Below are 72,089 nucleotides of genomic sequence, written 5' to 3' on the forward strand. Positions count from 1 at the left end.
TCTAAAGTTTGATCCATCAGTCCGAGCCCCAGAAAAGGTCTCCTCAGAGCCTGTAAATTAATAAATGTATCCAGTCATGTAATGGGTGGCTCTCCCCTGTTACAGGATGAACGAACAGATTACTTCATTTGGGAATGGTAATACAAGGCTTAGATACCATTCCCTGAATCAATGGGAACCATGGCTGAGTAGGCCAGTTGGGTACTACCAAAATACCCGATGCGGAGTCTTGTTGGATCTTTTGCGAGACCCGACTGATGAGGCAAAAGGGAGGAAATGCGTAGAAAAACAATCCTCCCCAGTGTAGTGAGAATGCATCCATCGCCACTGCCCCAGGGTCTGGCTCCCATGTAACATACTTTGGCAATTGGTGATTAAGCCGGGATGCGAATAGATCGATATCCGGCGTTCCATACTGAGCAACAATGTCGGTGAACACTTTATGGTCCAACATCCATTCGGTGTTGTCATTAAATTTCCGTGACCTGGTGTCTGCCACTGTATTGAGCCTACCTGGTAGGTAGGTAGCTGAAATCCAAATGTTTCTTATAATACACCAGTGCCAAATAAGGTTAGCCAAATTATCACAGGATATTGACTTAATTCCACCCATGTGATTAATATATGCCACCGTGTTGCCTATGGTGTTGCCAATCTGAAGCTGAACATGCAGATGAAGCAAATTTGTACAATATGCCTTGAGCCATAGAATGCTCCCAACAACTCCAGATAATTAATACCATGTGACAGAAGAAATTATGACTCATGCAAATCCCATCTGCCACCACAACTAGAGATGGTATTAGTAGCACCCCATCCTTAAGCACTAGCATCAGTTTGTAATATAACTGAAGGATTGCTGACTAAAATGGTATTGGAGCAATGCCGAATGTTGGTCGTCCACCCTTGTAATTCCAAAATAGCATCGGCTGGTAATTGCATAGGTCTGTTGAAATGACCTGCATGATTTTTGAGTGCTTGCTCCTTTGCACGTTGTAAATTTTGATACTGCAAAGGTCCAAACTGTGCGGCTGGAAATGCAGCCACTAATTTGCCAATTACCCTGGCCACTTGCCGAATAGATGGTTGCTCAGTAACAACAAGGTTGAAACAGGCTTCTATTAATTCTAATCTCTTGCCCCAGGGCAGAGTCACAGACATGTGAACTGAGTTAATAGTAAACCCCAAATAATCAATAACCATGGATGGTACCAACTTAGATTTATCTGGATGGATGAGAAACCCCAATCTCTCAAATAAGAGTTTAGTGGCTGAAAGCTAATTTAGCTAATTCCAGAGTTTTCCCTATGATTAGGATATCATCCAAATATGCAATGAAAATATATTTTTGAGCTCTGAGAAGTGCAAGAGCTGGTTTTAATATTTTGGTAAATAATCTGGGGGCTGATGTCAATCCATTAGGCAATGCCTTAAACTGTCACAGTTGCCCCATCCAGTTAAACTTCAAATACCTCCGATGATCCCTGTGAATAGGTACCGAATAGTATGCATCTTTGAGATCGATGCATGCCATAAAGCATCATTTGGAAATCAGTTGTTTGGCAGTAACGAAGGTTTCCATTTTAATATGTTTATACTGCACAAAAGATTTAAGCTGAGTTAAATCAAGGATGATACGACATCCTCCATCTTTCTTTTTCCTCGTAAATATATTAGAAACAAATTTGTGAGAGTCATGCCCCGACCTCTCAATTACCCTTTTTGAATGCAACTTCTATATTTCTGTTTGCACCTCCAAACTTTCCTGCTGTGAAAGAATGAACGTACGGTTTGGTTCATGTTGTGTGGGTGGTAATGAATTGGGAAATAACTCAATTTTGAACCCCTGTATACTGTGCAGTATAAATGGATCAGACGTTATTGAACTCCATGCATCCAAAAACAAGTGTAATCTCCCACCAACTTGTAAATGGTCCACACACCCAATGTTCCGGAAGGAACCAGACCCACCTGCCTCCATGGTTACCAATGGTTTCGAGGTTATTACTTCCGTCCCGGAGATTTGGGGGGTAGAGTTGCTGGAATGCGGGGATGGTGCATCTTCCAAGAAAGCCGGTCTAGGCCTTGGCCTAAAAAAGACCTTTGCCCCAAATATCCGGCCTTCGAGTTTTCACCAGTCTCAGGACATCGCTTTCTGCTGGTGGATGCTGCCGCCGGAATTGAGAGGTTTTGCTGGTTGACGGCGGCTTCATTAGCCCGACAGCCTTCGCCTCTTCATCCAGGTCCTTGACCTGTTTAGGTAGGTTTTCCCCAAAGAGGGGATTTGGCAGCTGAATGTTGCTGGCTTTACACAACCCCGCAAATTTGGGATTCAGGGCAGGTGGTATGGTCACTTTTCCGGAAACAATTAATCTCAAAATGTGCATTGCACTTAGTGCCAGAGCATCCTGCTGCTCATTCGACAATGGTCCTCCATCCACGGACCTGGCAAACGCCGTTATGCCCGAAGCCACTAATTTGAGGATTTTCTGGATTTTTAGTTCTAGGGCTCTGATGCCCCCTCCAATGTATCCCCAAATTGAGTTAGTTACAGCTGGTACATTTAACGAAGCACAATTAGCAGATGCCTTGTATTTGGCAGCTGTATCTGTCATCACCTGATCCTGCAGCTGGTGGGAGGTGAGATAATTGATACTTGCAGCCAGCTCTTCCTGTAATGGCTGCCCTGTTTGCGAGGGTATCGCAAATCTGGAAGCTATGGCCGGCAAATCCTGTGCTTCATGCATCCCATGCACACTAGTATGATCTTCAGCCATCCCGCCGAAATCGGAGTCAGCCCAGTACTGAATCCGTACGCTCCCCTCCGCGGAGATGGAGACATTATGCAGCTCTGAGCCAGGCGCTGCCGTGGGCCTCCAAGGAGACTCACACTGACATAACTCCGTCTGTTGGAGTATGTCATGATGGAGCATCTTTCCCATTAGATGCTCCATCCGGGATAAACGTCCTAGGACGTTATCCACTGTAGGAGGCGAGTCCTCCTGGCCTGACCCGCTGTAGATTTGGGAGCAACAACAGCAGCAGGAGATTAGCAAGAGATACGACTGATTGGCTCTAGCCCAAGTGGGAGGAGAGAAGTGAAAACAGTTAAAGTAAAGGCCAAGGACAGGCAGACTTGACTCAGAACTGCTGTAGCTTTGGGAGCAACAACAGCAGCAGGAGTTTAGCAAGAGATACGACTGATTGGCTCTAGCCCAAGTGGGAGGAGAGAAGTGAAAACAGTTAAAGTAAAGGCCAAGGACAGGCAGACTTGACTCAGAACTGCTGTAGTTTTGGGAGCAACAACAGCAGCAGGAGCTTAGCAAGAGATACGACTGATTGGCTTTAGCCCAAGTGGGAGGAGAGAAGTGAAAACAGTTAAAGTAAAGGCCAAGGACAGGCAGACTTGACTCAGAACTGCTGTAGGTTTGGGAGCAACAACAGCAGCAGGAGTTTAGCAAGAGGTACGACTGATTGGCTCTAGCCTAAGTGGGAGGAGAGAAGTGAGTCAGTGCTGGGAAAACAGTTGAAAACTGAGGAATTTGGTTTGTAAATTGGTAAATCAGGCAATTTATCAGTCAATTTAAGCAAGACTGCTCTTAGCGAGCGGCAGTGAGTGAATTGCCCTGTGCGAAAAGTGTGAGTCTTTGGCTCGAGAGTCTTCAGAGACGAAAGAAGGAAATGTCAGGCAAGCTGATTCAGTGCGATGCTTGCAGTATGTGGGAGGTCAAGGACACCGCTAGTGCCTCTGGCTGCTACAAATGCGAGAAGTGCATCCAGGTAGAGCTCCTGAAGGGCCGTGTTGGGGAACTGGAGAAGCAAGTGGATGACCTCCGGTTTGTCCGAGAAACGGAGTCGTTCCTCGACAAGTCCTACAGTACGATTGTTACACCTAAGGTACTGGAAGAGAGAAGGTGGGAGACAGTGAGAAAGGGAGGGAAGCATGGAATGCCAACGTCCCCGGGTGTTGTACCTCTTGTGAACAGGTTCACCCACTTAGAAGCTGTCGGGACAGAAGAGGTGTTTACACTGGGCGACGGACTGGCTTGTGATGCGAATAGGGCTGTTGAGCCAAAACCAAAAAGGCCTAAGGCAGGCAACGCCATTGTAGTGGGAGACTCCATTGTGAGAGGTACGGACAGGGGTTTCTGCGGCAACAGACGGGATGTGAGGATGGTGTGCTGCTTTCCTGGTGCCAGGATCCAGGATGTCATGGACAGAGTGCAGAAAATCCTCAAGGGCGAAGGTGAACATCCGGAAGTGGTAGTGCATGTCGGCACAAACGATGTCGGAAAGAAGGGGATGAATATTCTGCAGCGTGACTTTAGAGAGCTCGGAAAAATGCTGAAAAGCAGGACCTCCAGGGTTGTTATCTCCGGTTTGCTTCCAGTTCCTCGTGCTGGCGAGAGCAGGAACAGGGAGATACGGGACCTGAACGTGTGGCTGAGGAACTGGTGCACGGGGCAGGGATTTAGATTCTTAGATCACTGGGATCTGTTTTGGGGTAAGGGGGAACTGTACAAAAGGGACGGATTGCATCTTAACAGGTGTGGGACCAGCATTTCCCACGGCAGGCAGGTTTGCCACTGCTACACGGGTGGTTTCAAACTGAATAAGGGGGGTGGGGTGTCGAATGGGATTGTGGAGGATGGAGTTAAAGGGAAAGGGTTTCTTTAATGTGTGAGCGTTGAGACAGAGGGGTGTAAAATGAGGGTAGAAGCAATAGGTAGCAAGGTGAAAAGTAAAGTGGCAGGCAGACAAAACCAGGGCAAAAATCAAAAAGGGCCACATTTCAACATAATTGTATAAGGGGTAAGAGTGTTGTAAAAACAAGCCTGAAGGCTTTGTGTCTCAATGCAAGGAGCATTCGTAATAAGGTGGATGAGTTGAATGTGCAGATAGCTATTAATGACTATGATATAGTTGGGATCACGGAGACATGGCTCCAGGGTGACCAAGGCTGGGAGCTGAACATCCAGGGATATTCAATATTCAGGAGGGATAGAGAGAAAGGAAAAGGAGGTGGGGTAGCGTTGCTGATTAGAGAAGAGATTAACGCAATGGAAAGGAAGGACATTAGTTTGGAGGATGTGGAATCGGTATGGGTAGAGCTGCGAAATACTAAGGGGCAGAAAACGCTGGTGGGTGTTGTGTACAGGCCACCTAGCAGTAGTAGTGAAGTTGGAGATGGTATCAAACAGGAAATTAGAAATGCGTGTGACAAAGGCAAAACCGTTATAATGGGTGACTTCAATCTACATATAGATTGGGTGAATCAAATTGGCAGGGGTGCTGAGGAAGAGGATTTCTTGGAATGTATGCGGGATAGTTATCTAAATCAACATGTAGAGGAACCAACGAGAGAGCAGGCTATTTTAGACTGGGTATTGAGTAATGAGGAAGGGTTAGTTAGCAGTCTTGTTGTACGTGCCCCCTTGGGCAAGAGTGACCATAATATGGTTGAGTTCTTCATTAGGATGGAGAGTGACATTGTTAATTCAGAAACAATGGTTCTGAACTTAAAGAAAGGTAACTTTCAGGGTATGAGACGTGAATTGGCCAAGATTGACTGGCAATTAATTCTAAAAGGGTTGACGGTGGGTATGCAATGGAAGACATTTAAAGACTGCATGGATGAACTACAAAAATTGTTCATCCCAGTTTGGCAAAAGAATAAATCAGGGAAGGTAGTGCATCCGTGGATAACAAGGGAAATCAGGGATAGTATCAAAGCGAAGGATGATGCGTACAAATTAGCCAGAAAAAGCAGCATACCGGAGGACTGGGAGAAATTCAGAGACCAGCAGAGGAGGACAAAGGGCTTAATTAGGAAAGGAAAAATAGATTATGAAAGAAAACTGGCAGGGAACATAAAAACTGACTGCAAAAGTTTTTATAGATATGTGAAAAGAAAGAGATTAGTTAAAACAAATGTAGGTCCCTTGCAGTCAGAAACAGGTGAGTTGATCATGGGGAACAAGGATATGGCGGACCAATTGAATAACTACTTTGGTTCCGTCTTCACTAAGGAAGACATAAATAATCTGCCGGAAATAGCAGGGGACCGCGGGTCAAAGGAGTTGGAGGAATTGAGTGAAATCCAGGTTAGCCGGGAAGTGGTGTTGGGTAAATTGAATGGATTAAAGGCCGATAAATCCCCAGGGCCAGATAGGCTGCATCCCAGAGTACTTAAGGAAGTAGCTCCAGAAATAGTGGATGCATTAGTAATAATCTTTCAAAACTCTTTAGATTCTGGAGTAGTTCCTGAGGATTGGCGGGTAGCAAACGTAACCCCACTTTTTAAGAAGGGAGGGAGAGAGAAAACGGGGAATTACAGACCAGTTAGTCTAACATCGGTAGTGGGGAAACTGCTAGAGTCAGTTATTAAAGATGGGATAGCAGCACATTTGGAAAGTGGTGAAATCATTGGACAAAGTCAGCATGAATTTACGAAAGGTAAATCATGTCTGACGAATCTTATAGAATTTTTCGAGAATGTAACTAGTAGCGTGGATAGGGGAGAACCAGTGGATGTGGTGTATCTGGACTTCCAGAAGGCTTTCGACAAGGTCCCACATAAGAGATTAGTGTACAAACTTAAAGCACACGGCATTGGGGGTTCAGTATTGATGTGGATAGAGAACTGGCTGGCAAACAGGAAGCAAAGAGTAGGAGTAAACGGGTCCTTTTCACAATGGCAGGCAGTGACTAGTGGGGTACCGCAAGGCTCAGTGCTGGGACCCCAGCTATTTACAATATATATTAATGATCTGGATGAGGGAATTGAAGGCAATATCTCCAAGTTTGCGGATGACACTAAGCTGGGGGGCAGTGTTAGCTGTGAGGAGGATGCTAGGAGACTGCAAGGTGACTTGGATAGGCTGGGTGAGTGGGCAAATGTTTGGCAGATGCAGTATAATGTGGATAAATGTGAGGTTATCCATTTTGGTGGCAAAAACAGGAAAGCAGACTATTATCTAAATGGTGGCCGACTAGGAAAAGGGGAGATGCAGCGAGACCTGGGTGTCATGGTACACCAGTCATTGAAAGTGGGCATGCAGGTGCAGCAGTGAAGAAAGCGAATGGTATGTTAGCTTTCATAGCAAAAGGATTTGAGTATAGGAGCAGGGAGGTTCTACTGCAGTTGTTTAGGGTCTTGGTGAGACCACACCTGGAGTATTGCGTACAGTTTTGGTCTCCAAATCTGAGGAAGGACATTATTGCCATAATTGGAGTGCAGAGAAGGTTCACCAGACTGATTCCTGGGATGTCAGGACTGTCTTATGAAGAAAGACTGGATAGACTTGGTTTATACTCTCTAGAATTTAGGAGATTGAGAGGGGATCTTATAGAAACTTACAAAATTCTTAAGGGGTTGGACAGGCTAGATGCAGGAAGATTGCTCCCGATGTTGGGGAAGTCCAGGACAAGGGGTCACAGCTTAAGGATAAGGGGGAAATCCTTTAAAACCGAGATGAGAAGAACTTTTTTCACACAGAGAGTGGTGAATCTCTGGAACTCTCTGCCACAGAGGGTAGTCGAGGCCAGTTCATTGGCTATATTTAAGAGGGAGTTAAATGTGGCCCTTGTGGCTAAGGGGATCAGAGGGTATGGAGAGAAGGCAGGTACAGGATACTGAGTTGGATGATCAGCCATGATCATATTGAATGACGGTGCAGGTTCGAAGGGCCGAATGGCCTACTCCTGCACCTAATTTCTATGTTTCTATGTTTCTATGACCCATCCGAGTCCACAGGCCTGTCCATCCTACTTTTGGCTTTACCCCCTTTCTGGGGAAGCACTGCGGCCTCGAGAGGCACTAAGTCGGACGGTGCTGACCGCACTGTCAGCGACTCGGGTGGTGAAATAATACCGCCGCCGGCTACCCGCACTCCCGTGGTCCTCCGTAGCCATTTTCCCCGCGGCCCGTTTGGACTTAGCCCTGGACTTTTCCATCATCAAGACTGGACATTCACCGTTCTGTAAACGAATTTGTCAGAACAAAGATGACCTCAGAATAAGTGAAACTTACCTGTAGGTCCTTTTTAAACTTACCCGCTGGAGGAGCAGCATGCCTGCCAGCCAGTCGCTGCGCCGTGCGTTAGACGATAATGACGCACATGCGGGCTGGCGGGCTCTTCACGTAGTCACTCACGTGACTCCGAAGTAAAATAATACTCAATTGCATTCAAAGACACAAACATGTTTTAACATTGCTAGCAATTGATTGCAATATCATGGTAAACCTTAACAAGTGTTCAATTCTTAATTTTCCAATGCCTGTTTAAGCAAATGTTTATCTGGCCTTAAATGCAACCTCTTAAACATTGGCCCCACACTGGTCAGTGTTCCTTCTCTTGCAGTTACCATGGTAATCGAATAGCGTGATTGTTGTCTTTCATCTGCAAGTTACACAGGCTGAGAGTTTTGTTAAGTAAAGCTACATTTATATAATTCCACTGTACTGTCAGCACCCTGAACTACTGATCTTATCAATTACCACATACCCTGTTTTTCTTGTGCCCCATCTCATTCCGCAAAAGGAGGAACATTCATTTAAGAATTGATATAAATGGCATAGCAAAGTGAAGCCCATCTTTCAGGGTACATTTATCTACTTGGCAGAAAGATGCGTTACGCGAATGCACAGAAAGTGTAATGGAGATTAACCATTGAGGATCAGTCTTTGAGAAAATTATTGCTGGGGAAGAATTAAAAACAGTTTGTTTGACCAATTCAACGGTTGTGGCAACATGCGTGGAGGGACAACCAGAGCTGAAATAAATGGTTATCAACCTGGAATGTCAACTATGTTTCACTCACTGCAGTTGCTGCTCAACTTGGTAAGTATTGACAAGATTCTCTATTTTTATATGTGTTGTAAGTGTAATGAAATATTGCTATCGGAGAGCCCTCCCACTACTTTGCTGATGATTGTGTGTAGAGTATAGTGGGCAACAATTAATTGGGTTGGATTTCTCCTGCTTCTTGTGGATCTGACATATCTGGGCAATTTTCCAAGTTCCGCAGTTACGGTACAGCGACAATACAATGCTGTGTTGTTACTGTGCTGGGATAGCTCAGCTAGCCTGGCTAGTTCTAAAGGGCAATTATTTGACACTGAAGACAGAGTTCAGCAAAGTTTTAAGCAAATTGATCACATGGAATAGTTTCTCAGATGGCAGGGAACTCAGAAGAAAGCCAAGGTTGATTGTTTACTTGGCACCTCTGTTCAGTCATAAATACCTCAGCCTACACTGTGGCATCCATATAAGGCCATTAGGTCATAAGGAGTAGGAGTAGGATTAAGCCATTTGGCCCATCGTCTACTCTGCTATTCAATCATGGCTGACCCCATTCTTCTGCCTTCTCCCCATAACCTCTGACACCTGTACTAATCAAGAATCTATCTATCTCTGCCTCAAAAATATCCACTGACTTGACCTCTACAGCCTTCTGTGGCAAGGAATTCCACAGATTCACCACCTTCAAACCAGGGTTCCACCATGGTTGAGGTGGAGATCTTTGTGGTATCTTCTCAGTAGGCTACTATGTTGCTTTTACATCACATTTTATTCCACATTTATTTAATTATTTTGAAAATTAGTCCACCAAATGTTGTAGTGAGATTTGAATGTTGTTTCCCTACCAAGATTCCAGATCCCAGGGTACTAGCTCTTTAATATCACAACAGTGTTTTCAAACTCCCATTCACAAGTGTGGCACAGTGGTGCAGCTTGTAGACCTGTTGTCTTACAGCACCATAGACCTGGGGTTGATCCTGGCGTTGGGTGTTATCTATGTGGAGTTTGTACGTTCTCCCTGTGACTGTGTGGATTTCGTCCAGGTGTCCCAGTTTCTTCCCACATTCCAAAGATGTGCGGGTTCATAGGATAATTTGTTTCTATAAATTTGCCCCTAATGTGCAGGGAGTGCATGAGAACATGGGATAACATAGAACAAATGTGGTCAGCGTGGACTCAGTGGGGCAAAGTGAAAAGTGAAAACTGTGCTGTTTTAATATGTTTTGAAATTTGTTTCAATTAACATTTCAATGTATTTGAACAATAGATGCCTTTGAACCAATAGCACTAGAGTTTATAACAGTCTGTCTGTTTATTCAAGACAAAAGCAATTTGACCTACTAACTGTGTAGGGAAGAGCTTCAAGCCATTCTACATCTCCATCCCCCCACCCGGAAGGTCTTAAAGCCCTCCGCTTTTTCCTTGACCTCAGAACCAGCCAATTTCTGTCTACTAACACTCCCCTCCACCTAGTAGAGCTGTTCCTTACCCTTAAAAACTTATCCTATGACTCCTCCCACTTCCTCCAAATCCAAGGCGTAGCTATGGGTACTCACATGGGCCCCAGCTATGCCTGCCTCTGTAGGGTACGTCAAACAATCACTGTTCCAGGCGTGCACTGGCCCTATCCCCGAACTCTACCTTCGCTACATTGATGAACAGTCCTGCTGCACAAATGAAGGATAAAAGAATCATCTCCGCAAATGAGCCAGTGTGGGTTTGTGTTTTGCCTCATGAATTGGATATTATTATTATCTGGAGTTTTTTGTCAAGAGTCTTCTGATTGCCCATTTTTTCATGGGCAGAATCCTAAGGATAATCAGCATTATGGCTAAAAAACAACGTTTAGCACAGTTTTGCTCCTCGTTTCGCTTATTTTTCAATCAGTATTCCAATGGAAGTTCAGTCGTCAAATTATTGCAGAAATGCTCATGATTTACTTCATGACTTTAAACACAAAAATAATTATAAGGACTTTATTTCACTTAGTCATTGAGTCCACACGGAAAATGGCACAATTCATCCATATTGACAAAGACGTCCCATTAACCAATAAGCACCACCATAACTTCCATTCATACAAATCTCCAATTTCTTGCATTCCCTCTATTAATGCATGTCACACTATCCATAATGTAAAAATAAAAGCTAAACCAAACAAACATTCAAACCTTATATACAAGTGGAACCAACATAAAGCATGGAAACAGGCCCTTCAGTCCAACACATTCATGCTGACTAAGATGCCCCATCTAAGCTGGTCCATTTGCCCAGGTTTGCCCCATAGCTCTCTTCAATCTTTGGCAATCTAGGTACCTATCCAAGTGCCTTTTGAATGGTTTTCATAGGCACTCCCTCAAATACATCCTGTGGTAGCTCCCTTCATATAGCCACTATCTTACCCTTCTCTTCTTAAACCTATGTACTCTGGTTCACAATTCCCTTACCCTGGTTAAAAAACTGTGCATTCACCTTATCTATTCTAAAATGAAGTCAAAGATAAACATCCAGCAATGAGGCACCTATATCCAGAATGCTGGCCCATTCTTTTAATTTTTCAGCAGTATATTAACATTTTATGGATTCATTCTAAATTTTTGATTATTAGTAGATTTAGTTTAACCCTGTTCAAAATAAGTAAACAGCACTGGATTGTAATTTTCCAAGAATATATGGGTAGTTTTAAACTTTGTTTCCGTTTCAGATTGAATTTGTACATTTACAGTATATTCTTAAGCAGTGACTGGGCTGCAGAAAATTAGGTTGCCAGGATTATCAAAGCCTATTTTCCAATGCTAATTGCTCCCACACAGAGGACATAAACTGAGTCCACGCTTCCGCCATGGTCTCCAACTGTTGCTGCAATGCGCAACATGGTTTACCAACCACAGGGAAGTTCCATATGCTGTCTCTTTTGACTTCTGCAATTATTTGGTTCAGTCGCCTTCAAACACGAAGAATGAATAGACAGGAGCTTAGCTTTATACGGAATAGAAAATACATTTCCAAATGATTTTTATCATTTTCCACATCAGTGCTTTCTATACAGCAAAACTTCAAAATAAGTGATTGATTTTTTTATTACACTCAGCTTAGCGGAGAATGCCACTTGTTCAAAAACTGCTGAGGTGACTCAATGACTGAGGGTTAAGGTTCAATAGCACAAATCGAAATTTTGGTTAACAAAGGTCCTACACCTCTCATGCATTTATTTTGGTACTGTGTGGTTGAATTCCATATAACACCCGACTGGACAGTTCCACCTCAGGAGTGAAAGGTTAAGGTGATTGTATTGATTTTGTTTCATTTCTTCTGTAGTAATGCCATCAAAACAATTCAAACAGTCACACCAGATAATACTCCACTATGATGATGAATAGGGTAATTTACTTCTATAGATTAGGATTCAAGGTCACAGCATTTAATGTTTATTGTATTTGGGTTTGTTTAAGGTGTCGCTGAATCTAAAAGCCAAACAATTGGATTTCAGATTATTCAATGTGATGTTAGATGAGAATTGGGAGACATATGGTACTCTAAATGGCTTGGAAGCCGTGCCTAGAATGGATGGAGGAGGGGAAGACTGCAGTAAAAAAGGAGCAGGTCAATTAGTTGCTTTCACAAGATGGTTCTCTCTGATGGCTCAAATGGTCGGTTGGGGGAGCTGCGAGTCGGCTGCCCTGCCAGCAGCGTGTTCGTTATTTCGGCTTTTTTTGTTTTTTTTAGCGTGTCCAAATGTTTGTTTTAGTGTCTCTCGGTATGTCTTGTGTGGGGGGTGGTGGGGGGAAAAGGGGGAAACTGTTCTTCAATCACTTCCTTGACAGAGAGGCGATTTTTTAAATGTTGCTTATCCGCCTCCATCGTGGCCCTAACAGCTTGGATTGGAGCGGCCTTTCCCGGTGTCTGGCCCAGAGCTTCAGCAGCGGGCGCAGCGTGGACTTTTCCATCGTGGTGCAGGGCGGGCCCTTGCTGGGGGTCGCCAGAAAGGAGTGCTCCGGTCACTGGCCTGGTGACTTTGGCATCAGGGGGCTGTGGTCCGCGGAGCTTCTAGCCACTTGGCGTGATTGCCGGAGAAGTGGTCCGACCACCGGTCTGCGGCCTATAACATCCTGAAGCCGCGGTCTCCGGTAGGAAAGTGGCCGATTCGGGCGCTCCAAGAGTGTGTTCGACAGTCCTGACGTTGGAGTTTTTGAACACCCCGACGAGAGGGACTGTACATCCAGCCGTCCATAGCGGCGACTACGGAGGGTTTATGGCCCCGACCACGGATGAACGGGGGAGGAGAACTGACTGAACTTTGTTGCCTTCCACCACAATGAGGAATGCTGTGGTGGATGTTTGTGCTGAATTCTATTGTGTATTGTGTGTTCTTTTTTTAAGTGTATTGCTGCATGGCAAATTCATTTCACTGCACCTTCGTTGGTGCATGTGACGAATAAATTTGACTTTGACTTTGACTGTGACTTTGGCTCAATTCCTTCATCCACTGAGAAAGAAAGAGGTCACAGAAATGGAATAACGGGAGCAGGAGCAGACCGTTCAGCCATTCAGGCATGCTTCCCCGTTCAATGTGATCATGGCTGATCCTCTAACTCAATGCCATTGTTGTTTATTATGGTGTTTACAGAGTACTATGTTTACATATTTATTGTGTTGCTACAAGTAAGAATTTTCCTTGAATAGATCAGGATCACCTGACCGTAACATCGACTGGACATCTCCCGCAGGTGGATCTCATGTTTCATCCATGATTTCCGATTAATGAACCCTGGGATTCACGTAGTTGAAACGCAGACCTCAATGCACTTACTAATAAAATCTGTGACAGCAGTGGATTTGAATATTGAATGTGGAATATCTCCACATGTGCAATCTACTTATTTCATAGTCATAAAGTCATACTCCTTCGTGGATTCTCACCTTGTCGTGGTGGAGAAGCTCGTATGGACCTGAGATCCTGAGAGCAATGCCGTCTGGAGTTATGCTCCTGCTAGGGCCACCCATGGCGGTAAGGTCGAGGGGGAGGTCTCTAACAAAGAGCAATCCAACCAAGACCTCAACGGTGGAACAGGTGGAGGACGATGGCTGACCTTAGTGGAGCTGGGAAGGCGGCTGGGAACGGCTGGGAAGGCGGATGAAGGCTGCAGCAGAAAAGGGTCTCCGGTCGTCTTGGACTCCATGTCACTGGATCCTGACCCAGATCTGTCAAGGACCATGGGGTGGCTGTCTCTGCACCAGTCTCCCCATGTTAAACAAAGTCACACCCAGGCGTCCTCCATATAGAAAATAGCACCCTGGTCAGCCTTGACCAAAGGGGGCCTAAGAATAGAGTCATGCAGCATAGAAACAGGTCCTTCGGCCCAACTTGCCCATGCCAACTAAGATACCCCATGAATACCAGTCCCACATGCCCGCATTTGTTAGATATCCCTCCAAACCGCCCGGGGAGCCGTGCGCGCGGCGGTAGTGTCCAGGGGAGTCGGGCGCATGGCGGGAGTTACCCAGGGAGTTGTGCGAGTTCGATCTACCTGCTGAACAACCGCGGCGCTGACGACCGGAGCAACGACCGATGACTAGAAAGCACCCCAGTAGGCCAGACTTGCCCCAAAGGCTTCCCAGGGAACTGCAGAGAAGCCGGACGGCGAGGCCTGTCTGGGCCAAAGGAGCCTCAGCGGCAGTGGTGGGGCCTAGGCGGCAACGGGGGCCTTGTCGGCAACTGGGTCCTAGGCGACTACGGAGCCTAGGTGGCAATGGAGCATCGGCGGCGGAACGGAGACCTCAGTGGCCATGAAGCATGGGGGGGGGGGGGGAGGGAGGGAAAGACAATGGGGACCCGGCATGGGGGGATCGTCATGTGGGACGGTGGGAGAACAAAGGGGGGACCCGGTGTGGGGGAGGTGGGGCTCACTTTAGTTTAGATTCCCCTGCCCAGGGGATACGTCTGTGTTTGTTTGTTCGTTTGTTTGTTCATTTGTTCCGGTGAAGGCGATGTGCACACGGCAGCCAGCCAAAAGTCCCGTCCTTTTCTTTTTTTTTTTACTTTTAATTTAAATTTTTTGTGTACTGTTGGCAGACCAATTTCCCTCCGGGGATTAATAAAGTTTATTGTATCGTATCGTATCTGCCCAAATATCTTTTAAATGTTGTTTATAATACCTGTCTCAACTACTTCCTCAGGCAGCTCGTTCCATATGCCCATCACCCTCTGTGTGAAAAAGTTGCCCTTCAGGTTTCTAGTAAATCTTTCCCCTTAATTATATTCAGAAACTTGGCCTCCACTGTCTTCTGCGATAGAAAACTGCAGCTTTGATGAAGAAATTAACCGTCTTATAAATGTCCTAAAAACCCCGCCTTTTGTCCTCAGATTATGAATATTGGTTCTAGATTCTCAGTGTATAACTGGGGGAGATATCCTTTCTGCATTCAGAATGCTGAGCCCTATTAAAAATGGGCATGTTTCAATTCCTCCCCCCATTCGTTTAAATTCGAGGGACTACAAGCCTAGTCTATTCAAACTCTTCTCAATTGACAATTCCGACATTCCAGGAATCGGTCTGATGAGCTGTCATGATACTTCTCCCATGACAACTATGTCCTTCCTTAGGTAAGGAGACTTATCACTCCAGCAATTTCACTCTCAGAAGATAGACGATATCACGAGACTGTTCCCTACATTTGCAGAGGGTCGATAGACACTGTAAACTCAATTGCACCCTATTATTTGATGAAGAAATAGGTCGGTGGGGGCGCTGCAAGCCGGCAGCCCTGCCAGCAGCGTATCAGTTCTTTCTATTTTTTTTTTTTTTTCCGTATGTCCTCATGTGGGTTTTTAATGTTCCTCTGTGTGTCTTGTGTGGGAGGTGGTGTGGGGGAGTAAGGGGGAAACCGCTTTGGTCGCCTCCTCCATGGAGAGGCGACTTTTTTCATGTCACCTCCCCCGTGGCCTAACAGCAAGGATCGGTGTGGCCTTTCCCGGAGACGTGCCCGGGGCTTCAGCGGCGAGCGCAGCGCAGACTCTCGGCATGGAGCGGGCGAGCCCTCGCCGGAGGGGAGCGCTCCGTTTGATGGCCCGCAGCAGCTTGAAGCCGCTGACTGCAGAGCTGCAGCTGGCGCTGCGTCCGCAGCCTGGGATCCCTCGTGGGGGACCCAGGAGAAGAAGAAGCTCCAACTGCCGGCCTGCGGCCAACTTCAACGCGGGTGCGGCGTGGACTTACCATCAGGAGCGGGGTCCCTCGCCGGAGATCCCTGGAGGGGAGCTTCAACCACTGGCCCTGCAGTCTGCGGTGCTTCTGGCTGCGGCGCGGCGGGATCTTTAAATCTCCGACCGACGGCCTGCGGCCTACACCAACATGAAGCCGCGGTCTCCAGTGGGGAAGAACCGATTCTGGACTTACCTGGACTTTTTACCTTGTCTGCACATCTGGACGCCCGCAGCGACGGCTGTGGAGGGTTGAGGTCCCGACCACGAGGGAAAATGGAGGAGGACTGGCCAAATTTTGTGCCTTCCACCACAGTGATGAATGCTGTGGTGGATGTTTGTGTTAAATTCTTAGCGTGGTTTTGTGTGTTCTTTTTCATTGTACCGCTGCTGGCAAATTCATGTCACTGCACTTTATGTGCAAGTGACGAATAAAACTGATTGTATTGTTGTTGTATTGTTATTAAGATACCTCAGCACTGAAACTTGTGGACCCTTTCCCTGCCCAGGCTGCGTCCCTCCTCACCATCACTTAACTCATAATCATTGAAATGCTACCTTCCATAACCACATTATGCCAGTTCTGATGTTGTGCTGGACTAAGGGCGATTACTTTTCACAATTTGATTGTGATTCTGCCCTTTGGTTTATTTGCTACACATTTTACAATGTGATGGATTACTTCAATGACTGGTAACACAACACCAGCATTTATCTTTTTAAGAGCTATTTGGTTTCACTAATTCACTAATGATTCAAAAGATCAATTAAAAACAAGGCTAGGAATAAATTGTTCAGCTTGGGAAATTCTCAGTCGGGTCTGAGTGGTGGCCTGCAATTTCTTCTGTCTCCAGGAAGGTCAAGGTCAAAGATATTTAAAAATCTTTGACTGCCATGGTCACTCTGGCTGCACATTAATCACTGCGGGTCAGACCTTGAAGCCTAGGCACAGATATACTAGACTGCCCTTCAGAATCCTGTCACTAATGTCTGGGCAGAATGCTTAGGAAGATGAAACGTTTCTGTAGAATTCACTTGCTGGATAACACACAGATAAAAAGAGTAAACAGAAACAGCAATACAGATCTCACTACCATTAATCACTTTTCTAGGTATCTAGTCTATTCTTTATCACTGTCTCCATGACAAAGTGTTTTAAATGCTGCAGTTTTAATAAGAGATTTAAAGCTGTAACCCAAATAAATTTTCAGTCAATGTCAGAGAATATTATAACTTGAGACAGATCTGACCTCAGGTGCTGTCTGTGTGGTAGTTTACAAGTTCTCCTTGTGACCACGTGGGTTTCCTCCAGGTGCACCGGTTTGTTTATCCCATTGCCATTGTCTGAGATAAACATATCTTTCAAAGAAACAGTTAACCAACACTGATATCTGATATGACACTGATGGTTCACATGCTTGATCAACGGTGTTTTATCATTAATGTTTTATTATTATTCATGTTTAGTGTTTTCTGAGTCTGAGTCATTCGTAACTGTCATTGTATGTCATGTTGTTACTTGTGGGCGGAGCACCAAGGCAAATTCCTTGTATGTGAATAGTTGGCCAATCAACGTACTTACTTACTTATCTGCAAAAGGCCTCTGAAATCAGTTGTCAGCTGTAAAACATAACTAAAAAGCCGGCTGAGAATAATACCATTTTGCTGGTCAGGCAGCATTTTGGTAAGAAGAGCAGATTTAATATTTCAGGTTGTAGCTCCTTTGTCAGAACTGTTTTTTGGATGTATAATAAAGAAACAAATAACTCAAATGTTTAAACACTTTGTCTAGAAATTTCATCGGTTGGTTTTTGTCAGGTGAAGCATGATGCATAATTAATTTCTACAAAGACCAGGAAGTTGAATGAAGCATGTTATAGAACATAGAACAGCACAGCATAGAAACAAACCCATGGGCCCACAAGCTCTGTGCTGAACTTCATGCCAGGATAAACTAATAATAATAATAATGGATGGGATTTATATAGCGCCTTTCTAATACTCAAGGCGCTTTACATCGCATTATTCATTCACTCCTCAGTCACACTCGGTGGTGGTGAGCTACTTCTGTAGCCACAGCTGCCCTGGGGCAGACTGACGGAAGCGTGGCTGTCAATCTGCGCCTACGGCCCCTCCGACCACCACCAATCACTCACACACATTCACACACAGGCAAAGGTGGGTGAAGTGTCTTGCCCAAGGACACAACGACAGTATGCACTCCAAGCGGGATTCGAACCGGCTACCTTCCGGTTGCCAGCCGAACACTTAGCCCATTGTGCCATCTGTCATCCCAAACTGGGCTCATCTGTCTGCATATGATCCATATCCCTCCCTTCCCTACATATCCTTGTGCCTATCTAAAAGCCAAAAATGGGAGCTTTGCTTTTGGGCACACTGGACGTCCAACATGGCTGGGACGATTGGTGGGCTCAAAGATGAGATCACCTTGCAAGAAATCAAAGAATGATGGTTTCGGTCAGGGGTGACAAAAGAACATGAGGACAAAATAGAAGCAGGAGCAGGCCATTCAGCCCCTCAAACCTGCACTGTCATTTTACATGATCATAGCTGATCATTTACCACTCTCTGCATTGCCGCATAGCTGGAGTATCTAAAACCAGAAGGTATCGTTTTTGTGTGAGGGGTAAGAGGGAAACTGAGCAAGTACTTTTTCCCTTTGTTGAAAAATAGAACCTTTGCAAACGTTTTAACCAGAGCACTTATAGGTAGTCACATGGACCTTTTAAAATGTTTTTACAGTATTACTCCATTTTTGTATTTTGTGGATTATGAAAAGACAATGTAAATGTTTAATTTAATATTCATCTGCCTCGGTGGTAACTGCATAAAGCAACCCTTGGAATGGATAACATTGCATTTCTTGTTCATAATGTGTGTTATTTATACAGAACTGATCTTGGGAAGAGAGTTGCAAATATTTTGTACCACAGTGTTGTACCAGAACCTGCATTATGTTTAACAGATGGAGAGGGAAAAGGCAAGTGGGGGCGATAAATTGGGAACAATTTACTGTTTGGAATGGTCACTCCCTCAGTTGACAATGGCAGTGAGATTCACTGGTTTTAGTGGTTGGATCTTGTATAACTCAAGCTCACATTCTCTGAACACTAATCCCACTGCTTGTAAACAGCCCACAGTCTGGCAAAATAGCATGCATGGCCATCCATAGCTGGGAACAGCACTTTTGAGGGGAATATCTGGTGTTAAACTGACCAGAAGATTTCAACACTACATTCTGTACATTTTCTCAATCAGCTCTATACAAATATTGTAATGAGATGGAGTTTGGGAAAGGTGTAATGCTCATCAACTTTCAAAGTGTTTTACTATTGCTATACTGCAGCTAAAGATATAAATGGATAACCCCTTATTGTAGCAATGTTACAAATTTTTGAGATTTTAAAAATCAAGTCTGCAATTTATCACATCAGATAAAGCATAACAAGAAGTTTAATTTGACACCTAATTCACTTTCATATCTTCAGTATTAAAAAGGTTATGGCCATTTTCATACTCGGAAATTAGCATCTTGTTCCCTATTGCTTTCCCATTGACTTAATATAAAAGCTGTGATCGAGGAGTCAAAAGCCCATAATTTTGTTAAAAATTAAGAGAACTGAATGAAATTTTCAGTTATTATAGATTGACGCATTCTGAAACAAAATATAAAACATCTTACTTGGATGACCTGAAATTAAAGCATATAATTAGTTAATTACCTAATTGTAGCTAATTACAATTGACTGTTGTGACGGAAATAGTAATACACACCCAGACTGCCTTGAAAATTCAAAAATGTGATATTCTCAAGATCAGAACTTTAATATTATTGTATTATATGCTGTAAGTCCAAAACAGATAGGTAAATAAATTACAATTTCTAGCAGTAGACCAAGTCTTTATGGAGAAGATCAGTTGCTACCTGGAACATTGGCATATCATAATCAGTAGCATCATCATACTCATCAAATTGTAACCAATAAGCAATGTACACCTTGATTTTCCTCAACTTTTCAATTTTGGTATTGTAAACTACACGTTTTTGCTCTTCAAAATACGCATGACATGCCTTTCTGCCCATTACTTTCCCATTAAGAATGTCCTGTAGATTCCATTTCTTAAGAAAAGGATATATTTTTTAAATAGCCTAAGTATCCAAATAACAAACTAATCCCATTCACACAGGAATTCACAATATAAAATGATTATTAAATCTCACTCATGAATTTATATGCCAGATGGAAGGAATTTAATGTTTAATTCCCATAAATTAATCCAGAAACATCCACTCAAAATATAATCAAAATTATTGTTTTTTGCACAATACATGTGACTCAAACTGTTGTGAATATTTAGTTTAAAAATAATGATCATGGAGAGAGAATAACACAAAATATAGACAATTTGCACGGCTTATGACATGATTGTCCAAAAAAAATGAGGATTTAAATCATTTTGCTTCTGGACCGCGATCGATTGGAACGTTGCATTTGCGGTGAATTTGAACTCCATATCGGCAAGAAAACACTGCCGGTTCGTATGGGGCCCAAATAACATGTTTGCAATGTAAAATTAGATTAAAGCCATCCCAAGAAGCAAGATGTAAAATAAACAACACCCTTTGTTTTGTCCCGTTCTTGTGATCCATCACGTTGTAGGCGTTGAGGGCGTTCAAAGTCGCCTTTTATTTTAATCCAAATATTAAATTGTCCAGCAAATTAAAAAAAAATTATAGTGGGAACGGAAGTCCGATCGATTTTTCATCGGCAGCTAGCAGCCCGAGGAAGTACGCCTCCAACAGGCAATACAAAACTGCATTTTAATCCCATCCCCCCCGTCCCCGTCCCCCCTCAAAGGCGCCAAAGTCGTGCACACGGTCAGTGGCAGAACTGCAGCGCCGCTGAAGGTAAGTATTGTAATATCGCTACTTATTGGTTACCATCTGATACAATAATAACACTGGGGTTCTGTCAAGATCAATTAACTCCTGTTTAAATATTTTATTTTATTTTTTCCTGTTTCCGCCAAAACCTTCCCTGCTTGAGTAACATTCACATGATAATCAGGTAAACCGTACTCCAGGCATGCAGGGGAGAAGGGAAATGAAAATTAGTTCTGCAAAGTAGTGTGATGAATATTGAACTGATGGAACTGGTTAATGGATTCAGATGCCATCAATACATCCTGCACAAATGATAATAACTCTAGATTTTATTTAAAACAAATTGCAGTGAATGGAGGGATGTGTATTATATGTAACCAGAGGAGATTAGATGGACCTGGCATCATGTTCGGCATGGACATTGTGGGCTGAAGGGCCTGTTTCTGTGCTGTACTGTTTTCTGTTCTATTTTCCTTCATACAATGCAATGAATACTTATCTGATACCAACTAATGTATTGGTGAATAATATTACATTGCGGTGTCCCAATGTGCTTCACATAATAAGTAACATTCATGTTGTGAAGGCAAATGATTCACTGTTGTAGCACAATGCTGAATTAGTGGGGCATTCCATACATGCAGCTCAGTAGCACGTTGAATGCCTACATATAATTGGCTGAACATGAGCATGAAAGACCCTTACCAGCTGAACCTAAAAAGATTATTGTTCCTAAAAAGGAACTGCAAGTGCAGAATATGAGAAAAACACAACGTTCTGGAGGAACTCAGCAGATTAGGCAGCATCTATTGAGGGAATGGACAGGCAACATTTTGGGACTAGATTCCTTCTTCAGACTGAGTGTAGTAGAAAGATTATTAACTATTCACTGGTAGGTTACTAATGGTGGCTCCTGGGTGTTGCTGCATCAGTTTGATGCTGTCTAAAATTCCTTTAAGTTGTTAAAGTTCGACCAAGTGCTGAAGAGCTTTTTTTCTGATTTCAAGTATTCTACACAAACCAGTTTCTCCCAGACACAGCACTGTGAAATGCAATGTGATTGGGAGCAACGGGTACACAGAGTGAGACGATAAAGGCCAACAAATATCAAACCATGAGGGAGAAGGTACTCAGACACAGGCTATATCTCCCCAAGGAGTTCAAGAAGCAATTCTCTGACCAGTGACTCGGTAAGCAACAATGGTGGCACAGGTTTAAAGTTGCTGCTTTACAGCACCAGAGTTTGAAGGTGGGCCGAAGGGCCTGTTTCCACACTGTACCTTTACAAGAAAAGGTGTGAGGTGTCCTGACTGAAATCTGTTTGCTACTATTGCTAGCAATGTTGCAATCTCAGATATAGCCAGGGCCTCACCGCCAGTTGCTGAAGGTAGGCACGGGAGAATGGTAGGAGATGCATGCTTACACCATCTGTTACACAGAGAGCAGAAGAAGTACTCACCCCTCAGAGTGAGGGGTAAGTAGGATTTGACAAGGTAACTCAAGTGCAGCACTATCAGCTTCTCAGGTCTTGCTGCCTATGCATTGATTCTTATTTTGTGCTATTTCTTTCAAGGTCATGATGATTTTTACAACAATTTCTACCAACTGCGGCTGCCACAGTTCACCTCCCCTTGAAGCAAGTTGGTATGAAGCAGGAGAGTGGGCTAGAACTGCCATCGTCCAGAACAAGCCTCCTGCAGACATGTCCATCCACTGAGCAGTGCACTTAGCTCTGGCTGCACTCTACAATCATGCAAGTTACCAAGGGGGGTGGGCATAAGGTTGGCACCACAGTTCTAACCCCTGCTGCTCTCCATCTCAACTACATATTTTTCATTTTCAATTTTAACCATGATCATTTTACTGAAATAGTGCATCTCCAGATGGGGCCAATTGGAGCATAGGGAGATGTTGGAAACTGGTAATTTCCTTGACATCTGTCAATTACAACAGGGCAGCATGGTGAGTTTGCAACATTTCAGGAATCACATATCTTTATACAATGAGAAATCTGAAGTGCAAACTTTCTCGAGCTGTACAAAGTGGCATAAGTATAGCTTATACGGAGTTTGTACGTTCTCTCCGTGGCTGCGTGGGTTTCCTCTGAGATCTTCGGTTTCCTCCCACACTCCAAAGACGTTTCGCTTTCTAGGTTAATTGGCTTGTTATAAATGTAGTGAAGGTGGTGAAGGCAGGTTCGTTTTTATCATTTAAAAATAAATTGGATAGTTATATGGACGGGAAAGGAATGGAGGGTTATGGTCTGAGCGCAGGTATATGGGACTAGGGGAGAATACGTGTTCGGCACGGACTAGAAGGGTCGAGATGGCCTGTTTCCGTGCTGTAATTGTTATATGGTTATATGGTGTTTGTAAAGTAGTGTTAATGAGCGGGGATCGCTGATCAGTGCGGACTCGGTCGGCCGAAGGTCCTGTTTCCATGCTGTATCTCTAAACTAAACTAAAACTAATAAATTAGTTTAATTATTTAGAGGTACAGCATTGAAACAGGCCCTTCAGCCCACCGAGTCCATGTCAACCATCGATCACCCGTTCGCACTGTTATCCCACTTTGTCATTTACTCCTTATGCATTAGGTGTATTTTTGTTTTACAGAGACCAATGAATATACATACCTGCAGGTCTTTGGGATGTAGATGGGAACCGGAGCACCTGACGGAAACCCACGCAATCACAGGGGGAACATGCAAACTCCACATGGACAGCATCTGAGGTCAGGATTGAACCTGTGTTTTTGGCACTGTGAGGCAGCAGCTCTACCAGGGCTGAGAAGAATAAGGATCATTCTTCATTGAATGGTTAAAATATGTACCTTTCAGGCCCTCAAAATGTCACCATGCTCCTCACAGCGAAATAATTACTTTCCCAAATGTAATGGTGTAATGTTGGCAGCTGAGAGGCACACAGCATGAACTGACTGCCTGTTAATTCATTTTTTTAAATTATAGAATTGGCTGAAGATTAAACATTGCCCAAGATATCTGCTGCTCTCCATGTGCTGTCATGGGATTTGAACAGATGGACGGGTTTCATCTGATGGACAGCACGTCCAGCAAAGTCGTGCTCCCTCAGCACTACCGTCCTGGATTTTAAGCTAAAGTCCTGTGGTGTGGCTCAAATCTGTAAACTACTGTTTCAGAGATGCATGTTTCACCGGCGAGACAAGCTGACATTGAAATCACGCAGCTATCATGAAATGCTGCCAGGTCTTGATGCAAAGCATAAGATTGCAGATGGAAGGAAAGATGAGGGAGCTCCAAAATCCTGAAGCTTTCGTGAAGAAGTAATTAGAAAAGCCATCTTGTTCTCAGCACACTGAGAATGCTTAGATGGGAATCCAATAACAGGTTTGTAATAGTGTTGAAATAATGTGAAGTTAAGCCAATTCAAAAATGAATGTTGACACCACCTAAAAGTTGGCAATTTTATCCTATAACAGATTCCAGCAGGTCACCCCAGTTCGGGTAAAGCAACAAGCTCAGTGTACAGAAAGAAGGAACTGCAGATGCTGATTTACACAAAAGGACACAGTGCTGCTGGTTTACAAAAAAAAATCAAAAATCACAAATGATTGGACTTTGAACTCACGGTCTACTGTGGTCATTAGACCATGGACTTCTGGCTCAGTGTGATAATCACTATTCCACTAATTCTAATGGATACTTGTTTTAAAAAAAACCCCACAGTAAGTGGGTCCGGCAACATCGCTGGAAGATATAGATAGACAACATTTTGGGTCAGGGCCCTTCTTCAAACTGAATGTAGTGGAGGGGATATAGCTGGTAAAGGGCCTGCCCCACTTGGGCGACCTAATCCGCGAGTTCTGGCAAGTTTGCCCTCGACTCATACTTGCAGCATGGTCGACACGAGGTCGTAGGAGGTCTTCATGCTCGAGAGTGTTCTCCGCATACTCGAGGCCTCAGCTAGGTCGTGGTGCTTTTTTCAATACGTTAAAAAATGCCCGCAAATAAAAAAAGGTCGCCATGGAAAAAATCGATACTTTTTTTACTCGTAGGTTTAGTCGTAGTAGGTCGTAGTAGGTCGCCATGTTAGTCGTAGATAATCGAGGGTAGTCAAAGGTAGTCGAAGATAGTCGTAGATATTATTCATCAAAGTCGAAGGGAGGTTGAAGGGAGGCCGAAGGAGATTGAAGAAGGTCGTCTTCACTCTCCACTATTCGGTGTCCAATTAGCTAGTCGATTGCTAGTCTTCAACATAGTCGAAGGAGGTCAAAAGAGGTCTTCTACATAGTTGAAGGAGGTCTTCAACATGTAATTTTTTCAAACTCTTCTAAACTCGCCAATTAGGTCGCCCAAGTGGGACAGCCCCTTAAAGAGGTCGGGGTGGAACAAACCTGGCAAGTGATAGTTGAAGATAGAGACTAGATATTGGCGCAACTCAGCAGGTTAAGCAGCATCTCTAGCAAAAAGGAATAGGTGAGATTTTGGGTCGGAACACTTCTCTAGGCTCATATTCATAGTTGAACCCAGGTGAGGATGGTTTGAATTGACAGATGGGTAGACAAAGGCTAGAGATGAAAAGGATTCAGACAAAAGGGATTCAGATAAGGAGAGAAGAGGCGTGAAACATAAAGCCAGAGGGAGGGAAATAGGTGGAAGCAGATGACGAAGGAGTAAAGGGTTGAATATGTGGGAGAAATGGTTGCACACCGGGTGGAGGAGGGCACAGAAGAGAAGATGGGGAAAAGGAGGAGTGCTACCTAAAATTGGAGAATTCATTGTTTATACCACTGAGTTGTAAGCTACGCAAGCTACCAGATAAATACTTTTAAATGGAGAGAAATGATTCATTGCAAACCAATGATTCCTTCTCCTAGCCTAGGATTTCCTCGTATAGGCAATGCTGGAAATGATTAAGTGTGTAAGAAGGAACTGCAGATACTGGCTTACACTGAAGATAGACAAAAAATGCTGGAGTAACTCAGCAGGCCAGACAACATCTCTGGAGAAAAGGAATAGGTGATGTTTTGGGCTTAGTTCTTCAGACTAAGAATCAGGGAGGGGGAACACTCAAGTGGAGTTTGGGAGTGTCTCCCTCACTGATTCTTAGTCTGATGAAGGCTTTCGACCCAAAATGTCACCTATTCCTTTTCTCCAGAGGTGCTGCCTGACCCACTGTTTCTTCGCTTTACCTCTTCTATTTGAGTTTGGGTTGATTGTGTTTATATATGGCATTATCTGAATTGATTGGATAGCATGCAGAACAATGCTTTTCACTGTACCTCGTGTAGCTGGAGACTTGATGTCGAGTATCTCGACAAGCTTTGGGAGGATACTGTGAGCGAGAGAGAGACAAAGAAAAATGACGGGGCCATGAAAACAAAGAAGCACTATGAAAACCAGTCACGTGATTGACCTCTGGTGAGAGCATAGCAGAAGACAACTTCATGGCTATGTAGAGTGGCCTTAAGAAGATAAGTTGTTCAGGGACGGCCATTTTAGAAAAGGGACCGTATGAGAGTGAAAATATGAACAGGCAACAAAATTAAAAACTCTCTGGCCTAATAAGAAACAAAGATGTGTTTTGTTTATTCAGCCTTTGGATGAGTGACAACTTGAAATAATTGAATTCAGTCATGAAATCCTTGGGTTAGAACAAAGGCTTCCTTTTGGAGATTAAAGGAAAAAGTAATATAAAATAAGGACAGTCTAACACATTTGCCCCAACAACCCAGGAACAACCATGGCAAGAAGGAGGGACGAGTTCAAAGCTCAGTGAAGACTATCCCCTACTAACAGAGTGAATCTGGCCAATGCATTTGTACGGATAATATGTGAGTCCATGTCACGAGTCTTATGATTTAGTGTAAGAAGTGATAAGCTGGAATAGTAAAGCAAATGAGAAGTTATTAGAAGCCAGTGGTTTGCATGCATGCTTAAGGAACTCAAATGCTAATAAAAGTTAAGTTGTACTAAACCTTGGTTTGGAGTCTTTTGTTCAACACTTTATTGACATCCTATAGAGGTAATAGGGTCAATGCTCGATGCATGTGATAATGATAAACCAAAACCTAAACCTAAAACCTAACCTAAACCTAATCTAATCAAGTGTATAACATTAGTTCAGAAAGAATGGTTGGTACGATAGGAACACAATTAAGCCTAATGGTATCTTGCAGTTCAAATTGCAACTCGCTTGTTGTCCAACCTTGTAAAGCTTGAAGGATATAGCTCCAGTTCAATTGAAGGAAATGTGGCTAAATTGAAGGTGAGATTAAAAATCTACAGGAAGCAATCATTGAAGTGTCGGCTGAGGCCCAAAGTAAACAGCCATCAAGAACCAGGAAAAATGAAAGTACCCTGTACAAGAAAACTATGAGCGTCAATAATCTCTAGAAGATCAGCAATTGGCATTTGCAGGCAGGAAGAAGACAATTTCTTTATGAACAAACGGTTGTGTCACAAATGGATAAGATTTTTTTAAATTAAAGAAGAAATTAGATGAAGTTAAAACATTAGCGTGAATACAGTTCAAAAATCTCATGCCAAAATCAGATTAAAAAATGTTTACCAGAATTTGTACGTTTAATTGAAGTGATTGTGCTTTAACTTAGATAATATTTGGTTTCTATTACAACAAGTGACATGATCATTAATACAAAAAAAAAACATGCAAGTGTATTGCCAATTTATCACCCACTGATAATAATCCAATTATGAGCTAAATAGCAAAATGGAATGGAATTCACAGCAGTTGTAAAGATGTACTCAATTATAACTACAGCAATATCTTTCCAGTGTGGCATTCAATAGCATAATTTTAAATGAACTGGTTTAAGAATGCAACCAAATAGACTGTGAAAGATGTACTATATTCAGTGTTAGCATCGTTTTTAACTTGTTTCCGCAAAGTTGTTAAAACTTACTTGTTTTCTGACTAAAATAAAATTTACACCAGAATGATATGTCTCAAAAGGAAAATTAGAAATGGTTTGAAAGGATGTTCCTGTGTTGGTAAATCCCATGAACATATCCTTTGATTGCCTCCTTATTACTGTCTTCAAGGTCATGCTGACATAATTGATTTATTCTTTCAGAAGAGGATTCAGATAATCTGTCAAAGTCTGTCAAATGATAAGGATATCTCTAAATCAGACAGTGCTGGACATATCCAACAGGTCAGGCAGCAACTATCTGTACAAAGAGAAACCAAGCTGTTTTCTCATATCATTAATCTTTCATTAGACCTGGAAAAAAGTAGCGAAGAGAAAAATGTTAACATGCAGAGAAAGACAGCAAAAGAGCAAAGGGGAAAAACATTTAGTTTGAAATTGTTCCATACACCCATCACCATTTGTGTAAAAAAGTGATTCCTCAGGTTTCTATTAAATCTTTTCCATCTCACCTTAAGCTGTCCCCTGGTTTTCGATTCCCCTACTCTGGGCAACAGACTACGTTTACCCAATCTATTTCTCTCATGATTTTGTACACCTCCATAAGATCATCCCTCATCCTCCTGCACTCCAAGGAATAGTCCTAGCCTGCTCAACCTCTCCCCATAACTCAGGCCCTTGAGTCCTGGCAACTCCAAAGATGTACTGGTTTGTAGACTAATTTGTAGACTAATTGCCTTTGGTAAAATTGTAAATTATTTCTAATGTGTGTGGGATAGTGTTTGTATGTGGGGATCACTGGTCGGTGCGGACTCGGTGAGCAGAATGGCCTGTTTCCGCACAGTATCTCTAAACTATACATCATCATAAATTTTCTCTGCTTCCGATCCAGCTTGACATCTTTCCAAAAACATGGTGCCCGAAATTGAACACAATACTTTAAATGTGGTCTCACCATTGTCTTATATAACTGCAACATGACCTCCCAACTTCTCAACTCAATACAATGACTGATGAAGGCCAATGTGCAGAAAGTTTTTTGACCATCCTATCTACTTGTGATGCCACTTTCAAGGAACAATGTATGTACTCCTAGAGATACTTTTGCTCAACAACACTCCCTAGAGCCTTCCCATTCACTGTGTATATCCTGCTCATGTTAGACCTTCCAAAATGCAACACCTCTCTTTTCTCTGTATTAAATTCCATCAAACATTCCTCAGCCCACCTGTCCAACTGACCAAGATCAAGGTCTATTCATACAATTATTCCCCTGTAACCTATTTTCTTTCAGCCTCAGTTCCACCTTGATTCTTCTACTACCCATTCATAATGGTAGTAGCTAACTAACACCAATTAAATGGGAGGAAACTGGAGTACTTTCATAAGTTCATAAGCCACAGGAGCAGTATTGCAAAATGCAAATTGGAGGAACGGCACCTCACATTTTGCTTGGACAGCTTACAACCTGTCGGTATGAATATCGATTTCTCTAGCTTCAAGTAACCCTTGCATCCTCTCTCTGGCTGCCCCGTTCCCACCCTAGTCATCGTACTAGTTTCACTGTCACCCTGGTGAATTTAACTGTTTGTATCACTCATTATCACCTGCTCCACAGCCAACAATGAATCATTGTTGGCTACACCTTTCCTGGATCGTAATTGGTGGCTTTGATTTGTCCTTTTGCATTTGTTTGTTCTCTGTACATTTTCATAACTCTCGTTTCCCTCTCTCCTGACTCTCAGTCTGAAAAAGGGTCTCAACCCAAAACGTCACCTATTCCTTTTCTCCAGAGATGTCATAAGGTCAGAAGTGATAGGAGCAGAATTAGGCCATTCGGCCCATCGTCTTCTCCACCATTCAATCGTGGCTGATCGATCTCTCCCTCCTAACCCCATTCTCCTGCCATCTCCCCATTACCCCTGACAGCCGTATCAATAAAGATGCTGCCTGATCTATTGATTTACTTCAGCTTTTTTGTGCCTATCATCAGTGTAAACCAGCATCTGCAGTTCCTTCCTACATGTCATGAGTGTTGTTTTCTGAGATTTCTAAATTCAGACATATTCACATGATTTTTAAATCCTTGTTTAGAATGGATTCAATATTAATGGTAGCTGCTTGTGTGGCTAAAGTGAAATCATTTTGGGCCTGTCCCATTTAGGCAACTTTTTAGGCGAGTGCAGGAGACTCTGCAATCACCACATGTTCGCTGGTGGTCTCTGGTGAGTCTCCTTCATGGTTACGAGTTCTTACATTCCATGAATTCGCATTTGCGGCGACCCATACTGAGGCCACGACTAGTTGCGGCCTCAGTATGGTCGCCGCAAATCTTTCAACATGTTGAAATTTTTCGCCATGGAGATAATCGACAATCCTGTAGTCGTAGGTGCAATTGTAGTGGGATCGCCAGTAGATGTTGATAGTCGAAGTAGCCGTAGAAGTCTTAGTTAATCTCCTTTGCTGACCGATCATTTTCACTGGCTTATTGGGGGAAAAAAACATAAGCAGGAGTTTTCAGAACCAACGATAACAGACCGGTAATGTTAAATGTCCGCTGAACTCCACAGCAGTGTATCTCTGGCTTATTAAAAGTTGTCTGGCTTCTTAAAAGTTGTCTCTAATCCTTCTCCCCCCTTCTCCCCTCTTTTACTCCCCTCTCCCCCTCCCCCCTCCCCCCCTCTCTTAAAGGATTTACTGTACACTGTGCTAGCCGTCTTAAAGCGCCAACCATCCTGTTCATCGTGGTGTGTGTCTGTATCACCTTGGCTTTGCACCATGTGAATTTCAGACAGTGCTCCCCCCTGTCCTGGCCCTCACATTCGCGATGTGTTTGTGTGTGTGTGTGTGTGTTCCACTCTGGCAGTCGCCGTTCCAGTTCCCGGTTTTTCAGTCGACTGCCGGCAATTTGACAGTCGCCGGCAGTCCGCTGAAAAATCTCCTGTGGGACAGGCCCATAAGCATGTGCAAATAGACAATAGACAATAGGTGCAGGAGTAGGCCATTTGGCACTTCGAGCCAGCACCACCATTTAATGTGATCATAGCTGATCATCCCCAATCAGTACCCCGTTCCTGCCTTCTCCCCATATCCCCTGACTCTGCTATTTTTAAGAGCCCTATCTAGCTCTCTCTTGAAAGCATCCAGAGAACCCGCCTCCACCGCCCTCTGAGGCAGAGAATTCCACAGACTCACCACTCTCTGTTAGAAAAAGTGTTTCCTCGTCTCCATTCTAAATGGCTTACCCCTTATTCTTAAACTGTGGCCCCTGGTTCTGGACTGCACCAACATCGGGAACATGTTTCCTGCCTCTAGCATGTCCAAACCCTTAACAATCTTAGATGTTTCAATGAGATCCCCTCTCATCGTTCTAAACTCCAGAGTGTACAAGTCCAGATGCTCCAATCTCTCAGCATATGACAGTCCCGCCATCCCTGGAATTAACCTTTTAAACCTGCGCTGCACTCAATAGCAAGAATGTCCTTCTTCAAATTAGGGGACCAAAACTGCACACAATAATCCAGGTGTGGTCTCACTAGGGCTCTGTACAACTGCAGAAGGACCTCTTTGCTCCTATATTCGATTCCTCTTGTTATAAAGGCCAACATGCCATTCGCTTTCTTCACTGCCTGCTGTACCTGCATGCTTACTTTCATAGACTGATGTACAAGGACCCCCTATATCCCGTTGTACTTCCCCTTTTCCCAACATGACGCCATTTAGATAGTAATCTGCCTTCCTGTTTTTGCTACCAAAGTGGATAACCTCACATTTATCCGCATTAAACTTCATCTGCCATGCATCTGCCCATTCCCCCAACCTGTCCAAGTCACCCTGCATTCTCATTGCATCCTCCTCACAGTTCACACTGCCACCCAGCTTTGTGACATCTGCAAATTTGCTAATGTTACTTTGAATCCCTTCATCCAAATCATTGATGTATATTGTAAACAGCTGCGGTCCCAGCACTGAGCCTTGCGGTACCCCACTAGTCACTGCCTGCCATTCTGAAAGGGACCCGTTAATCCCTACTCTTTGTTTCCTGCCTGCCAATCACTTCTCTATCCATGTCAGCACTCTACCCCCAATACCATGTGCCCTAATTTTGCCCACTAATCTCCTATGTGGGACATAGAAACATAGAAACATAGAAAATAGGTGCAGGTATAGGCCATTCAGCCCTTCGAGCCTGCACCGCCATTCAATATGATCATGGCTGATCATCCAACTCAGTATCCTGTACCTGCCTTCTCTCCATACCTCCTGATCCCTTTAGCCACAAGTGCCACATCTAACTCCCTCTTATATATAGCCAATGAATTGGCCTCAACTACCTTCTGTGGCAGAGAATTCCAGAGATTCACCACTCTCTGTGTGAAAAATGTTTTTCCCATCTCGGTCCTAAAAGATTTCCCCCTTATCCATAAATTGTGACCCCTTGTTCTGGACTTCCCCAACATTGGGAACAATATTCCTGCATCTAGCCTGTCCAACCCCTTAAGAATTTTGTAAGTTTCTATAAGATCCCCCCTCAATCTTCTAAATTCTAGCCAGTACAAGCCAAGTCTATCCAGTCTTTCTTCATATGAGTCCTGACATCCCAGGAATCAGTCTGGTGAACCTACTCTGTACTCCCTCTATGGCAAGAATGTCCTTCCTCAGATTAGGTGACCAAAACTGTACACAATACACCAGGTGTGGTCTCACCAAGACCCTGTACAACTGCAGTGGAACCTCCCTGCTCCAATACTCAAATCCTTTTGCTATGAATGCTAACATACCATTCACTTTCTTCACTGCCTGCTGCACCTGCATGCCTACTTTCAATGACTGGTGTACCATGACACCCAGGTCTTGTTGCATCTCCCCTTTTCCTAATCGGCCACCATTCAGATAATAGTCTATTTTCCTGTTTTTGCCACCAAAGTGGATAACCTCACATTTATCCACATTATACTGCATCTGCCATGCATTTGCTCACTCACCCAGCTATCCAAGTCACCTTGCAGCCTCCTAGCATCCTCCTCACAGCTAACACTGCCCCCCAGCTTCGTGTCATCCGCAAACTTGGAGATGTTGCATTCAATTCCCTCATCCAAATGATTAATATATATTGTAAATAGCTGGGGTCCCAGCATTGAGGGTCCCAGCACTGACCTTATCAAATGCTTTCTGAAAGTCCAGGTACACTACATCCACTGGCTCTCCCTTGTCCATTTTCCTAGTTACATCTTCAAAAAATTCCAGAAGATTAGTCAAGCATGATTTCCCCTTCGTAAATCCATGCTGACTCGGAACAATCCTGTTAATGCTATCCAAATGTTTGGCTATCTCATCTTTTATAATTGACTCCAGCATCATCCCCACCACCGATGTCAGACTAACTGTTCTATAATTCCCTGTTTTCTCTCTCCCGCCTTTCTTAAAAAGTGGATAACATTAACTACCCTCCAATCCACAGGAACTGATCCTGAGTCTATAGAACATTGGAAAATTATCACCAATGCATCCACGATTTCTAGAGCCACTTCCTTAAGTACCCTGGGATGCAGACCATCAGGCCCTGGGGATTTATCAGCCTTCAGTCCCATCAGTCTATCCAACACCATTTCCTGCCTAATGTGTATTTCCTTCAGTTCCTCCGTCACCCCAGATCCTCTGGCCACTACTATATCAGGAAGATTGTTTGCCTCCTCCTTAGTGAAGACAGATCCAAAGTACCTGTTCAACTCATCTGCCATTTCCTTGTCCCCCATAATAAATTCACCTTTTTCGGTCTTCAAGGGTGCAACTTTGGTCTTAACTAATTTTTTCCTCTTCTTTTACTATCCTGCTTTATATTCTTGGCTAGCTTACCTTCGTACCTCATCTTTTCTCCCCATATTGTCTTTTTGGTTATCTTCTGTTGATTTTTAAACATTACCCAATCCTCTTGCTTCCCGCTCATCTTTGCTACGTTGTACTTCATTGCTTTAATTTTTATACTGTCCTTGACGTCCCTTGTCAGCCATGGTCATCCCTTTCTCCCCTTGGAATCATTCTTCCTCCTAGGAATGAACTGATTCTGCACCTTTTGTATTATTCCTAGAAACACCTGCCATTTTTGATCCACTGTCATCCCTGCTAGTGTATCTTTCCAATCAACTTTGGCCAGCTCCTCCCTCATGGCCCCGTAGTCCCCTTTATTCAACTGCAACACTGACACCTCCGATCTACCCTTCGCCCTCTCCAATTGTAGATTAAACCTGACCATGTTACGGTCACTGCCTCCTAATGGCTCATTAACCTTGAGGTCCCTTATCAAATCCGGTTCATTACATATATGAATGACTCCATTTAATGAGGATCTTTAAAAGTATTGGTGTGTGTTCGGAGGGTCTGAAAAATCTGGTGGTTAACTGTTCAGCATCCAGGGCGAGATGATTATCTTACTCATGTAAATACACCCATTAGTCATCATGACCCATATGCGATCCATTACAAGAAGAGATGGCGGGTCTCACATCAACTACCGCAGGAGAGAGGAGGAAAGCGGGTTACCCTGGAATATCGCCAGGGATACCTAAGAAGAAGGAGATATCAGGCTTAGTGCTTGGAGACAGGGAATGATCAAATCTCTAATCAGGCTGAGTCATCTGCTGATGACAGACATGGAAAGGCATCTTCTGGAAGCTAGCTTCATTTATTCTGTGTGTCAAGAGACAGCATCTGTTTCTGCTCTTTGGATTACTGGCTCAGTGAAAAGCTTCATTTTCCAGAGGAGGATCTGTGCCAGGAGCATGGTGGTTTGATAAGGCAATGCCCATATCCTTGGGGAACATTCAGATTCCTTGGTGTTGTGAACCAATTGTTAAAAAATACGCTGACCTTTGCCAAAAAATAAATAAATAAATAAATAAATAAATAAATAAATAAATAGACACATAAATAAATTGGATAGTTATATGGATGGGAAAGGAATGGAGGGTTATGGTCTGAGTGCAGGTAGATGGGACTAGGGGAGAATTCGTGTTCGGCACGGACTAGAAGGGTCGAGATGGCCTGTTTCCGTGCTGTAATTGTTATATGGTTATATGGTTATTAGGTTGCTGTAAATGTTCTGGGAATAAGATGCCTTTCCCTATCCTCGCTGCAGACTGACCTTCCTTTATTCCTTTTGTGCTGTAAAGGGCCTGTCCCACTTAGGCTATTTTTAGGCGACTGCCGGCGACTGTCATAGTTGTAGCAGGTCGCTGAAATAAAAAGCGCCTGGACTCCCCTTCGACATAAAATTTGAAATAGAATCATTACTATCACAACAAAAATAACACAAAGTCAGCACCGACAACAACCTACATCACCTGGCGACAACCTACGTCACCTGGCGCCAACCTACGTTAACCTGGCGACAACAATGACAGCACCTACGTCAGGAGAAGTCAAGCTATGCTCATTGGCATCAAACCCACTGTCGCCGACTATCTCCGAAAATGTCTCAACATGTTGAAAATCCAGCGTCGACTAGAAAGACGCTACGACTCTTTGGACGACTCATGACCATACATGCGACACGCCGGCGACCTTGTGGCGACAGCCCAGTCGCCTAAAAAATAGCCTAAGTGGTACAGGCCCTTAAGACAACAACTCTACCACTGCGCCACTGGCCACCTTTTTACTTCATTTACTTACTTGTGTTCTCATTCCAATAGTCGAGACAGTTCTCTCCCTGACGGCACAATCAGGACAATCAGGAAATGAAAGACCCAGTGATAATACCCAGTACAGCAAGTATTAGTCACTACTCAATCTCATCCTCCAGCATTTCCAGTCACGTTTGGTGAGGTTCCACCCTGCAATTCATTCGGACTAAATGAGTATTTATTGGCTCCAATGACTTTCTGATACTTTCTGTTTGGGATGACGACAAGCAGATAACATGTTTCCAATATTGATCTTCTGAATATGTTAAGCTCTGGGTTGTTGTCACATGTACCGAGGTTCAGTGAAATTCATTTTTGTATCCAGTTTAGTACGTATCATTATACATAAGCACAGATACATATTAGGTAAGCATCTCAGATACAGAACAAGTGTTTAGCAGTAGTACTCTCAAACAGTATACAGATTTGCCAGCTTGGCGCCACTTTCAAGTCCCACTTGTTGTAAGTGCAGGGATTTTGATCTGACAATGAAGGCCAGTTGTGCTGGCAGCATTACAGGGTCTGCCTGGCCAAGTGTAGCCATTGGTGTCCTCCACTGTTGCCCCACCTTTGCAGGTTACGTCTGGTCTACGGGCTTGCAGGTCTCCGAAAGTTTCAGGAAAGGAGCGAGAGAGAAAACGGGGAATTACAGACCAGTTAGCCTGACTTCGGTGGTGAGAAAGATGCTGGAGTCAATTATTAAAGAGGTAATAATGGGGCATGTGGATAGCAGTAAAAGGATTAGTCCAAGTCAACATGGATTTATGAAAGGGAAATCATGCTTGACTAATCTTCTGGAATTGTTTGAGGGTGTGACAAGTAAAATGGATGAAGGGGTGCCAGTGGATGTAGTTTATCTAGACTTTCAGAAAGCCTTTGATAAGGTCCCGCATGAGAGACTGGTGGCTAAAATTAGAGCACATGGGATTGGGGGTAGGGTGTTGAAATGGATAGAAAATTTGTTGGCAGACCAGAAGCAAAGAGTAGGAGTGAACGGGTCCTTTTCAGAATGGCAGGCAGTGGCGAGTGAAGTGCCGCAAGGCTCGGTGTTGGAGCCGCAACTGTTTACCATATATATTAATGATTTGGAAGAGGGAATTAGGAGCAACACTAGCAAGTTTGCGGATGACACAAAGCTTGGTGGCAGTGTGAACTGTGAAGAGGATGTTAGGAGGTTGCAGGGTGACCTGGACAGGTTGAGTGAGTGGGCAGATGCGTGGCAGATGCAATATAATATAGGTAAATGTGAGGTCATCCACTTTGGCGGCAAAAACAAGGGGGCAGATTATTATCTCAATGGGGTTAGGTTAGGTAAGGGGGAGGTGCAGCGAGACCTGGGCGTCCTTGTACAACGGTCACTGAAAGTTGGCTTACAGGTACAGCAGGCAGTGGAGAAAGCTAATGGAATGTTGGCCTTCATAACAAGAGGATTTCAGTATAGGAGTAAAGAGGTTCTTCTGCAGTTGTATAGGACCCTGGTGAGACCACATCTGGAGTATTGTGTACAGTTTTGGTCTCCTAATTTGAGGAAGGACATCCTTGTAATTGAGGCAGTGCAGCGTAGGTTCACGAGATTGATCCCTGGGATGGCAGGACTGTCATATGAGGAAAGATTGAAAAGACTAGGCTTGTATTCACCGGAGTTTAGAAGGATGAGGGGGAATCTTATAGAAACATATAAAATTATAAAATGACTGGACAAGCTAGATGCAGGAAAAATGTTCCCAATGTTGGGCGAGTCCAGAACCAGGGGCCACAGTCTTAGAATAAAGGGGAGGTCATTTAAGACTGAGGTGAGAAAAACATTTTTCACCCAGAGAGTTGTGAATTCATGGAATTCCCTGCCACAGAGGGCAGTGGAGGCCAAGTCACTAGATGGATTTAAGAGAGAGTTAGATAGAGCTCTAGGTGCTAGTGGAGTCAAGGGATATGGGGAGAAGGCAGGCATGGGTTATTGATAGGGGACGATCAGCCATGATCACAATGAATGGCGGTGCTGGCTCGAAGGGCCAAATGGCCTCCTCCTGCACCTATTTTCGATGTTTCTATGTTTCTATGTTTCCGTGCCATATGACTCTATGCCTCTATAACTCCACCAGCTTGAATGGAGGTTTGGTCATTGTTTGTGATCAAAGACAATGAGCAGATCTTCATTTAACATCCACTCCATGATGCCTTCATCATCTACTTTATTTTTATCACAGTTGTACATAATGTGATGACAATTACATTGTCGAACATACACAGCTGTATTAAGAGCAGGAGTAGGCCACCTAAGCTGGCCCTTCGCACCTGCTCTGTCATTTGTCAAGATCATGGCTGATCTTCAATTTCAAACCATTTTACTGCACTAGTCTCAAAACCTTTCATTCCCTTAATATTGGGAAATCTATCAATCTCTGTTTTAAATGAATTCAATAAAAAATATTCACAGCTCCACACACCGGGCAAGAGAATTTAAAAGATTTACACACAATGTAAAGAAATTTCTCCTTGGGTTAGTCCTTAGAGACCTATCCCTTATTCTGAGACAGTTCTAAATTCCTCTGCCAGGGTAAATATCCTCCAAGCAATTTAGCCTGTCGAGCTCTGTAAGTACTTTGTAAAGTTTCAGTGAGATATCCTCTTATTATTCTGAACTGTGAAGAGTGGAGTTCCCAGTGTACTCAATCCCTTGTCAAACTATAAACCAATCATTGCTGAAACCAATCTAGTGTAATTAGTTTAGTGATACAACGGGTCCGTGCTGACAGACGATCCCCGCACATTAGGGACAATTTACACTTACACATACACCAAGCCAATGAACCTACATACCTGTACGTCTTTGGAGAGTGGGAGGAAACCAAAGTTCTCAGAGAAAACTCACGTGGTCACAGAGAGAACGTACAAACTCCGTACAAGCTGCATCCGTAGTCGGGATTGAACCCGGGTCTTCGGCTGCAAGTGCTGTAAAGCAGCAACTGTACCGCTGCACCACCGTGCTGCCTTCATTGCACACCCTCTAAAACTATTATATCCTTTGATTAGGTAAGGATACAATGCCTTAAATAACACCCTGGATGTGACCTCACTGAAAGCCTACATAATTGCGATATGACCTTTTTACTCCTTTATTCAGATCATGCTAATGTAACTGGTGCACTCCAAAGCTGTGAACTATATTCCACACTCTGTATCTTTCTCTTCGCTCTACCTACTGTACTTGAGCATAGCTTGATTATATATATGTATTCTATTATCTGAGTTGATTGGGTAGCGTGCAAAATAGAGCTTCCATTGTACCTCGGTTTACGTGACAATATTAAAACTAAACCTAAACCTAACATACCAGCTGTTCTCCCAAGTGCTCCCTGTACACCGCAAGGTAACGTTTACTGACTTGCGTACAAGGATTTCCAGGTCCTTTTAAAATTCACCATTTTGCTCTTTGTTTTTCTTTCTTAATTGTAGAGAAATCTGTGATGGAGTTCTCCCTTTTTCCAACATTAGCCAGTATTTTGTGTCTATCTTCATTGAAAACCAGCATCTGCAGCTCCACTGCAAAATCTCCTCAAGATATGCCAACTTTAAAAAAGTTCTCCTCCACTCTCAGACAAGAGTTCTGCAACACCCTCCCTTGTTGCTCCCCTTCTGTGATTCCACCGGCTCTCCAGGTCTACTGTCATTTTCACACCTTACCCTTCCATATCTCTAGTTTCCCTCTCCACTAACTCTCGGTCTGAAGAAAGGTCTCGACACAAAACGCCACGCATTCCTTCTCTGAGTTCCTCCAGCATTTTGTGTCTATCCACTTACAATGAGTTTGGCCAGCCATGAGATAGTAATCAAAGACTTAGTAATGACTGGTCTGGTTGTTATTGGAGGCACGGGCTTCTTGAAGTGCAAGGGCATCAATTTCATCTGTTTTTCAGCATGCTTACAAGGTGTCTGGAATTCACTTGAAAGAGTTCTTCAATTCCAGAGTTAAGGCGGAGCATCATTATTTTGTGATAGACAATGGACAATAGACAATAGGTGCAGGAGTAGGAGTTCGGCCCTTTCTAGCCAGCACCGCCATTCAATGTAATCGTGGCTGATCATCCACAATTAGTACCCCGTTCCTGCCTTCTCACCATATCCCCTGACTCCGCTATCTTTAAGAGCCCTATCTAATCTTATATGTTTCAATAAGATCCCTTCTCATCATTCTAAATTCCAGAGTATACAAGCCCAGCCGTTCCATTCTCTCAGCATTTGACATCCCCACCATCCAGAGAATTAACCTTGTGTACCTACGCTGCACTCTCTCAATAGCAAGAATGTCCTTCCTCAAATTTGGAGACGAAAACTGCACACAATACTCCAGGTGTGGTCTCACTAGGGCACTGTACAACTGCAGAAAGACCTCTTTGCTCCTATACTCAATTCCTCTTGTTATGAAGGACAACATGCCATTTACTTTCTTCACTGCCTGCTATACCTGCATGCTTACTTCCATTGACTGATGAACAAGGACCCACAGATCCCGTTGTACTTCCCCTTGTCCCAACTTGACATCATTTAGATAATAATCTTCCTTCCTGTTTTTGCTACCAAAGCGGATAACCTCACATTTGTCCACATTAAACTGCGTCTGCCATGCATCTGCCCACTCACCCAAACTAACCAAGTCATCCTGCATTCTCATAGCACCCTCCTCACAGTTCACACTGCCACCCAGCTTTGTGTCATCTGCAAATTTGCTAATGTTACTTGTAATCCCTTCATCTAAATCATTAATATATATTGTAAATAGCTGCTGTCCCAGCACCGAGCCTTGCGTTACCCCACTAGTCACTGCCTGCCATTCAGAAAGGGATCCGGTAATCCCTACTCTTTGTTTCCTGTCTGCCAACCACTTCTCTATCCATGTCAGCACTCTACTACCCCCAATACCATGTGCCCTAATTTTTCCCACTAATATCCTATGTGGGATCTTATCAAATGCTTTCTGAAAGTCCAGGTATACTACGTCCACTGGCTCTCCCTTGTCCATTTTCCTAGTTACATCCTCAAAAAATTCCAGAAGATTAGCCAAGCATGATTTCCCCTTCGTAAATCCATGCTGACTCAGACCGATCCTTTTACTGCTATCCAAATGTGCCGTTATTTCATAATTTATGATTGACTCCAGCACTTTCCCCACCACCGATGTCGGTCTAACTGGTCTATAATTCCCTGTTTTCTCTCTCCTGCCTTTCTTAAAAAGTGGGATAACATTAGCTAGCCTCCAATCCACAGGAACTGATCCTGAATCTATTGAACACTGGTAAATGATCACCAATGTGTCCATAATTATAAGAGCCACTTCCTTAAGTACCCTGGAATGCAGAACCTCAGGCCCAGGGGATATATCAGCCTTCAGTCCCATCAGTCTACCCAACATAATTTCCTGCCTAATGTGGATTTCTTTCAGTTCCTCCGTCACCCCAGATCGTCTGGCCACTATTACATCAGGAAGATTGTTTGTGTCCTCCTTAGTGAAAATGGGTACAAAGTACCTATTCAACTCATCTGCCATTTCCTTGTTCCCCATAATAAATTCACCCTTTTCAGCCTTCAAAGGGCCAACTTTGGCCTTAACTAATTTTGTTCCTCTTCACATACCTAAAGAATAACAGCATGAGCATTCAGGAAAAGGTTTCCACTTACTAAAGGGCCGCTGCTCTTGTATTTCCAAGGCTTTAAATCCAAATTGATAGATAGGCTTGTTAACAAATAAACATTTAATTCTAACTAAGTACTGCTACCTGTTTTGATTTATTATGAATGCAGATGTAGTGCTATCACAGCAATTTGACTAATAAAGGGAGGATGCTAGATTAGGATGAATTTCCAATCAAAGCTTAGAAGATTGATGTGATACCTTCAAGAGAAAATCACTGTTGAAGAATGTATTTAGAAGTGACTTTGAAAAAAACAATTGCATAATATGGTGCATAAATTGGTAGGAAAATGAACCATCCTCCCTTCCCTTTCCTAATTTTAGATGTTATCCTTCTGTTCTGGCTTGGAAAGTTAGAAAGTAAACTTCTGAAAGCTTGTTTAACGATCATAGAATGAGCAATGCAACAAATATGTGATTAAAAGAAAAGTTGCACCTCATCTTGACCCCATTAGACTTATAGATGTAGGTAAAGGAATATGGATGGGAAAGGAATGGAGGGTTATGGTCTGAGCGCAGGTATATGGGACTAGGGGAGATGATGTGTTCGGCACGGACTAGAAGGGTCGAGATGGCCTGTTTCCGTGCTGTAATTGTTATATGGTTATATGTTATATGGTTAAAGCACCTAGTAAAGTATTTTAAGTGAATAAGTCCAAAATCAATCATGAAAATTACAAAGTTTGCTAGAATTAAGCTGCCAGCAATTATTCTGTGTAAAACAGGATTTGCCAGCTAGATTTATCACTGAATAGCAAACTCAGCCAAATGTAAAAGATGCAACATGATACATAACTTTGAAATGTTATACAATTATTATAATTTGCTAATGCATGCTTAAGTGTAATTTGATTTTCTGCCTTCAAAGGCAGTAATAGAAAGCCTGCCAATGCAAGCACATTGCAATGCAAGCAAAATACTAATAACAGTATATATAAACAGACGTCCAGGGTGGATTTATCACAGAACCCTTTAGAATCCCTGTAAATTCAAATAACGATGAGCTCCAAGACATTATTACAAGTTATGAATCCATGAATTTTAAGAATTCATCCCATTCACCTGCACATCAAATGCTGTTTTTATCACCTTGTGCATGCCAGCTTCCTGATAAAATTAAACTGCAAAGTTGAGTGATGGATGAATAGAAGGGACTGAGCACAACCAATTAAAGGATTTTTAAATTCACCATTGCAGATTAAAATCGTTAAAGAGTCTACTCTGTTTATGAGACCATGGCTTTCAATTCTTCGTAATTCATCTTTGGGTAGTAAAAAAGACAATATTCTTCCGCGTTGAAAAATTTAATTTTGATTTATTATGGAGATTGAGGTTCATGATTAATCCAATTCCTCAGGGAAAGTACTAAGTACAAACTGTAGATATGTGCTTGGCTTCACTTCATCTGCTGGAGATGGTACTATATTGGTGAAACTCCTTTATGGCTTTGAAGTGATTTATAGTTATACAGCACAATTTAATGGAATTTACAAGAACAAGTGTATTTAACCAAAGCTATGTTGATATTTTTTTCATCTTTAAAGAATGTCATTTTATCTTTGTCTTTCACACTTCTACATTCCTGCCATTAAATAGAAATGTACAGATCCTTGATTATGGTCTAGCATCATCTTATTGATCTTCCTGGAGAATACCAACACTTTACAAAAATTATTTCCGCATGAAGGGAAATTGGTGGCATTGATCCAAGGTATTACAAGGATATGGGACATTCTAAGCATAATTTAAAAGGAAAATGTAATTCCTATAATAAATTGCTAAGGTAGAACTCGTAATAGAAATTGATCAAGCCAAGACATTTTAAACTAGCACAACATTTGTCTTCAGAAACATAAATATATCATAGATAAAATCAAAATATGCAAACACTGAAAAATTAAATTGGCTCAAAAACTCCATTTAGAAAATTGCCTTTTAGAACAGGAGCAATAACAATGATGACATTGACATATGCATTAACCCTGTCGCCCATTTTCAGCATTCAAAAATGCAGTGTCAACATTATTGATGAATATATCAATAAAGACATAGGCAATGATTATATTTATATTTCTGACTAATTTTAGTGATTTGAGAAATGATCCTGCTCAGGCAGATGGAAACAAGAATTGGCTGAGAGCATATTAATGAATAATGACAGGTCTTCAAGGCAGAGATGGATCCAAAAAGGAACACACATGCACTATCCTAAGATATATATATATCTATGATAATATATATGATCACAATGGATAACAAAACAATTGATAAGTTACATTAAAACAGACAAAAAGAAGCCTGTAATAAATCTTAGTGATAGAAAAATGAGCATGAAAAAGTGAACATGGAGATTTTTTCAAGAAACATAGAAACATAGAAAATAGGTGCAGGAGTAGGTCATTCAGCCCTTCGAGCCAGCACCGCCATTCAATATGATCATGGCTGATCATCCAAAATTAGCACCCTGTTCCTATTTTCTACCCATATCCCTTGATTCCGTTGGCCCTAAGAGCTATATTGAACTCTAGAGAAATAATTTGAGATCAAAGAGAATGAGAACAACAGCAGAAAGTCCAAAACCTTTTATAAAAATATAACCTACAGGTGCGCCATAGAAAACATTTTATCAAGTTGCTTCACTGACTGGATTTGGAACAGCTGAATCCAAGACCACAAGAAATTGCAGAGAGTTGTGGATGCATCCCAGATGATCAGACAAACTAGCTTCCCTTCCATTAAGTCCATCTACACTTCACGCTGCACGGGCAAGGCCACCAGCATAATCAAGGATAAGTCTTCTCTACTTTCATGTGAAGTTTGAAAACACATACCTCCAGATTCAGGATCAGTTTCTTCCCAGTTGTTATTAGGCAAATGAAGGTCCTCCCATCAGCAAGAGTATGGTCCTGACCTCTCATCTACCAAATTGGAGACCATTGATCTTCCTTTAATCAGATTTTATCGGACTTCAATGTTACATCTTTGCACTAGATTTCGTATCATTTATCCTTTATCTTTACACTGTGGATGGCTCGATTGTTTCCATGTACAGGTTGAACACTGATTTTCCGGCGCCCATGGATTTTCTGGATTATTCGTTTGTTCTGGACCCAACAGAGGTCGTGTGATAATGAAACGACAATATACCACTAGTCCACTAATGACATCTCTCCCGTGTCTCTAAAGCACCATCGAGTGCCAGAAACCTAAATAAAACAAATATAAAATGTAAACTGAATGTGAATGGAATGACCTGCCGACCCTTCGATGGCTCCCAGCATCTCACCGGCTGTTTAGAGCCCCAGCTTCTGACCCGAAGTGTACCAGCGAGCCCTTCTTCCCTCACTGCACGTTCGTGACACGGCTGTTGTTGCAGCTCAAGTTGTAGCCGTGAGGACGGCGCTTCCTTTGTCCCTCTCCCACCGCCCCGTCCTTTCCCTCTTCCCCTCACTGCCGTTGCCTCTTCCTTCTTCCCTGGAGTCTCCAACGTACTCCACTTTGGAAGTGACAGCAGGTGAGAGTGAAGGGAGCCAGTGCACGTTCTGTCGTTGGCAGCGGCCTGAAGATGGAGGGACATGACCCGGAAGAGTGCCTGTCACTCGCATTGCCATCTGTGGCCGTTCAGGGAATTTCAAGTGATCTCTTGGAATTTTGGCCAGTTTATACAGAGAAATGTGAGGAGTTGCATTTTGGAAAGTCTAACATGGGCAGGAGCTACACAGTGAATGGTAGGGCTCTGGGAAGTGTTGTAGAGCAGAGGGATCTAGGAGTGCTGGTACATGGTTCCACAAAGGTGGTCACAGGTAGATGGGGTGGTCCTACATGGATAGGACATGTTTAGAGGGATCTTGGCCAAACACAGACAAGTGGGCCGAGAGTAGATGGGACAAGTTGGTCGGTGTGGGCAAGTTGGGTCGAAGGGCATGTTTCCACACTGTATGACTCAATGAGACCATGTTTATCTATGTGGAGAAAATACTCCATAGCGGTGGGCAGACCATCAGTTGCCGGAAAATCCGTGTTCAACCTGTTTAGTCCTTTTTTTGACTGGATAGCACGTAAACAAAAGCTTTTCATTATCAGTACAGACAATAATAAACTGAACAAAACTAAATAACCTTAGCTCAGTAACTGCGGAATCAAGCCAGAAGCCACATGAAGTAAACCTAAAACCCGTTAGGTACAACATATTCTGTAAGAGAATATGCATATATCTGAAGTTGATTGAAAACACTTTAGATTTAGTTATGCATTTGCGAGCTCCATTCCTCATGAGGTTGCTTTATATAATCCCTTATGATATAGGAGGAGTCCATTCAGCCATTGTGTAAATGCCAATTCCCAGATCAATCCCATGAACACCATCCCACACTCATATCCCTGCAGCCTATTCTTTCTCATATCGTTGTTAACATCCCCGATTCTGCAACCATCCTGGGGAACAAGGGCTGAAGAGGGCCAGGCATGGAGTGGGACATCGGATCGTGGGACGACCGGAATGGAGATGATGGCTGCAGCTGGGACTGTAAAAAAGGTGCCAAAATGGCACCTCTTGCATATAGACACAGTGGGCTGTTCCGTACATTCTGTACTAACCAGGGGCGATTGTGCATATGTACGGGGATGGTCTTCAAGGTTTCAAGGTTTCAAGGTCAGTTTATTGTCACATGTACCAATTAAGGTACAGTGACATTTGAATTACCATACAGCCATACTAAGAGAAAAGCAACAAGACACACAACCACATAAAAGTTAACATAAACATTCATCACAGTGGATTCCACATTCCTCACTGTGATGGAAGGCAATAAAGTTCAATCTTCTTCATCTTATTCTCCCGCGGTCGGGGCAGCCAAACAATCAAAGCCAACGATCGAAGTCCCCATCAGGGTGATCGAAATTCCAGCGTTGGGGCGGTTGAAACTCTCTCCGCGGCATGGAGCTCCCAAGTCAGCCTCTTCTTACAAAGACCGGGCTTCGCAATGTTAAAGTCCACAGGCCCCGCGGTTGGAACTTTGATCCCGGCAAAGGGATCACAAGCTCCGCGATGTTAAAGTTCTGAAGACTCCCGCTGCTTGGAGCGCCTGTCGGTCTCCAGGAAAGGCCGCCAACTCTACGATGTTAGGCTGCAGTGGGGACGGAGATATGATGTGGAATAAAATCGCATCTCCGTCAAGGTAAGAGATAGAAAAAAAGTTTCCGTAAACTCCCCCCCCCCCCCCCCTCCACAACCCCCCACTTAAAACAAACCAAAGAACACTAAAACATACTTTTTAATACATACTAAAAATAACTAAAAGAAGAAAGGACAGACAGACTGCTGGCGAGGCTGAGCAGTATGCAAAAAATGTATTTCATTGTATTGAATTGAATTGAATTGAATGCCTTTATTGTCATTCAGACCTTACGGTCTGAACGAAATTTCGTGCCTGCAGTCATACATACATCATACAATAATAACAACAATAAACACAAATTAACACCACCACAGTGAGTCCTCCAAGCACCTCACTGTGGTGGAGGCAAAAATCTTAGGGCTGCAGTCTCTTCCCTTCTCTTCTCCCTCTGCGCTGAGGCGATTCCCCACCGGGCGATGGTACAAACAGTCCCGCGGCTCACCAAACCCCGCAAACCGGCTCAAACACCGCGGCCCGGGGTGGTCGAAGCTGCCGCCCTCCAGTCCAACGGACGCAGCCGCTGGCCCGCGGCTCAACCCCGGACCCAGGTCATAGCCGCCAGAACGCCGTCCCAGCCGCCGGAGCACCGTTCCAGCCCCGAGCCGGATCGCCCTCATGTGAGCGTCATTCCTCCCTCGAGCTGGGCCACTCCGACGGGAGTGCCATTCCACCTCGGGCTGGGCCACTCCGACGGGAGCGCCGTTCCAGCCCCGAGCTGGGCCGCCCTCACGGGAGCGAGCCCTGGGCAAGTCCTGACTGGCTCTGCCTCCGGAGTCTCGAGGCCGCCAGCTCCGCCATTAGGCCTCAGCGCAGACGGAGGCAGAGAAGGGGATACGATAAAAAAGTCGTATTCCCCCGAAGGGAGAGACAGCAAGCCCCGTTTCAACCCCCCACCCCACATAAACACAACCGAAAAAACAAAAACTAACTAGACAAAACGAAAAAAAAACAACATAAAAATGTAAAGACAAACGGACTGCAGGCGAGCCGCAGCCGTTTACCAGCGCCGCCACTTCCGGAACCTGGTACACGTGACAATAAAGAAACCTTTGAAACATTGAACCATCCACCTATGATGAAAGTTATTTTTATTGGTCAATTAAGCCAATATCCTTTGGGTTGAGGGATGGAACCAGAGCTCCTGGTGAGAAATACACACACAGTCACCGAGAATGTGCGAACTCCACACATATAGCACCACAGGTCAGGATCGATCTCACGTCACTGCTGCAGTGTTGTTACTTGTAAGATTTATTTATTTATTTATTTTATTTATTTATTTATTTATTCAGAACAAGTAAAGACATTAAAGACATTAATAGTAACAAAATCGAAATTATCAAACAATTGGACATTACAATCAATATTTACAAAGCAATGAAAAGAACAAAAGCAAAGTTCCAATGTGTCTGTACAAGCTCGAAAAGGAGTGAGAAGAATAATAACTTATTAAATCTCACCCCTTTTCCCCAACACTTCTACCATGTTTAAAAATCTATTAATTAATAATAATAATACTACCCTAGGCAATTTCCCATAATACCTACAGACATATATATACATACAACTATTATGCACATACAAACTTCATATCTGAAGTACCCAAACATAAGTAAACAATAGTAAAGCAATAGATAAACATTAACCCCCACTTGTCAACCATCCCCTCCATCCCTGTATCCCTTGAAAATTATTTTTTTATATATCATTTAAAAATGATTCATGTTTGTGCATTGCTTTAATTCCCCGTTCAATTTATTCCACACTCCTACTCCACAAACCGAAATACAAAAGGTTTTTCTAGTCGTACGGACTCTTTGTTTCTTAAAGTTAAATATTCCTCTTAAATTGTAACCCCCCACACGCTCGTTAAATAATTTTTGAATGTTTCCAGGTAAATTTTTATTTTTGGCCCTAAACATTATCTGAGCTGTTTTGAATGTAACCAAATCTTCTAATTTTAATAATTTTGACTCTAAAAATAATAGATTCGTATGACCCAGATACTTAGCATTATGGATAATACAAATTGCTCTTTTTTGCATCATGGTTAATGAGTGTATCGAATTTTTTATAGTTATTACCCCAGATTTCTGCACAATAATTTAAGTAGGGTAAAATTAATGAACAATAAAGAATACGGAGTGATTTGTAATCCAGAGCTTGCTTGGCTTTGTATAATACAGAGATACTTTTTGACAATTTTAATTTTACATGTTTAATATGCGATTTCCAGCTTATTTTATCGTCAATTATAACCCCAAGAAATTTATTTTCATGCACTCTTTCAACTTCCACCCCATTTATCTTTATACTTACTAGTGTATTTATTCTACAATTACCAAATAACATTATTTTAGTTTTACTCAGATTTAATGAAATTTTATTCCTATCAAACCATATTTTCAATTTACCCATTTCTTTTATTATTTTATCCAATAGCTGTTTTAAATTTTCCCCAGAACAAAAAATATTTGTATCATCTGCAAACAAAACCAGCCTCAAGACATTGGACACATTACAAATATCGTTTATGTACATGATAAATAATTTTGGGCCCAGCACTGACCCCTGTGGTACACCACACACAATGTCCAAGCATGTAGAATTATGACTACCCAGATTTACAAACTGTTGCCTGTTACTTAAGTAGCTTTTAATCCAGTCCAGTACTATTCCTCTAATTCCATACCTCTCCAATTTTTTAAATAAGATATCGTGATTAATTGTATCAAATGCTTTTTTTATGTCAATGAATATCCCAGCTGCATATGATTTATTATCAATGGCGTTTGTGATGTCTTCAGTTAATTCTAATATTGCAAGTGATGTTGATCTATTTGTTCTGAATCCATATTGACTTTCTGTGATTAATTTATTCTTTTCTACAAAGATATAATAATATAAACTGTGGACTTCATTTCCTGTGCTGCACTACCTAATAATAACATACATTGTGTTCTTGGAATCTGAGATGAATCAGAAGATACATTATCATGACCACTTATTACATTTTTCAGTTATCTCGTTTTTAAATAAATACTTGTTTTCATTTATTTTTGGAAGTAAACCTTGTTTGCCAACATTAAAAATAGTGATTTGTAATATTGACATTGCCATTACAACAAATTTCAAACAAATGCACACATTCCAAGATTTAAACAAGTCACTTGATTATCTTTGGTTCTGAGTTTTAGTCAGTTAAGTTCTGCCTCATTACTTCTCATCATCAAAAAGAGTAAGATTAAACGAGAACTTACCAGTTTGAAGTTTGATCTCTATTTTATGGGAAGTTACGATGAGGGATTATGTGAAGACCTCGCCAGCACGCGTGCGCGGCATTCTTCAAAGCAGCGGTGTGGAATCACAGTAATAGTAATTGAAATAAACATAGTAAAATAAGAAAAACTAATATTCCAGTTGACCTTTATAATAAAGGGCAGGAGCGGAGGGCATGTAATCCTTCATCGTAACTCCTCATAAAATAAAGACCAAACTTCAAACTGGTAAGTTCTCGTTTAATCTTACTATTTTACTTCGGAATCACGTGAGTGACTACGTGAAGATTTTAAAGATCTGTGATTTCAAGCCGTGGAACAGTCCATGCTTCACTCACTGCCGAAGTCATTCAAGGGAGGAAGTATGTTATCGTATTCAGACATGTATCCAATTCAAATTTATTTTAACAAAATAATGTTCCCTAGGTCTAAATATATTACAGAATTCAAACTTGATTCTGCAACACCGCAGGTTTGGTTATTGGCTTATTATAAAGAATTGGAAGGTCTTTCTCTAGACCATCCTGCCGTTGCCAGGATATGGTCCATAGGCACTTCCTTGTCTCTAGCTGCCGGTGTTGCTGTTGCCCTTGTGGATAGAAACTTAAGATGTCAGTATCCACCCCAGCAGCTCCCAAGCCTGTCTGAGCCATCTAGAGATGGTTTGTGCTGATACCCGGCCATTAGGCTGTTTATGACTGCCCATAGTGCCAATTTACTTCCTCTTAAGTTTTAGTAGTCTTAAGGTATGGTAGAAGATGTGTCATTACACACAGTCGGGTGTCAGATGGGTATACCTGGAATTCCAAATTTTGTCCTGATGTTCCTGGTCTATCTTGTTTAACAAGCTCTAATATGCAAAGTTTTCTTTTCTGGAGATGCCATCATTTTATCCCAGTCTCAGTTTATGTAGAAACTGGACCCTTAGAGCTGAGACCAGTACTATCAGCATACTGTTCGCTCCATAGATGCTACTGCACACGCTGAATTTCTCCAGCATTTTTGTGTACCTACTGTTTTTTAATGTCAGTTTCCCCCATGGACAGGGACATTGCTGGTGCCCCTAGCAATGTTAGTACAACACTGACGTCCCAGATCTGGGAGTACCTCACTCTAGGAGGGTTAGTGTTATAAATAATCCTCATTAGTTTGGCAACTAGAGGGTGAGATCCCATGGAGAGTTGTCGTGGCGCCTGCCACCAGCAAGCTGACAGGGCACTCCTGCATAATTATAGTACTGCAGCTCAGACAGGAATTCCCAGGACGTTGGTGATTGTAGCTGTATTATAAGCTACACCAGTCCTTGTTGATTCTTGATAGGCCGCCGTGATCATGCTCATGGTCCTGTCCGCCAGCCCGGATCTAGCATGGTGGACTATGGTTCAGAGACTATGTCAAAGGCCACAGGGATCCATGGCTGTGTAGGCCAATCAGGTACTTCCAAGACACCTGATGCTGAGTCCATATGTATTTTGCTTATGGATCCGACTGATGAGGCAGGAGGGAAAACATTGTAAACAATTATCCCCCATTCAGTGTAACGTCCATTGCTGCTGCCCCAAGTGTGGTTCCCAAGCGACATATGTTGGTAACTGGTGATTGGGTCTAGATGCAAATGGATCGATATCTGGTGTCCCTCTTTTGGTAATATCAGCAACTTTTTTGTGGTCCAACAGCCATTCGGTGCTGTCATTGAATTTTCATGACCTGGTGTGTGCCACTGTATTGAGCTTACCTGGTAGGTAAGTTTGCTGATAGCCAAATATTTATGTTAACACACCAAAGCCAAATTATATAGGCCAGATTGACACATGATATCGATCTTATTCCACCCATATGATTAATATATGCCACCACTATGGTATTATCAATTTGTAGGCGGATGTGCAGATGGTACATTGTGAGCAATAGGCTTTTAGCCCATGAAACGCACGCAACATCTCTAAATACCCAGTGTTTTTAGTAATGATGATTACTAATAATGATGGGCTGGAACTATGCCAAGTATTCCCTTTCATCATTATAACGCCGAATTGCTTTGGCTGGTAACTGCATAGGTCGATCAAAGTGATCTGCAAGGTGTTTTTGCTCTTGCACTTTTTGCCCTTTTTGAGCTTTAATGGTGCAAGGCCCAAACTGAGTAGCTGGAAGTGCTGCTACTAGTTTTCCAATTACCCTTGTCTCCTGTCTAATAGATGGTTTATTTTGTAATAATTATTATTTATTTATTTATTATTTTATTATTTATTTCGAACAGAATAAAAGAATAAAAAGCAAATGTGAAACATCATACAAAAAACAAAACAAAAATATTTATAAAGTGTCATAAACAATATCTATAAATAAATGAAATCATATGTGTCCGAAAAGGAGCTGGAAGAAGCCAAAGCTTATTAATTCCCACCCCTTATTCAACTGCTTGTAATTATCTTATACAAATTTAGCAGCTATATGTACACCATATGTACACCAGCCATTATATGTACACCAAATTATTTACATTTGAACACTAATCAAATATTTACAAAGCCATACAAAAAAGAAAAAAAGAAAAAGAAAAGAAAAAACTCGCATATACTATACAGTATCTTAGTCCTATTTACAACCCATCACTCTATAATCACACTTCCCAATACAATCAGTATAACAAATATCACAATCACCTATCCTCATCCCAATATCCTTTTAAACAAGTGTTTTTGTACATCTTTTTAAACTGAATTATGCTTGTGCTAAGTTTTATCTCCTGTTCCAGACCATTCCACAAATTCACACCACAGATTGCTATGCACATACTTTTAAGAGTTAATTTTGTTGTAGGCTTCCACCAAGTCTGCTTTACTCTTTGGCAATGTTACAGACATATGGATAACGTTAATTGTAAATCCCAGAAAGTCCATAGTTGTGGATGCCGTCAACTTAGATTTATCTGGATGGAGACGACCCCAGAGTTTCACCCAATGTTTGGTAGCTAAAACTGCTGATTTAGCTAGATCCAGGGTTTTTTCCCCACAATTGATATATCATCAAGATATGCCATGACAATATGTTTTTGTGTCTAATATTGCCAAGGCGTGTTTTAATATCTTGGTGAATAGTCTTGCGGCTGAAGTTAGCCCATTAGGCAACGCCATAGTTGCTCCATCCAGTTAAATTTTAGGTATCGACAATGATCCCTCCATGTCTCCCAAAATAAGTGTAACATTCCCCCTGTTAGTACAGGTTGTAAACCTTTGTGTTCTGGAAGAAACCAGATCCACCTACCTCCCTGGTTGCCGGTGGTACGTCCCTTTCTTCAATTTCTGCCTCTTCTGCGGAAGAGGTGCCAGAGTGCGGGGTTGGCACATTTTCCATGAGGGTCGCTCTGGGCCTTGGCCTAAAAAGGACGTTTGTGGTGCTTCGCGGCCCTCATGCTTTCACCAGCGTCCTGTTGTTGATAGCTGCTGGTGGATGCATTGGGGTGCTGTCGTTGCTGATGACACTGTTATGAGCTCGACGGCTTTAAACTCTTCGTCGAGCTTTTTTACTTTTTTAAACAAGTTTCCCCCCTGGTTGTGTTGCAGCTGTTTCGCAAAACCTTGCAAATTTGAGGTTTAGTGCAGGTTTACTGTGCTCTCGCAAGCAATTGATTTCATAGTGGGTATTGCGGAGCAATGTCAATCCTGCTGCCATCTCTGTACCATCGTCTGTGCGAGCAACCAACCAATGATATGCCCACTGTCAGAAGTTTTAAATCTTCTGTGGTTTGACCTCCTGGGTTTTTGTGCCAGTCCCACTGTACCCCCAGATCGCATTGTTTGCTGCAGGCAATTTTTAACAAAGTAAAGTCCACAGGAGGCATATACATTCTCCGTAATTTCGTTACCTGTTCCTGCAGAGGATGGAAGTACAGGTAGTCGATGCTGGCCGCCAGCTTGGTCTGCAATGGTACTTTTCATTGATCCGTAATTTTGGTGATCACTCCCAGTAGCTCCTTAGGATTCTGCACCCCCTGCACACTGCTGTTTCCTTCAGCCATGTCCCCTTCTTCAGGACCAGCCCAGCCCTGGTCCACAATGCTCTCCTCTGTCGAGGGAGATGCATTGTTTTGCTGCCATCGATAAGGTGCTGTTGTGGGAGTGCGAAGACTCCCATAGTGAGCTTGCTCCATCTCCCGGAGCAAGTCACGGGCGGACCTCTGCTGCACTCGGGCAGCGCGTCCTCTCGGCCAGACTCAGATGAGTATGATCGGCCGGGCTGAATCCTGCTGGGCTATGCCTCCAGCCTGCTGCGCTGATTTGAGCTGTACGGCTCATGGCGCTGGATTCAGCTTGGCAGAGTTGGAGTCGGTAAGTGGACTTTAGTAACCACTCCAACGGTGACTTCCACTGCCCTTGGGCGGTGCGTCCTCCTGGCCGGACTCCCCGAGTCTATCGCACCCGGACTGACTCTTGCCTCCAGTTCTGCTTGCGCTGTTTCCGGGTATACAGCTCGCGGTGCTGGACTCAGCCTGCGCCGGTCGTCCCCGGCTGTCGGCTGTCTGAACCTTCCTAGTTCCTCAAAGCCTGCGGTCCTGGAGCCGCTGGTCACTCATGGCTGTCGGCTGTCGGAACTTTCCTAGTTCCTCAAAGCCTGCGGTCCTGGAGCCGCTGGTCGCCCATGGCTGTCGGCTGCCGGAACTTTCCTAGTTCCTCAAAGCCTGCGGTCCAGGTGTCCGTTTTTTCTTACCCTTGTCCAACGTGCTGCAACATAAAGCACAGCAAGGGGAAGAATACAACACCCCCGCCCGTCGCTATGCCGCGCACGCGTGCTGGCGGGGTCTTCACGTAGTCACTCACGTGACTCCGAAGTAAAATTATATGTGATTGTTGAATATTTTTATCAGCCATGTTTAATGAGGATAAACAAAATAATTTCTAGGTTTCAAACAGTTTCAGTTTTTATTTAGTTGACATAATATATTTAATTGATAGACCCAGTGTCATTGTGTGATAACGAAAATTAGCTATTTTCACAAATGGCTGGTATGTAAGTAGAATTTATACTGCATTATTTTACAATCTACTGTCTGCAAATATTAATTCATTAATGATAAACACAAATGTAAATCAAACTAAAACTCATCATGGTGATTTTTTCACAAGGTAACAAAAAAAATAACAAATGATTTATTTAAAGTTATGATCCAGGATTCAACATTAATCCAACACTGAATTTCCTATATTGCAAATTTTTAAAGATTGCAGATCCAATAAATCAAGACTAATGTCCCTTAATTTTGTGTAATATTTAAAACGGCAAGTGAAATAAACCCACTGTGAAAATGGTCTGTATATAACTTAAGATTTGGTTCAAAAGATAATGATTAGATATTAATTTTATATGAGCGTGCCAATTAAAAAGCAATCTATGGATTTGTTTTATGGACTTGTTTTGACTCAAGCGAAACACAAACAGTTGGTGGAACGCAGTAGATCAGGCAGCATCCACGGATGGAAATGCACGGATGATATTTTGAGCTAAGACTTCATATTTTGACTCGTTATTTTATTATAATTTGGTTTTATTTTAGGAATTCTAATAGTTTAATCAAAAATTCTATAGGGCCAAGGAATGAATAAATAGAAATGCTAAGCAAGTTGAATAAAATGTTGCAAAAATTATGATTTTGGATTTCAACATGAATTGGCTAGAGTAATAATTTTTACCATGTATAGTTTCAATGATACCATGTGCTATAATGCAATGTATGTGTTAATATGGACTAAAATAGAGATATATAAAATGGAGGATCAGGGCATCTGCAAAACCTGTTTGGTCAATTTATGTGCAAAGCTGAGAGCTGCAAATTGGTGCCAGGAAGTCTAGGTCCTAGTGTGAACTATCAGATAAGGTGAGGTCCAGATGTCCTCACTATTGTTGAAATGTATGAGTACTTTGCAGAGAAACCCAAAGGTGTTGCAACTGCATTCGCACGATAGGCTGGCTGCAGAAGGATTGTAAATACTGTCAATAATGTTGCAAGATGTTTGTGTTACTGTTTGATGATTGGCTGAAGTGTGAAGCCTTGTTTGAATTGTTTATACTCCCCAGGAGAATGTTGCAATACTTGATTGATTGACTTCCTTCCAGAAGCTTCTGTAGAAACATTGTAATGGGATGCTTTGTAAATGGGTTGGAGGACTGTCAATAACACTTTAATGTAATCAATATCTGTGATTGATGTGTGGGGGTACCACCCCCATGTAGATCTGCCCCACAGGGTTCGATGACCTATAAAAGGTAACCCCCACGACTTTCTTGTCGATCTTTTAGAGGAGCACTTAGGACTGAGTAGCCTTTTGGAAGTATCTGCTTGCACGAGGCTGAAGGCCTTGGGCAAGCAGAGACAAGGATCGATCCCGTGGTGTGGCTAGGTATCGTATAGGGAATTCGTTATTGTGTCAGAAAATAAAAGTTTAGTGGTCCAATGCTTGACTCTGTGTTTTCTGAACTAGACTAAGGGGGTTCGCTCTAGGAGCATAATTACATATGCACTGAAAGCCACAAATCTGTTCAGAACACTCTGAGGCTTTTGAAATAATAAAGACTCATGATGCTTGTATCATAAACTAATTATATGACTTGTTGGGTTCTCCAGCACTTCCTGGTTTACTCAAGATCCCACCATCAGCAGTTCCTTGCATCTCCATACTTTGTAGATGAGGCTTGTGATAGGCCTTAGGTGGGAATCCCATTTAAAATCAGAGGAATTTGAGAATGGATGAATATGACAGATGAAGAAAGATTAAGAGTGGGATTGTTCTTGGTGGTAATGGGCGGATAGCTTTGCAAGATACATGAAGGAACTTTAACTTAACAAAGTTAAGTATACAATGCATTTTTTGACCCAATGATGGACAATGATTATGGCAAGTTGGTCGTCTTCGACAAGGTGGGTAAAAGGGATGTTTCCATGTTGAATAGCTCGATGACTATAACGTTAATGAAGATTGAAGTGTAATTGGACAAGTTAAATTATTTTGGTGGGTACTGAAGATAATAGAGGTTGCAAATGCAGGAATATAGAACAGGAACAGAACACTGGAATAATACTGAAAGAATGAAAGAATGAATGATGAATGAATGAATAAGTTTATTGGCCAAGTATTCGTATACAAGGAATTTGCCTTGGTGCTCCGCACTCAAGTGACAACAAGTGACATACAGTGACTGTTAGGAATGACACATAAAACATTAATAATAAAACATTTTCGATTAAACAAGTGAAAAAAATAAAATACCAGAGCAAAAGGAGGCTACAGATTTTTGGTTATTGAGTAGAGCTACTACTCGTGGAAATAAAGCTGTTTCTTTGTCTGGCTTTGGCAGCTTTGACAGTCCAGAGTCGCCTTCCAGAGGGAAATGATTCAAAGAGTTTGTGGCCAGGCTGAGAGGGATCAGAGATGATGAATGAATTAATACTTTATTGTTACATGTGACAAGTCACAGTGAAATTCTTTATTTTGTACACACAAGGTATGCAAAGAGTCGCCACATAATGGGCACCGACAAAGTTACAAAGTATCCCATTCAAGGTCCTGCATTGTTCTCCCCCCCCACCTCCCCTTCCCTCCCCCCCCCCCTTCCGCCCCCCCCCTTCCATCCCCCGCCCTCACGGTAGCTCTCCCACACTGGGTCCTCTTTGCTCCCCCCCCCCCATGGCTGGGTCCCTTTGTTCTCGGTGGCGCGTTATTCAGCTCCCACGTGACCCGGCCTTGACCGCTAGCGCAGTCAATGACCGCCGACCTCGACCGGCGTCCTTAATGACTGCGCGCCGACCTCCTCAACGACTGCTGCCAGGTCAATTCCGTAGCGTTGCTGCAGCATCGACCCAGGCCCCAGCCATGGGGCTCTGTTGAGCCAGGCCCCAGCCACGAGACTCCACCGCCCAGTCTTTGGCCGCAAGGCTCCATCAACGCAGGGACCAGCCACGGGGCTCTGCTGCCCGGCTTCTTCACAGCCTCCTGGGAGGCGTCTCGCAGCAAGCAGCATCTGTGGAGGGAAAAGGTGTAAGTCATGTTTTGGAGTCTGATCCTCATCAGGACTGAGAGGGAAGAGGAACATTTCCCTGAATATAGAGTCATACAGCATGGAACTAGGGCCTTCAGCCCAGCTCAAACATGTGAACCAAGATGCCCCATCTAAGCTAGCCCCTATTGGCCATGTTTAGTCCATATTCCTCTAAATCTTTCCTATCCATGTACCTCAAGGGCGAAGGTGAACAGCCGGAAGTGGTAGTGCATGTCGGCACAAATGATATCTGAACGAAGGGGATGAATATTCTGCAGCGTGACTTTAGAGAGCTCGGAAAAATGCTGAAAAGCAGGACCTCTGGGGTGGTTATCTCCGGTTTGCTTCCTGTTCCTTGTGCTGGTGAGAGCAGGAACAGGGAGGTACAGGACCTGAATGTGTGGCTGAGGACCTGGTGCAGGGGGCAGGGATTTAGATTCTTAGACCACTGGGATCTGTTTTGGAGTAAGGGGGAACTGTACAAAAGGGATGGATTGCACCTTAACAGCATTCTGGCAGGCAGGTTTGCCACTGCTACACAGGTGGTTTTAAACTAAATAAGGGGGGAGGGGTGTCAAATGGGATAGTCAAGGACAGAGTTAAAGGGAAAGAGAGTAAAGGGATAGTTAATGACCCCATAATTAATGGGAAAGAAAGCTCACAAAGGGATAGGAGAGTATGGGCAAGTGTAATAGGGATCGATGTGAAAGGTGAGATGCGTTGGGAATTAAAAGTATTCTATATGAATGCACGAAGTATAAGAAGTAAAGTAGATGAGCTTGAGGCTCAGTTAGAGGTTGGTAGATATGACATTGTGCGGATTACTGAGACGTGGCTGCAGGAGGATCGGGCCTGGGAACTTAATATTCAGGGTTATACATCCTATAGAAAGGACAGGCAGGTAGGCAGAGGAGGGGGGGGGGGGTGGCTCTGCTGGATGTAGGGTGTAAGTTGCAGCAGGAGTTAAAACTGGTATGTAACAAAGGTAATGCCACTGTGGTGATGGGGGATTTCAATATGCAGGTAGACTGGGAAAATCAGGTTGGTTCAGGACCCCAAGAAAGAGAGTTTGTAAAGTGCCTCCGAGATGGATTCTTAGAGCAGCTTGTAATGGAGCCGACCAGAGAAAAGGCAATTCTGGATTTAGTGTTGTCCAATGGACCAGATTTGATAAAGAGAACTCGAGGTAAAGGAACCGCTTGGAGTTAGTGATCATAAAATGATTAGTTTTAATCTGCAATTTGAGAAGGAGAAAGTTAAATCGGAAGTGACAGTGATGCAATTGAACAAAGGGGACTATGAAGGCATGAGAGGGAGTCTGGAAAGGGATCCTAGCTGGGATAATGGTGGAACAGCAATGGCAGGAATTTCTGGGCATAATCCGGAAGACGCAGGATCATTTCATTCCAAAAAGGAAGAAAGATTCTAAGGGGAGTAGGAGGCAACCGTGGCTGACAAGAGAAGTTAGGGATAGATAAAACTAAAAGAAAAGATGTATTACACAGCAAAGCGTAGCCGTAAACCAGGGGATTGGGAAACTTTCATAGGACAACAGATGGAAACAAAACAGGCAATACGGGCTGAAAAGATGAAGTACGAAGGGAAGCTGGCCAGGAATATAAAGAAAGACAGTAAACGCTTCTTTAGATGTGTTAAGGGAAAAAGAGTAGCAAAGTCAAATGTGGGTCCCTTGAAGGCAGTCATGGGTAAAATTATTATGGGTAACAAGGAAATGGCAGAAGAGTTGAACAGGTACTTCGGATCTGTCTTCACTAAGGAAGACACAAACAATCTCCCAGATGTACTGGAGGACAGAGGATCTAAGGGGGTAGAGGAACTGAAAGAAATTTTCATTAGGCGAGAAATAGTATTCGGTAATCTAATGGGACTGATGGATGATAAATCCCCTGGGCCTGATGGTCTGCATCCCAGAGTCCTCAGGAAGGTGGCTCTAGAAATAGTGGACGCATTGGTAATCATTTTCCAATGTTCGATAGATTCAGGATCAGTTCCTGTGGATTGGAGGATAGCTAATGTTATCCCACTTTTCAAGAAAGGAGCGAGAGAGAAAACGGGGAATTAAAGACCAGTTAGCCTGACTTCGGTGGTGGGAAAGATGCTGGAGTCAATTATTAAAGAGGTAATAATGGTGCATTTGGATAGCAGTAAAAGGATTAGTCCAAGTCAGCATGGATTTATGAAAGGGAAATCATGCTTGACTAATCTTCTGGAATTTTTTGAGGATGTGACAAGTAAAATGGATGAAGGGGTGCCAGTGGATGTAGTGTATCTAGACTTTCAGAAAGCCTTTGATAAGGTCTCGCACGGGAGACTGGTGACTAAAATTAGAGCACATGGTATTGAGGGTAGGGTGTTGACATGGATAGAAAATTAGTTGACAGACAGGAAGCAAAGAGTAGGAGAGAATGGTTCCTTTTCAGAATGGCAGGCAGTGGCGAGTGGAGTGCCGTAAGGCTCGGTGTTGGGGCCTCAACTATTTACCATACATATTAATGATTTGGAAGAGGGAATTAGGAGCAACACTAGCAAGTTTGTGGATGACACAAAGCTGGGTGGCAGTGTGAACTGTGAAGAGGATGTAAGGAGGTTGCAGGGTGATGTGGACATGTTGAGTGAGTGGGCAGATGCTTGACAGATGCAGTATAATATAGATAAATGTGAGGATATCCACTTTGGTGGCAACAACAAGGGGGCAGATTATTATCTCAATGGGGATAGGTTAGGTAAGGGGAGGTGCAGCGAGACCTGGGTGTCCTTGTACACCACACACTGAAAGTTGGCGTGCAGGTACAGCAGGCAGTGAAGAAAGCTAATGGAATGTTGGCCTTCATAACAAAAGGATTTCAATATAGGAGTAAAGAGGTTCTTCTACAGTTGTATAGGGCTCTGGTAAGACCACTTCTGGAGTATTGTGTACAGTTTTGGTCTCCTAATTTGAGGAAGGACATCCTTGTGATTGAGGCAGTGCAGCTAGGTTCACGAGATTGATCCCTGGGATGGCAGGACTGTCATATGAGGAAAGATTGAAAAGACTAGGCTTGTATTCACTGGAGTTTAGAAGGATGAGGGGGATCTTATAGAAACATATAAAATTATAAAAGGACTGGACAAGCTAGATGCAGGAAAAATGTTCCCCTTGTTGGGCGAGTCCAGAACCAAGGGCCACAGTCTTAGAATAAAGGGGAGGTCATTTAAGACTGAGGTGAGAAAGAGTTGTGAATTTGTGGAATTCCCTGCCACAGAGAGCTGTGGAGGCCAAATTATGGGATGGATTTAAGAGAGAGTTAGATAGAGCTCTAGGGGCTAGTGGTATCAAGGGATATGGGGAGAAGGCAGGCACAGGTTATTGGTTGGGGACGATCAGCCATGATCACAATGAATGGTGGTGCTGGTTCGAAGGGTCGAATGGCCTCCTCCTGCACCTATTTTCTATTTTTCTATGTACCTATTACCTGTCCAAATGTCTTTTAAGGGTCATTATTATATTCATCTCAACTTCTTTCTCTGGCAGCTTGTCTATATAAACATCACTCTCCATGTCAAAAAGTTGCCCCTCAGGTTCCTATTAAATGTTTCACCTTAAACCTTTGCCTAGTTCTTGATTTACCTACCCTGGGAAAAGATTTCCATTCATTCACCCTATCTATTTGCCTCATGATATTATACACCTTTGTAATCTTGCTCAGCCACCAGTGCTCCAAGAAGTAAAGTCCCAGCCTGCCCAACCTACCCCAATAGCTCAGGCTCCTGGGTCCTGGCAACATCCTTGTAAATCCACTCCGCACCCTTTTCAGATTAATGGCATCTTTCCTACAGCAAACGTGAACTCAGAACTCCAAGTATGGCCTCACCATCATCTTGTAAAATTGTAACATAACGTCTCAACTTGTAAACTCAATTCTCTGATCGATGAAGGCCAACGTGCCAAAATCCTTCCCCGCCACCCTATCTACCTGGACTCCACTTTCAGGGAGCCATGTACTCCTCATAGGTGTGTGGGGCAGATGTAGACAGGTGCTGATGGAATTAGATGGGGAGGAGTTGATGGCTGATGGAATAAGATGGGAGGTGTGAATGGGAAGAGTGAATAAATGGAGGAAAGCTAGGTAGACATACAAGTGTGTGTGCGTGGGTTGAGAGCACTCTGGATGAAGATTAACTCCACAGATTTGAAGACTGTGACCAGTGGAGTTCCACTGTGATCTGTGCTGGGACCTCTGCTGTTTGTAATATTTATAAATGACTTGGATGTTAGTGTAGACAGGTTGGTTCATAAGTTTGCAGATGACATCAAGATTGCTGGGGGAAGGCTGCGAGGAAGACTGTCAAGTGGAATATAGATCAGCTACAGCTGGTGGAGAAATGGCAGATGGATTTTAATCCAAGCAAGAGTAAGGTTTTGCATTTTGGGAGGTCAAATGTAAAGGGAAAATATACATACCATGGGGTCCAAGTGCACAACTCAAGTAGATAAAGTGGTATAAAATATGGTATACTTGCTTTCATAGGTCGGGGCATTTAGTATAAAAGACAGGAAGTCATGATGCAGCTTTAAGGCACTATGGTTGGGCCACATTTGAGGTATTGCATGCAGTTCTAGCCACCTCCTAACAGGAAGGACATCCCAGAGAAATTGAGATTTACCATCCCAGATTATGAGATATTAGCTACAGGGACAGGTTGGACAGACATGGATTGTTTTCTCTGGGATACCAGGTTTTTGTAGGGAGACAGAATAGTATATAATATAATGAGAAGTATAGATAGGGTAGACAGTCAAAAACTTTACCCAGGATGCAAAAAAAAACAAATACTAGAGGGCATAGCTTTAAGGTGAGAGGGACAAAGTTTAAAGGAGATGTGCAGGCAAGCTTCTTTACACAGAGGATGGTGAGTGTGAGGAATGCACTGCGGGGATTGGTGGCAGATACGCTAGTGGCATTTAAGATACCTTTGGATAGGCATATGGATAAGAAGGGAATGGAATTATATGGGTAATGTGCAGGTAGCTAAGATATGGCCTTGGTATCATGTTCAGAACAGTCATTGTGGGCCAAAGGACCTGTTCCTGTGCTGTACTGTTCTATGTTCTAACTTCAATTGGAAAATTCACCACTTATATAATTGTGTTGTAAGCTTCCCAAGCGGAATATGATATGTTTTTCTTTCAATTTGCATTCGGCCTCTCCGTAGCAACGGAGAAGGTCAATGTGGGAGTAGGAAGGAGAATTAAAATCCCTGCAACTGGAAGCGGGAGATTATCATAGAATCATAGAATCATAGAAAGTAGGTGCGAGAGTAGACCACCAGGTCCGTCGAGCCCGCACCGCCATTCACTCATGGCTGAACACCAAACAGACACACTTACCCACAAACAGTAGACACAAGACACAGAACACAAGACACTACCCTCCCCTTTATACCGCTATCACCCCTCTCCACCCCAAGAACCGCGTGATCTCCTGGGGGAGGCAAAAAAACGGATAAAAACCCAGGTCCAATTCGGGAAAAAAATCCGGGAAATTCCTCTCCGACCCCAATCCAGGCGATCGACATTTGTCCAGGAGATCACTCAGGTCTACTATACTAACCATACCTAGGTCCATATCCCTGCCCTCTCCCCGTAGCCCCTTATCCCCTTGGCAGCTAAAAAACCATCTATTTTCGACTTAAATATATTTAACGTTTCTGCTTCCACTGCTCCCTGGGGCAGTGAATTCCACAAACTAACCACTCTCTGGGTGAAGAAGTTCTTCCTCATCTCAGTTTTAAAAGAGCCCCCCCTCACTCTGCAACTATGTCCCCTAGTTCTAGCCTCCCCGATCATTGGGAACATCCTCGGTGCATCCACCCGATCAAGGCCCCTCACGATCTTATACGTTTCAATGAGATCGCCTCTCATTCTTCTAAACTCCAAAGAGTAGAGTCCCAGCTTACTTAACCTTTCCTCATATGTCAATCCCCTCATTGCAGGAATTAATCTTGTAAACCTTCGCTGCACTGCCTCCAGGGCTAGTACATCCTTTCTTAAGTATGGACCCCAGAACTGTACACAGTATTCCAAATGTGGTCTCACCAATACCGTGTACAGCTGCAGCAAGACCTCCGTGTTTTTATACTCAATCCCCCTAGCAATAAAGGCCAAAACTCCATTGGCCTTCCTGATTGCTTGCTGCACCTGCATACTGACTTTTAATGATTCATGTACTAATACCCCTAGATCCCTTTGCGTTGCATTACAACGCAGCTCCTCCTCATTTAGAAAATAAATTGCCCTATCATTTTTTTCCCCAAAGTGAATGACTTCACATTAATCTCGTTAATCTGCAAAGAATGCAGGGAACATTTGGCAGGATATTGCTGGAATGTGAGGGATTGAGGTTTCAGGAAAGACTGGCAGGCTAGAAGTTTGTTTCTTGAAGAGTCTTAAATACCTTAAATAGGATGAATGTTAAGAGTATTGTTTCAGGATAGGGATATCACAAAACAGAGGATAATGGTTTAAGGTGAGAGGAGGAATGATTTAGCAGAAACTGAAGGGGTAACGGTTTCACTCAGTGGGGTGGGTATATTGGTCGAACTTACAGAGGAATAAACCTGGACAGATCCTTAACACCATGTTTTTAAAAATGGAACCGTACATGAATTGTGCGTATTCTTCACTATCGTCTGCAACTTCAGCTGTTACATTTATAGCTCCATAGAAACATAGAAATTAGGTGCAGGAGTAGGCCATTCGGCCCTTCGAGCCTGCACCGCCATTCAATATGATCATGGCTGATCATCCAACTCAGTATCCCGTACCTGCCTTCTCTCCATACCCTCTGATCCCCTTAGCCACAAGGGCCACATCCAACTCCCTCTTAAATATAGCCAATGAACTGGCCTCGACTACCCTCTGTGGCAGAGAGTTCCAGAGATTCACCACTCTGTGTGAAAAAAAGTTCTTCTCATCTCGGTTTTAAAGGATTTCCCCCTTATCCTTAAGCTGTGACCCCTTGTCCTGGACTTCCCCAACATCGGGAGCAATCTTCCTGCATTTAGCCTGTCCAACCCCTTAAGAAATTTGTAAGTTTCTATAAGATCCCCTCTCAATCTCCTAAATTCTAGAGAGTATAAACCAAGTCTATCCAGTCTTTCTTCATAAGACAGTCCCGACATCCCAGGAATCAGTCTGGTGAACCTTCTCTGCACTCCCTCTATGGCAATAATGTCCTTCCTCAGATTTGGAGACCAAAACTGTACGCAATACTCCAGGTGTGGTCTCACCAAGACCCTGTACAACTGCAGTAGAACATCCCTGCTCCTATACTCAAATCCTTTTGCTATGAAAGCTAACATACCATTCGCTTTCTTCACTGCCTGCTGCACCTGCATGCCCACTTTCAATGACTGGTGTACCATGACACCCAGGTCTCGCTGCATCTCCCCTTTTCCTAGTCGGCCACCATTTAGATAATAGTCTGCTTTCCTGTTTTTGCCACCAAAATGGATAACCTCACATTTATCCACATTATACTGCATCTGCCAAACATTTGCCCACTCACCCAGCCTATCCAAGTCACCTTGCAGTCTCCTAGCATCCTCCTCACAGCTAACACTGCCCCCCAGCTTAGTGTCATCCGCAAACTTGGAGATATTGCCTTCAATTCCCTCATCCAGATCATTAATATATATTGTAAATAGCTGGGGTCCCAGCACTGAGCCTTGCGGTACCCCACTAGTCACTGCCTGCCATTGTGAAAAGGACCCGTTTACTCCTACTCTTTGCTTCCTGTTTGCCAGTCAGTTCTCTATCCACATCAATACTGAACCCCCAATGCCATGTGCTTTAAGTTTGTATACTAATCTCTTATGTGGGACCTTGTCGAAAGCCTTCTGGAAGTCCAGATACACCACATCCACTGGTTCTCCCCTATCCACGCTACTAGTTACATCCTCGAAAAATTCTATAAGATTCGTCAGACATGATTTACCTTTTGTAAATCCATGCTGACTTTGTCCAATGATTTCACCACTTTCCAAATGTGCTGCTATCCCATCTTTAATAACTGACTCTAGCAGTTTCCCCACTACCGATGTTAGACTAACTGGTCTGTAATTCCCCGTTTTCTCTCTCCCTCCCTTCTTAAAAAGTGGGGTTACGTTTGCTACCCGCCAATCCTCAGGAACTACTCCAGAATCTAAAGAGTTTTGAAAGATTATTACTAATGCATCCACTATTTCTGGAGCTACTTCCTTAAGTACTCTGGGATGCAGCCTATCTGGCCCTGGGGATTTATCGGCCTTTAATCCATTTAATTTACCCAACACCACTTCCCGACTAACCTGGATTTCACTCAATTCCTCCAACTCCTTTGACCCGTGGTCCCCTGCTATTTCTGGCAGATTATTTATGTCTTCCTTAGTGAAGACGGAACCAAAGTAGTTATTCAATTGGTCCGCCATATCCTTGTTCCCCATGATCAACTCACCTGTTTCTGACTGCAAGGGACCTACATTTGTTTTAACTAATCTCTTTCTTTTCACATATCCATAAAAACTTTTGCAGTCAGTTTTTATGTTCCCTGCCAGTTTTCTTTCATAATCTATTTTTCCTTTCCTAATTAAGCCCTTTGTCCTCCTCTGCTGGTCTCTGAATTTCTCCCAGTCCTCCGGTATGCTGCTTTTTCTGGCTAATTTGTACGCATCATCCTTCGCTTTGATACTGTCCCTGATTTCCCTTGTTATCCACGGATGCACTACCTTCCCTGATTTATTCTTTTGCCAAACTGGGATGAACAATTTTTGTAGTTCATCCATGCAGTCTTTAAATGTCTTCCATTGCATTCCACCGTCAACCCTTTTAGAATTAATTGCCAGTCAATCTTGGCCAATTCATGTCTCATACCCTCAAAGTTACCTTTCTTTAAGTTCAGAACCATTGTTTCTGAATTAACAATGTCACTCTCCATCCTAATGAAGAACTCAACCATATTATGGTCACTCTTGCCCAAGGGGGAACGTACAACAAGACTGCTAACTAACCCTTCCTCATTACTTAATACCCAGTCTAAAATAGCCTGCTCTCTCGTTGGTTCCTCTACATGTTGATTTAGATAACTATCCCGCATACATTCCAAAAAATCCTCTTCCTCAGCACCCCTGCCAATTTGATTCACCCAATCTATATGTAGATTGAAGTCACCCATTATAACGGTTTTGCCTTTGTCGCATGCATTTCTAATTTCCTGTTTGATACCATCTCCAACTTCACTACTACTGTTAGGTGGCCTGTACACAACACCCACAAGCGTTTTCTGCCCCTTAGTGTTTCGCAGCTCTACCCATACCGATTCCACATCCTGCAAACTAATGTCCTTCCTTTCCATTGCGTTAATCTCCTCTCTAATCAGCAACGCTACCCCACCTCCTTTTCCTTTCTCTCTATCCTTCCTGAATATTGAATATCCCTGGATGTTCAGCTCCCAGCCTTGGTCACCCTGGAGCCATGTCTCCGTGATCCCAACTATATCATAGTCATTAATAGCTATCTGCACATTCAACTCATCCACCTTATTATGAATGCTCCTTGCATTGAGACACAAAGCCTTCAGGCTTGTTTTTACAACACTCTTACCCCTTATACAATTTTGTTGAAAAGTAGCCCTTTTTGATTTTTGCCCTGGATTTTCCGGCCTGCCACTTTTACTTTTCACCTTGCTACCTATTGCTTCTACCCTCATTTTACACCCCTCTGTCTCTACGCTCACACATTTAAGAAACCCTTTCCCTTTAACTCCATCCTCCACTATCCCATTCGACACCCCACCCCCCTTATTCAGTTTAAAACCACCCGTGTAGCAGTGGCAAACCTGCCTGCCAGAATGCTGGTCCCACACCTGTTAAGATGCAATCCGTCCCTTTTGTACAGTTCCCCCTTACCCCAAAACAGATCCCAGTGATCTAAGAATCTAAATCCCTGCCCCGTGCACCAGTTCCTCAGCCACACGTTCAGGTCCCATATCTCCCTGTTCCTGCTCTCGCCTGCACGAGGAACTGGAAGCAAACCGGAGATAACAACCCTGGAGGTCCTGCTTTTCAGCATTTTTCCGAGCTCTCTAAAGTCACGCTGCAGAATATTCATCCCCTTCTTTCCGACATCGTTTGTGCCGACATGCACTACCACTTCCGGATGTTCACCTTCGCCCTTGAGGATTTTCTGCACTCTGTCCGTGACATCCTGGATCCTGGCACCAGGAAGGCAGCACACCATCCTCGCATCCCGTCTGTTGCCGCAGAAACCCCTGTCCGTACCTCTCACAATGGAGTCTCCCACTACAATGGCGTTGCCTGCCTTAGGCCTTTTTGGTTTTGGCTCAACAGCCCTATTCGCATCACAAGCTAGTCCGTCGCCCAGTGTAAACACTTCTGTCCCGACAGCTTCTAAGTGGGTGAACCTGTTCACAAGAGGTACAACACCCGGGGAAGTTGGCATTCCATGCTTCCCTCCCGTTCTCACTGTCTCCCACCTTCTCTCTTCCAGTACCTTAGGTGTAACAATCGTACTGTAGGACTTGTCGAGGAACGACTACGTTTCTCGGACAAACCGGAGGTCATCCACTTGCTTCTCCAGTTCCCCAACACGGCCCTTCAGGAGCTCTACCTGGATGCACTTCTCGCATTTGTAGCAGCCAGAGGCACCGGCGGTGTCCTTGACCTCCCACATACTGCAAGCATCGCACTGAATCAGCTTGCCTGACATCTCCTTCTTTCGTCTCCTCGCCGAAGACTCACACTTTTCTCACAGGGCACTTCCCTCACAAGGCCGCTCACTCACTGCCGCTCGCTAAGAGCAGTCTTGCTTAAATTGACTGATAAATTGCCTGATTTACCAATTTACAAACCAAATTCCTCAGTTTTCAACTGTTTTCCCAGCACTGAAACTGTTATCACTTCTCTCCTCCCACTTGGGCTAGAGCCAATCAGTCGTATCTCTTGCTAAACTCCTGCTGCTGTTGTTGCTCCCAAACCTACAGCAGTTCTGAGTCAAGTCTGCCTGTCCTTGACCTGTACTTTAACTGTTTTCACTTCTCTCCTCCCACTTGGGCTAGAGCCAATCAGTCGTATCTCTTGCTAAACTCCTGCTGCTGTTGTTGCTCCCAAAGCTACAGCAGTTCTGAGTCCATGGATCTATATGCATTCTCTTTCCCCCATAGTGTGTGAAGTTCTGCTATTTTGTGGCACATGTTTGACCCAGATCAAATCTCGCAAAAAGACCCACAATTTATTCCAAGCAGCATTACTCCATCCACGCTGCCATCTCTTGTTCTCCAGCCCGAGCCTATCCTTCTCATCATTAACCGCACAAACAACATTCGTGCCATCTATAAACTCACAGCTACTATCCACTTCTACAGACACATTCCCAATGCATGAAAAGACGAGCGAAAAGACTCGTCTTTTTTCAGGGATCGGTTCTGGGCCCTTTGCTGTTCGTGGCTTACATCAATGATTTGGATGAGAATATACAGCGAATGATTAGTAAGTTGGAAAATTACAGTAAAATAGATGGTATCGTATAGGTTGCCACGAGGTTTAGTTCACTAATGTAATACTCTCCATGTAGAATACGTTTTCCATTGGATCGTGCGGCACTTTATGAATTTGCAGATGACATGAACTTGTTTTTTTGTAATGGAGGAGGCTGATAGAATTCTAGAAATTACTAGTCCCCTGGTGATATTAGGGGAACGAAGTTCCATTGCAGTTGGACTGGTTGTAAAGGACATGGAGTTAGGTATGGGCAAAGATGGAAACTGCTGAAACCGCCACCTGGAATATTTATGTGCTCGTGAGATAGGTAACTTCATCAAAGTTTGGTTCCACCACAGCTGGGGTGCAATGTTCCCGCTCACCACACTGTAGGAATGCTAGATTCCATTGGAAAACGTCAACATTTGCCATATTCTCCCCTAGATCTGAAAGTATCAGTTATGACCGCAGGCCAGATAGAGAGCACTTTTTTTTATTCGTAGCCATGGAGACCAAGAGGAATTTGGTAGAAGTGAGGAGCAAGGAAAGAAAACGTTTCACTATGGCAGAAGTATTCAACATAACAGGTTCAGAGAGATATAGGGAAGCGGGAGGTTGGTAAATGGAACGCATTGATTGAGGGGGGGTGGAGATAGTCATTCTCACCACACATCAGACGAGCACTGGAAGCGCCAACCCTTAGCAATCTACGAATCAAGTGCTGGTAAATAGGATCAATGCAGATGGAAATTGATTGACCTTGTAAATCTTGAGTCAAATGGCCACTTATTGTGCTCTCTTGCTCCATGGCCTTCTCTGTCATTTTGTTAGAAACATATTAGCAATATATATGAAGTATGGAAACAAATGTACTGAAAAGAATAAGCAGAAAAGCACCTGCAAATAACGCACACCTCTGGACTCAAGCAACTACGATGGGACGGGAAGTAAATTGTATTCTATATACTGCAACATGAATTGTGAAATAGTTTGATATGTTTGTTGAAGATCTGATTAAATGGGCCTGGACACCTTGCAAGAATCACGTGGACATGAATACCGTGGGGAAGGAGTTGTGTCTGGAAGTTTGACACGCGGGCCCTTTCAGCGCCTTGCGCCAGTGTAACGAGCTGATCTTGGAATGGAGCCCAAACAATCAAAGTTATTGCTGGCCAGTTCATGTAAATCATGCTGGCAACTGATGAGTGTTCCCAAAGTTATGAGGGATCGTCAGACTGACGGGCGCCTCCTGGAACAAATCGACCACAACGCCCGTCCGTCTGCACCACCATCAAACCATGCCCACTGACACAAGGCACAACCTCGCTCAGTATATATAGAGCAAAGTCTCCGGATCAGATACATCTCCCATTATTTGATCCTGCACGAGAAGCAAAGATGCGAAACATGCTACTCTTCCTCGTTGGAATATTGCTCCTGACTCATCCCTTCGCAGAGGGAACTGGCTTGTCCAAGGGTAGGTATACATCTGTCAGCACACACATCTAGATCACTCCTCGACAGCATTGGGGGAGTGTTGAATTAAATCTGCTCCCCTTCTCGATCGGCATTGTTATTTTCGATATTTGTGGGATGTTAAGTGGCTTTAAACAATAGTCAATAGACAATAGGTGCAGGAGTAGGCCATTCGGCCCTTCGAGCCAGCACCTCCATTCAATGTGATCATGGCTGATCATCACCAATCAGTACCCCGTTTCTGCCTTCTCCCCATCTCCCCTGACTCCACTATCTTTAAGAGCCCTATCTAGCTCTCTCTTTGCTCCTATACTCAATTCTTCGTGTTATAAACATCAACATGCCATTCGCTTTCTTCACTGCCTGCTTACTTTCATAGACTGATGAACAAGGACCCCCCAGATCCCGTTGTACATTCCCTTTTCCCAACTTGATTTGTCTGAATGTCCGGAGATGTGAATATTGGAGTGTTAAATCACGACGCGTTTTGGTCAGTTTTCGGGATATAGAATCAATTGGAATAAAAGCGAAATCATGCCAATAACAAAATTCAATTTACATACAATACAACAATCCCCTTTTAAAATAGTTAAAGATAAATTTAAATACTTAGGAATCTATGTAACTAAGACATATACCTCTTTATTTAAACTAAATTTCCCACCCTTACTGAATAAACTACATAAGAATATTCAATACTGGAAAACACTCCCCATTTCTATGCTTGGGAGAATTAATGCTATAAAAATGATTTTTTTACCGCAATTGCTGTACCTACTTCAATTAATTCCGATATATATCCCAAAAAGTTTTTTCAAAAAAGTCGATTCCATTGTTACAAGTTTTGCCTGGGATTATAAGAATCATAGAATAAGTAAAAAACATTTATGTAAATCAAAGATAAATGGAGGTCTGGCTTTGCCAAATTTCTTATTTTATTTTTGGGCAGTCCATATTAAAAACATGAATTTCTGGCTGGAAGAAATGGATCAACAACCAGATTGGCTAATGATGGAAAAGGAAGACTGTCTACCTTTTGAAATTGGACCGATCATATTTGCCCCCACAAAACTGCACAAAAAAACCTATAAAGAAAACCCCATAATACATAGTGGAATACGAATTTGGAAACAAATAAAAAAAGATTTAAAATTGAATAATATACCACTCTGCCTTCCCATTGTAAATAATCCTTTATTCAAATCATCCTTTATGGACAAAGGTTTCACACAATGGAAAAATTATGGAATCAAAAATATAGGACATCTTTATGGGAAAGGTACTTTTCTTTCATTTCAAGAGTTACAACAGAATTATGGACTGCACTCAAATAATTTCTTCAGATATCTACAAATTAGAGATTATGTTAAATCTAATACACAAGTCTACAGGAATAGGGAATCAGAAATTCTTGATGAATGTCTGAACAAGCATCCTAATACTGAA

General features: G+C 43.1%; 1 long non-coding RNA gene across 1 annotated transcript; it reads right to left on the minus strand.

Moving 5' to 3' along the window:
- Positions 1-25,344: 25,344 nt before the first annotated feature.
- Positions 25,345-32,250, minus strand: LOC116984564. Its single transcript, XR_004415067.1, has 3 exons — positions 32,240-32,250; positions 28,294-28,299; positions 25,345-25,388 (listed from the first exon to the last, which is right to left on the minus strand). It is a non-coding gene; the product is annotated as an uncharacterized LOC116984564 (long non-coding RNA).
- Positions 32,251-72,089: the final 39,839 nt, after the last annotated feature.

This window comes from Amblyraja radiata, chromosome 2, assembly GCF_010909765.2.
Source record: "Amblyraja radiata isolate CabotCenter1 chromosome 2, sAmbRad1.1.pri, whole genome shotgun sequence".
Lineage (NCBI taxonomy): Eukaryota > Metazoa > Chordata > Chondrichthyes > Rajiformes > Rajidae > Amblyraja > Amblyraja radiata.